Genomic DNA, 71,476 nt, shown 5'->3' with positions numbered 1-71,476 from the left:
ATGGGAGTTGCACAGAATAGGATTTATCGGGATCTGTGAGTTTGCAGGGCACAAAACTACAGCCATCCTGCAAAACCCAGGTCCGTTCGCTTCAAGAGCCGGGAGCTTTACGCATGCAGTATTTGTGCTGAAGCGTATCTGACGTATCTTGTCGCGGTGCCGTCTGATGGATCCAGAAAAAGCCGCACACAAAATTGCTACTCATGTAGCAAGACGGCCTAAAGAAACACAGGCTCCGGTGACAAGCCTCATGTGTTCATCAACACGTCAACGTGTGTAGCCTGAGAGTCATTTTATTTCATTATACAATTAGGCGGCTAAATATGGACCCCTTAATTTCACATTAATTTTGCCTTTTTTTTTTTTTTTTTTTTTAAGAATTACAAATCATAGCAAAACTCAAAGAGGACAGGAAGATCGAAATATCTCGGCAGTAGTCAAAAACAAACAAAGGAGACATCCGGATGCTTCCAAATGTCACTCCGGGATTACATCACAATGGAAACTAATTCCCAATGACAACCTGTGAACCCGAGAGAAACTTCACAGCACTATCAATAATTTTATAAAAGGGAGCTCAAGCACGCTGCGGGAGAGACGGAATGATCTTTCTATTGTGTCTCTAGAAAACGATATTAAAAAATCGTTAGCGTATGAGAAGCAATCAAAGCCATGCAGCCCAAAAGAGGAGAAAGAAAGAATCAAGGAAGTGTTTCAGACAGTGAATGACTAAATGTATTATATTATTTTTTTTCCCTGGATTTTGTGAAGTTTGAGGCCTCCATGAACCTTTCAGTGTTGTAATTTGTTATTTCTTTTCTCCTTCAAGCATTCACTTTCAGGGTGCCTGGCTGGTTCAGTGCTTAGGGCATGCCACTTGATCTCAGGGTCACGAGTTCAAGCCCCACACTGGGAGATAACAACAATAACAACAACATTCATTTTCTTTCTTTCTTTCTTTCTATTTTAAGATTTTATTTATTTATTTGACAGAGAGAAAACGTGAGAGAGGGAACACAAGCAGGGGTAGTGGGAGAGGGAGAAGCATGCTTCCCGCTGAGCAGAAAGCCTAATGTGTGGCTCAATCCCAGGACCCCAGACCATGACTTGAGCCGCTTAACAACTGAGCCCCTAAGTGCCCTAACAACATTCACTTTCACACTAGGTTTTGTATTTGCCATTTTGTGTTCTTTTTTATTTTTTATAATAGAGTCTCCCCCAAAAGATTTCATCTTCAGACCTTGCTATTGGCCACAATCAGCTCCTGATGGCAATTATTATTAAAACTTTCTGTTAATGATAGGGACCATGCCCTTGGAACTTTACAGACCTGAGAAGATGGGTGTTAAATCTACTCACGCTGGGATCCTTCTTCTGCTTTTCTTTTTTTCAGGATGAAAGCATGGAATGGGGTTGCAGGGGTCTGTCTTGGTCTCCGCGGGCCGCCATAACAAAGTACCACAGACTCAGGGGCTTAAAGTACAGAAATTTATTTTTTCATACTCTGGAGGCAGGAAGTCCCCAGGCCTGGCTTCTCCTGAGGCCTCACCGTGTGGCTTGCAGCTGGCTGCCTACCCACGGTGGCCCTGCATAGTCTTCCCTCTGGGAGGGTCCATGTCCTCACCTCCCCTCCTAGAGGGACAGCGGTCAGGCTGGATGAGGGCTTACAGCTGTGGGATCACCTTCTGAGGTAATGAGGGTTCAGCCTTCAGTGTATGAACTGGGGGAGGGACACGATTCTGCTCCTAACAGGCCCCACACCGTAGGTCCTCAGGCAGCGGGGGACAGCAGGACAGCCCTAGCACGTCCTGCCCTAGCTGCTCCATTAGCACTTCCAAGCCTCCTTCAGCTCTGAGTCCTCAGCAGGTGTCATCGGAGACCCCAAGCCTCCTTCAGAGCAGTCAGTGATACCAAGTGGTCCTATCAAGGGGAACCAGAACCAGGGCAGGACAGGGAAAAGCTCTCCACAACATGGTGCTGTCAGCAGGAGTCCTTTCGGCTCTATTTTAAGAAACTTTCAAGTGCCGGGGTCCGGCTGCAGAGAGGACATCTGGCCGGTCCCAGCCCGGGAGGCCCTTCTAGGCCCGGGGCAGGCTGAGGGTACCACCCTCCACTGTGATCCTAGTGGCAGCGGCGCAGGCGCAGAGCCGGAATTCATTTGCATGGCCTCAGCACCACGTGGCCTCGCTCTGCTTCAAGTGCTGCCAGCCTTTCCTCTCTACTGTTTGGTGAATGTTTCATATCCACCGAGGTGGCCGCCATCCATGCAGAGCTGCCTCTGTGGGTGGTCCCCATTCTCTCTGCCAGGACTGATTAGTGGGCAACCTCAGGGGCTCCAGGATGATCCGGAGCCTTAGCAGTCACCATGCGTGACTGTGATGGGTGGGAGGGAGAGAGAGGTGGCAGCTCCTGGCCTCGGTGGAAGCTTGAGCAGGACCTGGGCTCCCCCCGCTGAAAGCACTGGGACCAGGCTGCCATTTCAGTGAGCCAATCGTATGCCCATCTCTGTGCTGGGAACAGGAGTTGGGCCCCCACAGCAATCTGTAGAAGTGAATTATCCCCATGTTACCCATGAAGAAATCGGGCTCAGGGATGGTAAGTGACTTCTTCAAGGTCACACAGCTGGTTAAGGCAGAGCGAGGATTCAAACTCCAGATGTTTTGGTGACAAAGCCCTTGAAGTGTTTCTTCCATTAGTTTCATGGAGTATCTCACCGGCCCATTCCCACGCAATCGCAGCTGGAGAGGACTTGAGAAGCAGTTGAATCCAATTCCTTTATTTTGGGGAGAGAGAGAGAGAGAGTGAGTGAGCAGGACCCAGCGCTTAGGCATCCCTTCTAAGGGCGCTAATCCTATCATGGGGGCTCCATTCTCATGACCAATTCCCTCCGTCTCTAGATGACATCACACTGGGGATTAGGGGTTTCATCATAAGAATCTGGGATGGGCGAGACATAAACATGCAGTCCATAATACTTAGGATCCCAGCGACGAAAGAAGCCCCGAACGAGCATCCCAGATGTCAAAGCAGGGGGCTCCTCTATTCTGGCTCCATCCCACCATGCATTTTGCAGAGAATAGAGAGCACAAACAGAGACCTCCCGTCATCCCTGCCTTTACCCCGCAGAGTCACCTGCCCTGTAGTTCCAGTCTTGAGGGACTCCCCCTCTTTGTTGGGGGTGTATCCTAGTGTGGAAGCCATACTGTAAGAGGAGCAGCCCTCACTGGGAAGATGTCCAGAAAGGCGAAGGACTGCAACAGCAGCCAGCTTAAGACTGGTGAGTGGAACAGTGAACATTTAGTCTCGAGGAGAGAACTCGGGGGGGTCAGGAGGGTCTTTTTCAAACATCTGAAGGACTTCTCTGCAGAGGAGGGAAGAGAAGAGTGGGAGCTTTCTGCTCAGACAGGTCCTGAAGGACAGGATGAGGACCAGTGGTCAGGGGAGCTGGAGAAACTGGTTTGGGCCCAATCACAGAAAGATCTTTGTTAAATGAGAGCTCCTTCCCAATGGACTGGTCTATGAGATGTTTCAGAAAGGCAATGGCCATTAGTCTAGGATGTTTTAGGGCTAATTTGGGCATGTGACCAGGGGAGAACAGAAAGACCTTCAGAAAGTCCTTCTCCATGAGGAAATGCTATAGTTCTGGGAATCTCTTACACATAAAAGATACCACATAATGTGCAGGAGAAAGAAGGCAGGAAAACTAGATTCAGAAGTTGACTCCTCCCCCTGATGACAAAGTCACTAAAGCAGGAATGACTGGTTCTCCCCCAGTATATGTTCTCCCCATTTTCATAGGTATAGGATCCCCAATTTTTATCTGGGCACATGATCATCTGGAGCAAAGAGTACTTTTTCCAGCCTTCTTTGCAGCTGGGTGACTCAATTCTAGAGTGAAAGCAGAAACGGTGAGTGCAACTTTTGGAAAGTGTCCTTAAAGGGAAAGGGCATGCTTTATTTCCCCCCTTTTTATTCTTCACCCATCTTTCCATTCTGCTGCTTGGAATGCATATGTGATGGGTGGAGCTCCAGCTGCCATCTTGGAGCATGAAGGTAAGGACTACATCCCAGGTTTGGCAAAGCAAGAGATCTCTGGTCCCTGTGACTTTGTGGAGCAGAACTGCCTATTCCCCAACTCTGATGGCGAAGAAAAGTAAACTTCCATCTGTTTAAGTCACAGCTATTTTGAGTCTCTTTATCTGATTTTCACTGAAACAGGTGCCTACTCTGGGGTTTTCTGCGCCTCAATGGGTAACTTCATCTGTATAATGGGAATCAAACACTTAAACTCCACAGACCTCACATTAAGCTTGGGCAGAGAAATGATGTTTGGCAGCATTATAAAAATGTGGGACTTTTTAAAATCTGTCAGATTGGGATGGCTGGGTGGCTCAGTCAGTTAAGCATCCAACTCTTGATTTTGGCTCAGGTATGATCTCAGGGTTGTGAGATCAAGTTGTTGGGCTCTGCACAGGGCATGGTTCCTGTGAGGGATTCCCTCTCTCCCTCTCCCTCTGCCCCACCTCCTTGCTCACACACACACTCGTGCTCTTTTTCTCTTTCTCAAAAAAAAAAAAAAAAAAAAAAAAAAGGCAGGGGCGGGGGGACATTTGTTTCTGGGCACCAGGAAAGGCATGGCAGGGGAGGGGTGGGTGGTTGGGGAAGGAGGATTGTATGAAAGAAGATGAACTGTTTTCCCCCTTCCATAATGCTTCCTAAAAATTCTGCATTCTCCTCACTGACCCGAGGCCCCACTCAGGCTAGTGTCAAGCAGTTCACCTGAGTTGGGGCCCACGTTCTGGTGTTCAGAAACCCGGTATGTGCCTGAATCATAAGGGTTCTCTGAGCTCTGGCCCAGACAGGTGAAAAGGCAAAGAAAGATGTCCAGTCAAGAGTGGAGATGCTCAGTCCTGCAGTGGCTCCCATGGTGGCCAGTGTCGCGGGCTCAGCTGGACTTCCTTCTTTTCTCTTCAGGTGTATGGTCCTGGACTCACAGTAAGTCCTCCAGCAGCTGTTGAACTGAACCCAATGTCCAGCGAGTCTGGAAGTGGGTGGGAATCCAAGCAGGGTGGGGTAGGAAAGTTAACAGCTTGACATGATGAGCCTGGGGAAGGCTGCCAAGCCCTGATCTTCTGAATGGCCCTCTTCCTGTCTTCAGTTCTCTGGCTGGAGGATTGCAGAGGATGGAGATGATTCTAATCTGGGAAGGAATGTCTCCTCTCCATTCAGAGCAGGGAGGCTACAGGGGCAGGATCCAGAGGCCTTTCCCTTCAAACAGGTGGCGAGGCCAAGTGGGAAAGCAGAGCTCAGCAGACAAGGAGCCGGAGTTCGAGAAAGCAGAGGCCAGGCGTGCTTGCCAGTATCCGGGGAAAATTCCCAGCCTGGAATCAGGAACAGAAGGAGGGGGGTGGGGTGTGGGGTTGGTGATGGTAGCTGAGAGCTCTGCAGATATCTCTTGAGGACCAAAGTCCTCGGCTGACAGACCAGGTGTGGCCTTGCGTCAAGACAAGTGAGCAGACTCTGCTTCTTGCCGGGTGGGCTGGCCTGGTTCTGCTGCCCAGTGAACATTCCTGAAGTCTGTCACCACCGGATCTGGTAAGCTGTGGCCAGAAGGACCAGCTGCCCCAGTCACACTGCTGGAAGGGCCACACAGGCTGCAGCAGACGTGTCTGGAGGAAACCCGTGAAGGGAGCCCCCATCCCTAACAGACTCTGAGCTTCTGGAGGGCTCTACTCTGCCCGGCCCACCATCTGCTCCCAGCCCAATTCTGAAGAAAGGAGCTCAGGAAATGGAATGGAATTGACTTGAGGCCAGCATCAGGAACCCTTCCACTTCCCCACGAGACTGTTCTGTCTCCCGGTTGCCCCTCCCCTCCCACAGCCCTCTATTCACGTACTTGAGCGTTTGTAAATGTGGGCCAACGGGCTGGGCACCTACCAGGTGAGAGGCACTAAGCAAGTTCCAGCTTCTCCCCTCTGCTTCTTTTAGTTTTGTTTAGTTTTGTTTTTGTTGGTTTTTTTTCCCCTCTGCTTCTTGACCTAGCTTTTGGGGAAGCCCACCATTCTTGGTCAAGCAGTGATTCCTGGCATTTTATTTATTTATTTGGGGGAAGAAATGGGGGAGGGCAGAAGAAAGGAGGGAGAGAGAATCCTCCTGCAGATTCCCACTGAGCACAGTACCCAATGCTGGGCTTGATCTCACAACTCTGAGATCATGATCTGAGCTGAAATCAAGAGTCAGAGGCTTTACTGACTGAGCCACCCGGGCACCGCAATTGTTCTTTGCATTTTAAAGGAGGCTATGGAAGGGAGAACATTTCTTCAAAGAAATGGCTTTCGGATGATGAGTGGACGATGACAGTTGCGCATATTTTGAAGAATGGCAAAGAGGCCCTGACATCATGCCTCTTAAGTGGAGTTATCTGCTCTGCCCCACGTTCATGGACAGTGGGTCCAGCGTGCAGACCCCAGCCCCAGCCCCAATATACATGTACCCTGGACTCGGGTTTCCATACTATATCTGCAAACATGTGCACAGACGCCCTTATAATCATATATGCGAAGACACACCCCTGAACATCAGCACTCCCATAAGCCTGCTGTGCCTGCCCAGGAGGGCCGTCTCTTCTCCCTGCCCCAGCCAGCCCGACTGGCTCCCACTGAAGGTGCAGCCACTGTGTGATTGACAAGCCAGCTAGTACCTTCATTCAGTTGGAATCCAAGATGCCATTACCATGGCGACCACGGTCCCTTGCAGCTCTGTTATCTTCCATGCTCCTGGGAGTTGAGCGTGATACCTGGGAGAGTTGAGCGTGATACCTGGGAGACTTTCCTTCTGGAAGCCACTCCTTCCTCCAGGAGTGGCTTTTAATTTTTCCCTGGGGCCTTGCTTCTTTGGAGTAAGTCCATAGTACCCCTCCCCTGGCTCTCCCTCTGCTAATGAGAGGGAGGTTCTAAGAAGAGCCGTGCTTTAATCAAGCTTGTGGTCTCCTGGAACCTTCCAGCTACTCTCCTGGGGTGTTTGCCAAAGGGACTAAGAGATCTACTCCTTTCATCAAGGTCACCCTGGGGTTAAGGCTATGTAGGCTCATGGACTGAGCTGGAAGGGTGCAGCGCTCAATGCGGCGCATTGTTCAGAACCTCCTCCCAACCTCTTCAAGCCTGATGGACTCATTCCTCCAGCTGCCGGGGTGTTGACTACTGACAGCTCTCCACTGATTCCCTCTCCAGAAAGTGCTCAAGAGAGCTGCCTCACTCAAAGTCACACTATTCTCCCTGGAGCAGACCATACTCAATGGCCAAGTGGAGTACAAAGGCTCATCCCCCTTTCCTCAATTCAGGACAGCTCTGAAGGGCCATACCCGTTCCAAGGCTCCCAGGGGATCATGGGAGCATCATAGCTCAGGCCCTCGTCTGCTCACTCCTGCTTCCCTACCCCTCGTACAAGTGTTGACTCTCAAGGCACTCCTCCAGAAACTGTCTGCACACAAGTTTCCATCTCAGAGCCTGTTTCCCAACCCAACCCAAAACAAAGGATCTAGAGCCCATCTAACACAGCCCTCCCCTTGACAGATGAGGAAACTGAGGCCCAGAGAAGGGCTATATACCCTTAAGTTCACTCGGGGAGTTAATGTGAAATGTAGTTGCCTGATCCAGACTCTCAGTGTTGGAATAGATCCCAAAGGTCCTATAATGTAAGCAGAAAGAAATGCAGTCAAGAAGCTGTTGGGTAAAGGGCACCTGGGTGGCTTGGTGGGTTAAGCGTCTGACTCTTGATTTTGGCTCAGGTCATGATCTCAGGGTGGGGGGATGGAGCCCCACATTGGGCTTTAGGCTCATCAGGGAGTCTGCTTGGGATTCTCTCTCTCTTTCCTTCTCCCTCTCCTCCATTCACATTCTCACTTTCTCTCAAAAAAAAAAAAAAAGTGGTGTTGGGTAATTCTCACAGCATTGATGAAAGTGATGATGGAATGAAGGAACCAAAACCAACACCATGGTTCATTGCCAAGTTGCCCTGCCACCCTGGAAACTCAGTCGTGCTGCATCTACCACCACCAGTGGGAAGATTTCCTGGGGCCCCTACTTCTAGGTGTGGAGTCCCCAGCTGAAAGTTACCATGGGTGTCTAGATTGGGTGCCTCTGCCCCAGCCCAAAGATGGCTAGAGAAGTGGAGACCTAATAGGACTGGTAGAGTCAGCCAGACTACACTGGTGGCTCTTAACCCCACCTACACATTGTAAGTACCTGAGAGTTTTAAGATCCTGAAGCCCAGGCCACAGGCCACACCAATTAAATCAGAATTTCCAGAGATAGGATCCGGGCATCAGTATTTCTCTTAAAGCTCTTAGGGTGGTTCTGCTCAAAAGCTGAGACCAGTGCAGTAGGGAAAACCAATCATGAAGATCTGAAGAATCTCTCCTTTTAGTTTCTTGTGATATCAAGTAAGGTTTGATCAAGGAAGCAGAACCACTCGGAGTGATACAAAATAGGGGTTTGTTGTGAGATGAAGCCTGTCACAATTGTGGGGGCTGGTTAAGCTGCCCATGTGAGAGCGTTGGCCTGTGTTTGGGTGAAAGCCTGAGGGCCTGAGAGCACCAGGGCCAGCAGCTGAGATGAAAACATTGGACCCCGCAGTAGCTATCTATCACTGTGTAACAAACCACGACAAAATCTGGTGACTTGAAACAAGAAACAGTTATGAGCTCACTGTTTCTGAAGGTTGGGAACAGAGCGGTAAAGCTGAGTGGTCGCGGTTCAGGGTCTGTCATGGGTCGCGATTCAGGTGTCCACTGGAGCCAGTGGTCATCTGAAAGCGTAAACAGGGCTGGGACATCTGCTTCCGAGAGGGCTCAACCACGTATCTACTGCTGGAAGGCCTCAAGTGCCTTGCTGGCTGTTGGCCAAAGGCGTCACTTTCTGACTGCCTGGGCCTCTCCACAGGGATCCTCCTGACAATGGCAGCTGGCTTTCCTCAGTTCAAGCGATCTCAGAAAAAGAGGCAGAGAGACTAAGATGGAAGGTGCCTTGTCTTTTGCTTAAGTCATAAGTGGCCTCCCATTGTTTCTGTCATCCTCACCGTGTTATCTATCGAATGGTCTGTCCAGACAACACATAGACTAACTCGGTACAACATAGAAGGACTCAGGGAGAGGAATACAAGAAGGCAGGATTCACTGGGGCCTGTGGGAGGCTGGTGTGGGGAAGTGCGGAGACAAACTGGAACTCACCAGGGCAGCTAGAGTCCACATTTCACTGCCTCTGACCTCTCTGGGATGGGAGAAGTGGTACTCTCAACCAGAGCTTCAGAGACACCTGCCTCAGGATCTGCAGAAGCCAAAGGAGAAGATCCAGAAAAAGCAGAAATAGCTAGGGGCCTGGCTATACCCTAAGGCCCCAAAGGTGACCTTTCGACTCTTAGGCTCAGCAATAACAGGAGTGAGGTTGGCTCATAAAAGCTGCTGTGGCCTCACCTCCATCTCCTAAATCTCGTGCAGCCAACCCTCATCTGGATGGGAATTCTAGGAAATGTAGTTCTAACTAGGTGCTCACAGGGTAAAAGCACCACAGGGCTGGAGTATGTGTTGGGGAATGGGTGCAGTCAAAGGAGCTTTCCGTTCCTTCTCCCCGGGCTGGAGCCAGCATGAGCAAAGACAGCCATGGGCGAGCCAGAGTCTGACAGTGAGAACATAAGACACCTCGGTACCCCCAGAACCTCAGGGAAACTCTGTCCACACCTCCCCCAACCCCCCCCATCCCTCATGAGGCCCATTATAGACCCACTGTGGATTGAGCCTCTTGCATTCTGCAGAGGGGAGGGAGTGGGGGAGGGATGGCAGATGGATGAACAGAAAGCTGATTCCAAATCAGCTGGAGTGGACAGTAATTTCTCCCTACTTCATATCAATAACCTCTCGACAGCCAGATGAAAATCATGCTTTAATGGTCTGGTCACATCTAACAATACTCATGGCCACTTATACTGTTAGCCGGATGTCCCCTGAGTCCAAAATATCTCACACTAATGTTCCCCTGGCATGGCAAAATGGCACACAAAAGATAGTAGAGGACCTGCCTGGTCTGTCATTTCATAAACCCTAAAAATATTTCTCCTACTAGCCTCCTCATGCCTGAAAATCCCAAATCACAGCATTAACCCTCTAGACAAAAGCTTAAAATTTGCTTTAATGCACAACTGCCTGTAAGAGGGGTCACATTTTAGGCGATTATCAGCCATTTATGTTCCTTAGTGCAAATGAAATCTGGAAAGGCACAGGACGTAGGGGATAAGTGAGGGAGCATTAGACACCTGACAGGGACAGATAAACAAGAGTGGAAAGCCCTACAAAGGGAATGTGAAAGAAATAATCTTTTTTTTTTTTAAGATTTTATTTATTTGAGAGAGAGTGAGTGAGAGAGAAAGCATGAGCAGGGAGAGAGGCAGAGGGAGAGGGAGAAGCAGACTCCCCGCTGAGCAAGGAGCCCAATGGGGGACGCTGAGACCCTGAGATCATGACCCCAGCTGAAGGCAGTTGCCTAACCAACTGAGCCACCCAGGCTCCCAGAAATAATCTTAATATATTCGCGGACTACTGCTTTATTTTCTTCTTTTTGGACTCACAGAAAGACTACACTTCCCAATGTCCCTTGGAAGTTAGACTGAGATCATGTGATAGGATTCTGGCCAATGGGCTGTAAGTGGAAATAATGTACAGCACTCCTCCCAGGCTTTGCCATTAAAAATAGCTTGTGCAACCTTCACCTTCAGCAGCGAGCAGAGAGGATGCATATCGAGATGGTAAGATCGAAGCATTTGAGATCCTGGATACTGCCCTCGACAGTGGCCCAACTCACACGGGACTTCTTCATGGGAGGAGCACAGAAACCTCTGTCTGTCTGAGCCCCTAAGATTGGGGGCTTAATTTGTTGCTGCAGCGTAATCTATCCTATCCTAATATAGAAATTGGTATTGGAAATGAGGATTTGCCAAGATTAAAACCTCAACCCTAAGGCGAGGCGGCAGAAAGTGAGGAACAAGATATCAGAGGTCATTAAGATAGTGATGCGTGTTACACAGGACAAAATATTCAGTCAAATTTTCTTTTGCGAATAAGTAAGAGATGGCACTGGAGAAACCTCTGAGTTTCAAAATGACTCAAAGCGAAGATCAGACTAAGGGCATGGCCTTTCCACAAATTCCCAGATGCCTTAAGATGGCACCCATTAAATGTAGAGCAAGGTACAGGGGTGTGAAGGCGGAGAAATTATTATTATTTATTATGCCGAGGGTTGACAGCTCACCCTTGCCAGTCTAAAACAGAGTGTGAGGAGCCTACAGAGTGCAGCTTTTCCAGTTCTACAATTTCTAAGGCATAGGAATTTTTCGTCAGCCGAAGTATATGGGCGTGTGCATGAATGTCTACGTGTGCATGTGTGTGCTTACACGTAGCTCTTAATTACCTGTGTGTTCCAGCAACTGCTAATCTGGTTGCCCAAGAGGCCATAAAGTCTCAAATGCAAAAGTTAGCTTGCCTTTCCATCCCCAGCTCTCATCAAAAAGGAGGAGTGGTAGATGGCTTGGATTTATTTACACACTGGTTTAAAAAGAAAAAGAGAAAAAAAAAACAGGAAAAATTGACTCAGTGTAAAGGGAGTCCAGAGGGGAAGCAGGAAGTAAAACTCCTCATCCTTCAACTCCTATCATCCTCACATCTGAGGCACGAGCCTAGTAAATAAGCTTCAGAAGTGTGTCTCTTCGTGTGAAGCCAGTTTTCCCATAGATGAAAAAGTTACCAAATACACAGTGGTAAAGAGAAAAGGAGCTTTCCGGAACACCACGGATGAAAAGAAGCGATGGCTTGATCCGAGCTGGAGATGAAAGAAGGAGCCAAAAATGAGGGGATGGATGACTAGAGAAGTTATCTGTGAAACCAAGAGATGATGTTAGTGGAAAGGGACTCCCTGAAAGAAGCGGCTGGCTGCGGGGGGGGGGGGGGTACTCTCCAGGGACTGGGTCTGTGGAATGTATACTCAGGCCTGCGGTCAGGCTTTGTTAGCCCTAAACCAAGGGGTGAGCCCAGAGACAGGCTTTTTTGGGTTCCTGGACCCAATTTCCAGTATGTGTGTTGGACAGGGCTTCCCCCATACATCCAGCCAGTGCTCCAGACATCAGCTGGGCGGCGTCCTACAAGTCAACTCAGTTCTGATACTGTCTACCCTGAGGCAGCCTCAGGTACCACAGGGCAAGAGCTCAGTTCTACAAGACTGCCCCACTCCTACTTCCAATGACTTGGATCGAGGTTGTCACTGGTCCTTCTTACCAACCAGCTACAGATGGGACGCTCCCATGACTTCCTCTTTCAGAGTGGCGCACAGAACCCAGAAACCTCTTACCCACTAGATCACCGATTACAAAAGAACAGAACTCAGGGAACACCAGAAGGAAAAGATGCACAGGGTGGGCAAGGTAGGGGGAGAGGCCGAGGAGCTTCCCTGCCCTTTCCAGGCCCGCCACTCTGCCCACATCTCCATGTGTTCACCAACCCAGAAGCTCTCAGAACCCTGTCCTTTTGGGGTTTTATGGAGGCTGCGTTACACAGGCACAATTGATCAAATCTTTGACCATTGGTGATTGAATTTAATATCCCGCCCTTCTCCCCTCCCCGGAGGTCAGGGCTGGGACTGAAATTTCCAACTGTCCCTTCAAGGCTGGTTCCCCTGATCAACAGCCCCCATCCTTAAGTGGGGGTTCCCAAAGTTGCCTCATGAACATAACAAAAGACTCTCGAAATCCCCAAGGGTTTTAGGAGCTCTGAACCAGCAACTGGGAAAAAGACCAAATAGATATTTCTTCTTATAAATCGCTGTATCGCACAGGCAAAAAGGACAGACTCTTATGTCAGGGAGAAGCTCACCGTGCATGGTTAGCTGTAGTCCAACTGAGTCAGCCCTCGTGGAATTTACTGTGTTTCCATGGGAGTACGGGGGCTCTGGAGTCAGACAGCCTTATCTAAGTCTAGTTTCATCTCTTTCCGGCTGTGCTGTATTAGTAAGTCACTCAACCACTCAGAGCCTCACATTGTCAAGTGGAACTGGGAATACCCTCTCAGAAGGTTCTGGAAAAATTAAATGAGATCAGGAGCACATAGTGTGGAGCAGGTGTCCTCCTTCCCATCCTCCCCTCCTTTGATACATACTTGGGTTACTCAGATGGACCGGAAATCCTGCCACAAGAAGAGGGGCGGGGCAGAGGGACATTACAGAGGCAGAGACTGGAATGATGAAAGCTGCAACCGCCAGGAGCTGGAAGAGGCAAGAAACGAAGTCTCTCCTAGGGCCTCCAGAGGCTCAGTCCTCAGACCCCTGGATTTCCGCCCAGGAATGCTGCTTGGGGACCTCTGGCCTCCAGAAATGTGAGCTACCAGGTTTGTGGTCATTTGTCACAGAGGCCACAGAAAACTAATACAGTGGCCTACTGAGTCTGCCACACACACACACACACACACACACACACACACACACACATCCCGCCTCAAAGAAGGAGTAAAGAAAGGCCTGGGTTCCAAGCCCACACTCCAAAAAAAGAACCCTTGGTCCCTTGGCTGGCAGCTGCAGATACCAAGGTCCCTCTAGCTGGGGTTGCCCTGGGTGGTCCTCCTGATGCCCACTCTTCTTTTTAATTCATTTATTTGAGTGGGAGTGAGCACAAGCCAGGGAGAGGAAGAAGCAGATCCCCCCTTGCCAAGCAAGGAGCCCAATGCGGGGCTTGATCCCATGGCCCTGGGTTCATGACCTGAGCCGAAGGCAGCAACTCAACCCACTGAGCCACCCAGGCGCCCCTTGATGCGCATTCCCATCAGTTCCCAGCCTTGTCACCCCACAGGAGACGTCCAGACAGAGAAGTGAGAGAAAGTATATCCTTTCCTTCTCTGTTTCCGGCACCACCTGCCCCTCGCCCTGGCAGCTAGAGAGTGTCTGTATCTGAGCGCCTGGAGTCAGGCACCTGAAGGTGGCCTTCTGTACCTGATCCCCGGCTACATCAAGGGTGCCCAGGGGAGGACAGAACCTGCAAAAGTCAAGCATGTGCCATCACCCTATAGATGGCAGCTTCCCCCGGCGTGGGGCTGACAGCCCGAACCCACCTCTCCGGGACGCTTTGAGAGCTAAGGACTGGAGAGAACACGGCCACAGGGGTGCTCATGCTGAAAATGGATTCTATTGCTCCGTGTTCAACATGGGTGCAGCCGTGTACTGACTTCGCAGACTGCAAAGGTCTCCATGTGCCGCACAAGCACACCCTCTCACGTGGTACCTCCCTGCTCACATCCCGATTCCCTTTTAGTGGGTTCCTGCAGCTGCCAAGTGTAACCTCCACAATGCCATGCCCCCAACCCTCCCAGAATCCTGGAGCATTCAAGATTGTCCACCAGCAGAGGCTTGGGCCATATGGACACCCCGAACTGAACACCACTGACTATTAGGCAAAGGAGACTTAGAGTCACAAAAGGGAGGTACCAGTCCCTCCCAGACACAAGCCAGCTAGGATAAAAGTCCATCTCAATCTGAGGGCCCTGTAGTAGTAGCTCGCCACCAAACCCATTTTCTTCCTGCTACAGGCACACAACTGGACTACATTTCCTAGCCTCCCTTGCAGCCAGGTGTGGTCATGTGACTGTTCTGGCCAATAGGAAGTATGCAGAAGTGATGACTGGTCTGGCCCAGAAAAGCCAGCCATGCCATCCTCCTCTCTCCCTCTCTCTCTATTAATCTCTTCTTCCTCTCCCAGGAAGCTGGATGTCAGTCTTCAGGACAACCTTGAAATAGATGACCAACTGTCCTGGTTTCCCAGAAACTGGCCTGGTTTTAGTACTGAGAGTCTACAGCTTGGGAAGACCTCCACTCCCTGACAAACAGACCATTGGTCAGCCCACCTGAGAAGAGGTACACATGGAAGACAGCAGAGGTTCCATCTGCCGGGATCCCTGAATGTGTGCATGGAGCAGAGCCCCCATGCCTTGCCAACTCCCACCCCTGCCCATCAGCAAGGCGTGTTTTGGCCTTTATATGAGTGAAAAATAAGCTAAGCTTTGCTACTTTGTGTTTCCACTGCTAATGTAACCTCGGATGATACACCAACTAATATTTTTGGAGAAATACAAAAATATCCCGTGTTCCCTCAGCTATTTTGAGCAGACAGATACCAGTTATAAATAGAAAGACTATATATTATCTGGGATCATCCTGGCTTACACCTGTTGTCTGAGCATAATTATTAATAGCACCCCCTCTTTACTCTCCAAAGTGTCCCTATTTTCACAATCTCTAATATGGCTACAGGTAATTTCTAGTGTGAACGCACGCCTGAACTGCTGTAGAAAAATCGTTAATTGAATCCTATTTTAAATGCAATTATTTAAGAAAGAAGCATTGGGTAATAAAAGTAGTTCACCTCGCAGCTAATACTCAAAATTCAGCTCTCAGGGTGTTGGATTTTCTCCATGGGACACACTGTGTACATCACTGAGAACCGTCCCGAGACCTAGATTTCTTACCGACCATATGTTTGGAGGGTGGCTGTTCATCTCGTGCTTCCGGTCTTTTCTGCCAATCCATCAGTCACAAATGTTATCTATTGAATGGTCCGTCCAGACAATGAAATATTATTCAGTTTTAAAAAGAAATGAGCTGTCAAGCCATGAAAAGACAAGGAGGAACCTTAAATGCATGTTACTAAGTGAAAGAAGCCAATCAGAAAAGGCTACATAGGGACGCCTGGGTGGCTCAGTTGGTTAAGCAGCTGCCTTCGGCTCAGGTCATGATCCCAGCATCCTGGGATCGAGTCCCACATCGGGCTCCTTGCTCAGCAGGGAGCCTGCTTCTCCCTCTGCCTCTGCCGGCTATTCTGTCTGCCTGTGCTCGCTCTCTCTCCCTCTCTCTCTCTGATAAATAAATAAAATCTTAAAAAAAAAAAAAAGAAAAGGCTACATACTGTATAAGTCCAACTACGTGACAGGGAAAAAGACCAGTGGTTGCCTGGGGTTGGGGAAAGGAAGAAGGGAGGAATGACTAGGGGGAGCACAGGGGCTGCCAAGGGCACAGAAATTGTCCCATATGGTACCGTAATGGTGGATACATGACATCACATGTTTGGCAAAACCCGTGGAATTGCGCAACACAAAGAGGGAGCCCTGATATAAGCCCCAAACTTTACTAAATAACAATGTACCCATACTGTCTGGTCCATGGTAACAAAAGTACCACACCAAGGCCAGATATTAAAAATAGGGGGCCGGTGGGGGAGGGGCTGAGGAGGGATGTGGGCCCTCTCTATAGTTTCTGAGTAGTTTTTCTGTAAACCCAAACCTTTGGTCCAAAAAATAACTTAAAAAGAAAACCTAAGGGGCAGCTGGGTGGCTCAGTTGGTGAAGCATCAGCCTTCAGCTCAGGTCATGGTCCCGGGGTCCTGGGATCAAGCCCTGGGTTGGACTCCCCACTCAGAGGAGAGTCTGCTTCTCCCTCTCCCCCTGCTGTGCTCCCTGCTTGTTCTCTCTCTCCAGGTGGCCATGTACTGTGTGAAGGTGCTGGGGCAGACATCCGAGGAAGACGGCCCCAGTGCGGTGGGATGAGGTACCCGAGCACCCATGGGCAGGGCAATTTGGGGGAGGTGGGTTTGGGGCTGAGGCCTCAGAACAAAGAGTGTGGGGGAGGATCAAGGGAGGGAAGGCACAGGGAGGTGCTCCCTCGTTGGGGGGGCTGGACCTCCCCCACATACACCATCGGCCTCCTGAGGGAGCCCGGCCACACTAGAACAATCCAAACAGGAGGCCGTGGGGCCCCAGCTGGACGCTGCTTACCACACAGTGAAGTGAGAACAAATCCAGAGCAAATACTTGCGATATTTCGAGCTTGAGGACGCCCATGTTTTATTCATGCACATTAGCATGGGGTCTGCAGGCCCCTGGAGTCTGAAGGAAATTAGAAAATCACAGAATGTCAGGGCTAGAAGCAGCCTGGGGGGTGATCTAATCCAGGCCTTTCTTTTGCAGAAGAGGAAATTAAGGCCCACAGAGGGAGGCGACCTGAGGTTACAAAGACAGCTGGGGTGACCTGAGCTTGTTGCCCTCCTGGCCATGTGCCTTTCTTCCACCCCCCCCAAACACACACACAGAGTTTTGCTCCCCACCTTGACTTAGTATGAACTTTGAGTCCCTTGACAAAAAATACCCCTGACCTAGGCTTGACCCCAACCCTAGTCCCGCCCTGCCCCCAGTGATTTCCCTGCCCATCAGGGTGGGTGCTGCGGGTGTGACTGATGGGGACAACTCTGGGTGGCGCTTTCCTAGTGCTTCACAGGCAGTATAAGTATAAAGTACCCAGAGAGCCTTTCGGAGCATTTCCTGTTTCTCCAAAGGCTCCGGGAGCCCAGCAGTATTAGGGACCAGGCAGAGACCCTTTGAGGGAAAGAATTCACCTGCAAGGGTCATATGGGCCAAATGATGTCCCTCTCAACACGGATGCTGGAGCCCTAACCCCCAATGTGTCTGTATTTGGAGCTGGGGCCCTTAATTAAGGAAATTAAGGTTCAGGGAGTTCATGAGGGGAGGGCCCTGCTATGGTGGGGTGGTGTGCTTCTAAAAGGAAACCCCAGACACTTGGCTGCAGCTCTCTCTGTCGTGTGAGCACTGGCAAGAAGGCAGCCATGTACATGCCAGGAGGAGGGCCCTCACCAGAACCCAACCATGACCTTGGACTTCCAGCCTCCAAGAACAGTGAGAAAATAAAGTTCTGTGAAGCCACTGAGTCTGTGGTATTTTGTGATGGCAGCCCAAGCAGACTAAGACAGAGGGGGACTGGGTCCCCGGATGTCCAGAAAGACTGCCCTCCCATGCCTTCCCAGGTGCCCCGGCTACAAGGAGAGGTCCAGTACACGGAGGAGCCCCGCCTCCTGCTGACATCGGGACTCAGGCACCTCGAGCAGCATGGGCGGCCTGATCAATCTCCAGGCTCCGGGGTTCTGAGGGCCAAGCTGGCAGGTGACCGAGGAAGAGGGAGGGTTCAGGGAGGAAGACCAGCTTCTCCATTCAGGGAGAGCAGCTCCAGCTCCAAGGCTCCAAAAGAACTGTAGCTCCAGGCAAGGTTTTTAAGTTCCTTCCTACTACGGTGGGTACAAGGCCCATCTCTCTCCTGCCCGAGGGCATGGATGCGGGCACCAACCGAGGCTCTGGCAGGAAGCAGGCTGTAGTAGGCCTCCTCCTGAGAAACAGAACAAATAAGATGTATATATAGAGAGAAAAAAATGTATTATAAGGAATCGGCTCATGGTTTAGAGATGTCGGTAAGTCCAAAATCTGCAACGTGGGTGGGCAGGCTGCGGCCCCAGGAAGAGCCCATGAGGCAGGTCTGGTCTTCAGGCTGTCAACAGCCGAAGGTGTAGATGTAGTCCAAAGTCCATCTGCTGGAGACTTCTCTCTTGTTTGGTAATGGCTATTCTTGTGTTACTCAGGCCTTCAACTGTTTGGAAGTGGCCCACCTATGTTAGGGAAAACAATCTACTTTATTCAAAGTCCACCAATTTAACTGTTAGTCTCATCCAGAAACATGCTGACAGAAACACCCAGAATATTTGACCTCATATCTGGGTACCCCATGGCCCAGCGAAGTTGGCCCCTGCAATTAACCACCACACAGGCCTTGCGCCCACAGCTCTGAGACACACAGTCTTCTCCTTCCTCTCCCCGGAGGGCCCTCTGCTTCTCTCTGCTTCTCCCTGGTGCTTGGCCCCTGCATTGGCTTTCTAAAAGCTCCCTCAGGGCACAGGGAATTTCCTCAACTGCCTTAAGTTTTAGGAAGCAAACTCTTAGCCAAGATTCTCAGAGGCCATGAGGTAGCGAAGGGGAAGCAAGGGGAAGGAAGGCAAGCTCTTGGGAGGACACACACACATACACACACACCTACGCGTACACACACAATTCAGAACGCCCCCAAATGCTATGCAGCTACACTGACGAATGTTACTTATTCACATGCTCTCGCCCTCCATCGGCAGATGCTACGGTAGAATTGTTTCGAGTACTTTCTCTTCAGTGTCTGGAGAGGCAGGGCTATTTATCAGGACTTAGGTGACCTGCTCTGCACCTGGCTGGCTGCCGGACCCGAGCAAGAAATTCTCTAAGCTCCTTTTCTTCACTGATAGCCTGGGAAGTCCAATTCCCACCCCTGCAGGCCACCGGTGGCGAGAAATCCACTCATTGCTCACCTATTTCCCAGGCGCCAGCTCTGTGCCGGGCACCGCACGGGGTGCAGCTGTGACAGGGACCATATGGCCTGCTGTCATGCAGGCAGCGGTCAAGGAGAGAAGACAGGTGGGCAATCTGGCCTATGGGTGTCAAAGTGGGGCGGGGTGGGGCGGCTGCTGCATGGGGCTCAGCAGGTACCAATGGGGTTCTAAGCAAGTTGGGGCATGTGTCCAAGACCAGCAGGTGAAGGTACACTGGGAAAGCCTTTGCTGTGTGGTGGCGGCCTTAGCCAGGCCATGTTTCTAAGGGGGTGGGGAGGGGGGACATTGGGGCAGCTGGAGCCAGGGCCAGGTGCACCTGATGGCTGGGCCTGGGAAAGGTCAGCCTGGATGTGTGGCTATGGCTGAACTGGACAAGGCCTCACGTGGCAGGTCAGGCCTTGTGACTTTTTCTGGTGGCCAAGGACTTTGTGTGTTGGAAAGGAACACAGCCAGGCCGTAGGAAGCCCACTTTGGGGGTAGTGGGAAGGAGGAAGAGAAATTCTCCAAGGAAGAGGCCAGATGGCTGAGTTAGCACAGAGGCCCTTGGGCTCTGAGCTCTAGCCCTACCTTGGTCACACCCATGGGAGCCACCAGCCAGCCCCACACGGGACACTTGGAGGGTGGGCTTCCTGCCAGCTTCTCCCTGGAAGGCAAACAGCTCCAGCCACGCCCAGAGCAGCAGGGGCCAGCTCCCTTCTCTACCACACCCTCTACTCCCATCCAAGCCAGTGTGGCCAGGACAGGCCTGGGCCTCCTCTGCCCTGGCTGTGGACCCCAATCTGTCCATCTAGGTGTCCCTGTCCATGGGGCTGTCTCCTGTTACTATGATGAAGGCACCGAGTTGCCTTGATTCATGCAGACACAAGTACAAGTAGTTCCAAGTTACACAGTGTGGCCAGCTGCCCTGGTTCATGGATTCCCTGTCCTGGGCCTCTCCTGGCTGGCGATGATCCAGAAAGACAAAGCAATTGTCTTCCTTTTACAAAGAATCATGTGGTCACTTTTGCAATGGGGCAGCCAAGCCCACGAGTAGGAGTCCCTCCCCTCCCAGCCCAGTGAGTGGACCCCCAAGTCTCCCTCTCCATCTCTGTGGCAGCTCAAGATGCAAAGAATTTTTTAGAGTTGGAAGGGACGTGATACAAGTACCTCAGACACAAAAGCAGAGATCCCATTTTTCAGATGAGAAAGTTGAGGTCAAGAGAGGATGTGATTTACCCAAGGTCACATAGCTGGGGGAGGAGGCAGGCTCGGTGTATAGCCTTCCTGCTCCCTGCAGAGCCCTGGGCTCCCCCTACCAGCCACAGACTCCTAGCCCGAGGGTAGATGGGTTTTGGAAAGCAGCAGTACTGAGAGCAGCATGGGATTAAGATCTAGCAACTAAAGGGGCACCCGTGGGGGTTCAGTGGGTGAAAAAATCTGTCTTCAGCTCAGGTTGTGATCCCAGGGTCCTGGGATCGAGCTCTGCACCGGGCTCCCTACTCAGCAGGGAGTCTGCTTGTCCCTCTGCCCACCTCCCTTGCTCATGCTCGCTCTCTAAAAAATAAGTAAAATCTTTAAAATATATTATAGTACTGACCTCCTAGAGTGTCTTCATACCGTAGAACCCAAACAGTACGGAGAGTGGTCAAGGTGGCCTCCCATATGCCAACTAGAGGAGCCTCGCAGACACACAGTTGAACTAAGAGCCCCGGCAAGACAGCAGGATGACAGGGAGACACAAAAGCGTTCACTACACACGTCACAGCGGGTTACACAGAGGCACACGGCTGTGTCCTACAAATAGAGACATACAAAAATGACAGCCATGAAGTTCCATTTGGTTGTTACCCCTGGAGTAGAAGCAGGAAGGTAGTTACCTGGGCCTTGGTCTGTATTGGCAGCATTTTACCTCATTCGGTGCAATGTTTTATCTCATTTGGTACAGGAAAACACAAATAGTACAGCTCATGAAAAAAAAAAGGTTTTTATTGAGGTAAACTTCCTACCACATAGAAGTCACCATTCGAACCATATTCAAATATCATTCACACTTTTTAAATTTTTTTAATTTTTTAAAAAAAATATTTTATTTATTTATTTATTTGACAGAGAGCGATCACAAGTAGATGGAGAGGCAGGCGCAGAGAGAGAGATAGAGGGAAGCAGGCTCCCCGCTGAGCAGAGAGCCCGATGCGGGACTCCATCCCAGGACCCTGAGATCATGACTCCAGCCAAAGGCAGCGGCCTAACCCACTGAGCCACCCAGGTGCCCAATTCACACTTTTTTTTTTTTAAAGATTTTATTTATTAATTTGACAGAGAGAAATCACAAGTAGACGGAGAGGCAGCCAGAGAGAGAGAGAGAGGGAAGTAGGCTCTCTGCTGAGCAGAGAGTCCGATGCGGGACTCGATCCCAGGACTCTGAGATCATGACCTGAGCCGAAGGCAGCGGCTTAACCCACTGAGCCACCCAGGTGCCCAATTCACACTTTTTTTTTTTTTTTAAGATTTTTATTTATTTATTTGAGAGACAGAGATCACAAGTAGGCAGAGAGACAGGCAGAGAGAGAGGAGAAAGCAGGCTCCCCAAGGAGCGGAGAGCCTGATGTGGGGCTCGATCCCAGAACCCTGGGATCATGACCTGAGCCGAAGGCAGAGGCTTTAACCCACTGAGCCACCCAGGCACCCAATTCACACTTTTTTTAATGTAAGCTCTACACCTGGTGTGGGGCTCAAACTCACAACCCCTGAGATCAGGAGTTGCACGCTCTACTGAATGAGCCGGATGCCCCAGATCATTCACAGGTCAAGAGTACAATTCTACCAGTTTTCCAAAGTGGTTACACCACTTTTTATGCCACCCGCCCCACCTGCCCCATGAAAGACAGTCCGCTCTCTGCCTCTGTCCTTCCCCTGGTTTGTTCATCTTTCAGATTTCAACTGACATATACCTCCCATTGGGGAAGCCCTTTCCTGGACTCCCAAAGCCAGGGACGGGGCCTCCACCAAAGGCTGCAAGACAGGCTTAGCATCTTTTTCGTCTAGGCACGCCGCTCTGGGCACTGGTGGAGGCACTAGCCTACAGCTCAGCCCCATCACTGAACAAATATTTCTTGAGCACCAACTCTGTGTCAGACACTGGGTATCCAGCTGTGAACAAAACAGGACTCCCTGCCCGCCTAACCCTGCCATGTATATTTGTTATATAAAATGATTGTTGAATGAATGAATGAACGAATGCGGACCGATGGAAAACCCCACAGAAAACCTGTCAGCCTCCTGGCTCCCTAGTCCGCTCCCGAGTAGGGGTGCTTGGGAGCAGAGGGGAGTGAAAACATAAAAGAAAGCACCTGCTCCCGAGAAAAATGCAGGCAAGGGATAAATAAAATCTTTAAAGAAAGAAAATGCAGGTAAGGGAGCTGCGCAACGGAGTGGGGAAGGATCTGGGATTTCTCCCTGAGCTCCCTCACTTTCCATCCTTCTCCATTATCATCTACAGCCCACGCCCCACCAGTGGATCTCAGGGTGTGGTCCAAGTGCAGTAGCACCAGCAGCACCTGACAGCTTGTTAGAAATGCAAATTCTCCACAGGGCTGGGTGGCTCAGTTGTTAGGCATCTGACTTTCGGCTTTTGCTCCCATCATGATTTCAGGGTTGCAGGATCGAGCCCCATGTCGGGCTCTGCACTCAGCGGGGAGTCTGAGATGCTCCCTTTCCCTCTGCCCCTCCTCACCCCCCCCAAATAAATAAATAAAATCTGGGGTGCCTGGGTGGCTCAGTGGGTTAGGCCTCTGCCTTCAGCTCAGGTCATGATCTCAGGGTCCTGGGATGGAGCCCCACATTGGGCTCTATGCTCAGCGGGGAGCCTGCATCCCCCCACCCCCACCTGTCTCTCTGCCTACTTGTGAACTCTCTGTGTCAAATAAATAAATAAAATATTTTAATAAATACATAAATAATCCAAAAAGAAAGAAATGCAAATTCTCAGGCCCCACCCCAGAGCTAGGGAATCAGGTGCCCTGGGGGTGGGGCTGGCTGGCTGTGTTTAACAAGCCTTCCAGGAGGTTCTCATACCCGCCAGCTGGCTGCACGCAGAATCATCTGGGGAGCTTTAAAAGCGGGTGGTGGCTGGCATCCCCCACCGCCAGGGAGTCTGAAGTAATTGGTCTGGGAAGAGGCCAGGCGATTCTACCGTGCACCCAGAGGGCAGGCCTCAGATCCGCGCCCCTGGTTCTGTGGTCTGGGTAGAGAAAAGGAGCTGCTCACCTACAAGGGGTTTGTTCACGCCCTGACCTGACCTAGCTGGCCTGACCTAGCAGGGTGTTTCCAGCGCTTGAGTGCGTGGGAATCCCCTAGAGGCTTGTAAAAGCCTCTGCGTTTCCCATTTAGCAGGTCTAGGGTACTCCCATTTAGCAGGTCTAGGGTACACGAGAACTTGCATTTCTAGCCAGTTCCCAGCCAATGCTGCTGGTCTGGAGACCTCTCTGAGAACCACTGCCCTAGATGATCCTGAGAACAGGAGTATTACCCTCATTTGCCAAATGGGGAAAGTGAGGCACGCGGCAGCAGAGGGACTGACTGCCCCAGGTCACGTAGTCAGCCATGGAGCTGCATGAGAACCCAGTCTGTCAACCCCAGCGCTCAAAGTCCTTCCTGGGTGACGTGTTCAGCATGGGACCAGGATTTGTTCTGAGGAAAATTCTGAGCCCTTTCCCCGCCGCCAGCACCTTCCTCCTAGAGGTCCCCCTCTTCAGGGCCAGCAGAGGGTGGCAGCTGTGGGTGCCTTTCTTTGTGCTGACAAAGACTCTCTCCTTTGACCAAACTTGAGTCAGACTCCCCCAAGGACTCCTGACTAGGCCTCAACCTTGGGCTCTGTCCTTGGCCCAGTGGCTCTGCCTCCTTAGTCCAGTTTCAGCAAGAAGCCTGGTGACTCTGTCTAACCCAAATCCCCCACCCTTGGTATCTGATCAAATTTCTCACCCCCCACCCTCCTTATCCCATCACGCCCGCCTGCCTTCAGCAAAAGTCCCATCGAGTTGGTTTTGTCAGGATCCCTTTTACCCCTGGCATTTTCTCTGGGTCATTCATTCCAGTGACTCCAGCCCTACTCCTTGGCCATAAATCTCCACCTGTCCTCTTGTATGTGAAAGCAAGGCAGGCTCTCTCCCCCAGTGCTAAACCCATTGCAGGGGTCCCTGCACACATCAGGAAGGTCCTGAAGGAAGTCTGCCGCCATCTTTAATGAGCGCCACCATTTTCTCTTTACTGTGCTCACCTTCCTCCAAGGTCTCTCCCCCCGTTGCTCGGTGCCTTCTGCTGGCCCTGCTTCTTTGGGGCCGCAAGCCAGCTGTCAGCTTCCCTGAGGTCCCCTTCGCTTTGCCATGGTGGCCTACACCCTCCCACAGACCTCCATCTTCCAACTGCGGTCACCTTCGCACTAAGCGCGCTAAGCACAGTCAGCTCCTGTCCCTCTGGGACGCACCTGCCTTCCACATGGGGAGACCTTATCAAAGTTAGCGGACCTCTCAGGGTGGAACTTATGGCATTAATGTCAGAAGCCAGGATCCCTCATGCAGCCATTCATTTCAAGTTTACCAGACCTCTACGAAGCACATCCCACGCTGGGTGCCGGGGACCGAGGCACACGAAGACTTTCAGCACTGCATTTTTCTTTTCTAACTGAGGAGACAGGGAGACAAATGCTTCAGGAGACCCGGAAACCCAAGCCGGGGATTTGGTCTGGTTTGTTCATTGCTGCCTAGAGGAGGACCAGGCCCATAGGTGCTCAGCAAGTATTTGATGAATGAATGAACTGAATGGGGAACCTGCCTAAGAGATTGCCCTTTTCTTTCTCCCCAGGTGTTAGCAGAGCCCAGAATGTTCTAGCCTGTTGATGTGAATGATGTGTCTGTTTGGGGGTGATGTTCTGGTTGACTATGGGTACCCTGAGGGCATTTATCTAAAAGCGCCCATTCCAGACCTTCACTGCAGCCTCTGATCTCCCTCTGACCCGTTGCTCGGCTCCCAGAGGGAGCTCAAGAAGTACCTGGGGCCCCCGAGGAGACAGCAGAGGTCAAACAAATGTCATGCAAGAGATGAGCAAAGCCACTGAAGGGGAAGGGGAAAAAAAGCTAGAGGAGCAGCCACTGGGTGAGCTGCAGCTGGGGAGACCACACCATCGTGGCAGGCCCCAGATCGCCCCAAGTTCACCACTAAAGGCTCAGAAAACCCTGGGTCCCGGGCAACCTTGGACTCGGGTTACCCTAGCTGCTGGGGAAGGGAGAGGGTGTGGTTGGACAGGGCTTCCCAGGAGAGGCGGCTAGGGGGAACCTGAGACAAAGAATGAAAGTGGTAAATTCTACAATTACTTGTTTACATGCCTGAGGTCAGGGGCTGGATCCGGTTCACTCCAGATGGCCCACTATGGGAGAGGCGGCCTGTTTAAGGTTTCAGATTCCGCTATAGGCCCACCAGGGTTTCTATATTCTGAGCCTCCATTTCTCTCAGTTGTAAAATGGACCCATTGACACTACTTTCTTGGGGCATCTGGCGGGGCTCAGTCGGCTAAGCGTCTGACTCTTGATCTCAGCCCAGGTCTTGAGCTCAGGGTTCTGAGTTCAGGCCCTGTGTTGGGCTCCATGTAAGGCATGGAGCCTACTTAAAAAAAACAACAACAAAACCCACAGTACTTTCCTCTCAGGCAAAACAAGAGAAATGTAAACTGCTGGGCGTAGAAGAAATAAAGTGTTAGTCTTGTTGCCTGGCCTAGAGTAGGTGCTCAATAAACACAGGACCCTGGATGCCCCCCCTGATGAAGAGAGTGGAGTAGAAGGCTCGGGGGAGGGGTGGTGATCTTTGTCTGCTACCCACAGCCCCCTCTGAATCCCTGCTGAAGGAGGGGCAAAGAACACAGGTCTTCCCCTTGACCTTTATCGATGGCGTTCAGAATACCCAGAAGCAGCATGTGTTCATCCAGGAGGGAGCCAGGTCCATCGATGGGGAGATGAATCTTCTGCTAGGCTGGCTTCTCCATTCTCTGCCCTCCAGTCCTCCACTTCTCTCGTCCCCAGCCTCCCTTAGTCACTTACCTCTACAGCAAAAGCTGAGGTCTGCACCCAAACACTGCAGCTTCTCCTCCGACTCAGGGTCACGCGTTGCTCTTTCTGCGGCCTCCTGACACTCCATCCAGCTCATGTCCTCAGGACTCCTGCTCTGACATCCTCCCATGGCACCAGCCTTCCAGCATCACTGAGGCTCCACCTTCCCACTGTCCCTCTCCCACCCGATGGCCTCTGTTTCCTCCTGACGCTGCTCAAATGCCATGCCTAAGGACTGCTACTGCTCTGGGACAGAACCCTCCACTGACCCACATCCACTGCCCTGTGTCTGCAGCCCAGCACCACAGCCCAGCTCCCACCAGCTCCAGCACCTACTCCGGCCCACACGCAGGTGGAGAAAAGTCCCCAGCATGCTGACTGAGCCCACTCTAAGGTAATGACCATGAACTTCTTTTGCACCCTATACACTGTCCACTTGTCATCCTGTATTTGCCCAGTCCATTCATCCTTCCACTTTCCCACCTCCCACGATGTCCTCGTACCTCCCACGCCTTCTCCTCCATCCTCACTCAAGGCCAATGGCCTGGCCTCCTGGCTCACCCAGCCGACTGAAGACGACTTGTGCAGCCTCCCCCAGCCCAGCTACCTGCACAACCTCTGCTGTGTCTGCCTGGCCACTGGGAATGGACCGTCCCCTGCTCCTGCCTCAAGCCAACACCATGCCCAGTTGTCTGCACAGCGAGGGGGCTTTTCTCCTCTCTCTTCCATGGCGCTAATCATTCCCTCACTTCTACACAGTCTCATGAGCATACAAACCTTTCTAGTTACTTCCATCTTAAAGAACTTCCCCGTGAGCCTGCCTCCCCGTGCAGCTACCACCCCATGCCTCTGCTTCCCACAGGAGCAAAATATTCAGAAGAGTCGTCTATCTGGGCTGCCTTTTTCTTTTCTCGATTCACTGTTTCCTTTTCCTTGTAGAATGTAAGGCGCCTAAAAGAGCGCTTAAGACAGTAACGCGCTCAGGGCGCCTGGGTGGCTCAGTCGGTTAAGCATCAGCCCTCTGGTCATGATCCCAGGGTCCTGGGATCGAGTTCCCCATCTGGGGAGCCCACTTCTCCCTCTCCCGCTGCCTACTGCTCCTCCTACTTGTATACTCTCTCCCTCTGTCAAATACATGAAATCATTAAAAAAAAAAAAAAAAAAAAGACAGTAATACACTCCTATGACTGAGCAGTTCGATCCTGAGACATGTACCCAAAGGCATTAAAAGCAAGAACTCAATTAGAGGGGCACGTGGGTGTTCAGCTCAGGTCATCGTCTCAAGGTCCTGCAATCAAGCCGAGTCAGGCTCTGTGGTCAGCACTATGTCTGACTGCTCTCCCTCTCCTTCTGACCACCCCCCCCCACTCACACATTCTCTCTCTCTCTCTCTCTCTCAAATAAATAAATCTTTTTAAAAAAAATTTTTTTTAAGATTTTTTTTTTTTTTTTGACAGAGATCACAAGTAGGCAGAGAAGCGGGCAGAGAGAGAGGAGGAAGCAGGCTCCCTGCTGAGCAGAGAGTCCGAAACGGGGCTTGATCCCAGGACCCTGGGATCATGACCTGAGCTGAAAGCAGAGGCTTTAACCCACTGAGCCACCCAGGCACTCCCCAAATAAATAAATCTTAAAAAAAAAAAAAAAAAAAAGAACTCAGAGCATACCAGCATTGTCCAACCACCTTTATAGCATGATTGCAATAGCCCAAAGGTCGAAACAGCCCAAGAGTCCATTGATGGATGAATGGATAAACATGTTGAGGTATATCTACACCGAGGAATATTATTCAGCCATACAAAGGAAGGAAATTCTGACACACGCTTCCACGTGGATGAATCTTGAAAACATGACGTTAAGTGAAATAAGGTAGATATGGCAGAACAGATATTGTGTGATTCTACTTCCATGACATATCTAAAACAGGCAGATGCACAGAGACAGAAGGTAAAACAGAGGTCACCAGGGCCTGAGCAGAGCGGGGAAGAGAGAGTGCTTGACGGATACAAAGCTTCTATTTGGGGTGATGGACAAGCTTTTTGATGACTTTAGGTGTAGTGATGACTTTTTTTAAGACTTTATTTATTTATTTATTTATTTATTATTTATTTATTGAGAGAGAGTGTGTGTATACAAGTACGTGGGGAGGCAGAGGCAGAGGGAGAGACAGAGAATCCCAAGCAGATTCTGCCCAGAACCAGAAGCCCAACCTGTGACTCCATCTCACAACCCTGAGATCAAGACCTGAGCTGAAACCAAAAGTCAGATGCTTAACTCACCGAGCCACCCAGGGGCCCCTGATGATGACTTTTTAGATGTAATACAAAAAGCAGAATCCATGAGAGAAATTATTGATAAGTTGGACTTCATTCCAATTAAAAACTTCTGCTCTGCAAAAAAAAGTCAAGCCACAGACTGGGAGAAAATGTTGGCAAAAGACTATTATCTGACATATACAAAGAACTCTTTTAACTCCACAATACAAAAACAAAACAACTAGATTGAAAACATGGGCCAAAGATCTTAACAGACACCCCACCAAAGAAGATAAACAGATGGCAGCAAGGATACTTCCCATCATGTGTCATCAGGGAAATGCAAGCAAAAGAATAATGAGATACCACCATGCACCTGTTAGAATGGCCCAAACCTGTAGCACAGGAGCGACAGGAACTCCTATTCGTTGCTGCTAGAAATGCAAAATGGTACCGCCTCTTACGCACACAGTTAGGCAGTTTATTTTTATTTTTTGCTTTTTAAAAAAGATTTTATTTATTTGATAGAGAGAGGCACAGCAAGAGAAGGAACACAAGCAGGGGGAGTGGGAGAGGGAGAAGCAAGCTTCCCACCGAGCAGGGAGCCCGATGTGGGGCTCGATCCCCAGACGCCAGGATCATGACTTGAGCCAAAGGCAGATGCTTCACCAGCTGAGCCACCTAGGCATCCCTTTAATTTTTAAAAAAATTATCTTATTTGGGGGTGCCTGGGTGGCTCAATCATTAAGCGCCTGCTTTTGGATCATGATCCCGGGGTCCTGGGATGGAGCCCTATGTCAGGCTCCCTGCTCGGTGGGAAGCCTGCTTCTCCCTCTCCCGGTCCCCCTGCTTCTGTTTCCTCTCTTGTTGTCTCTGTCTGTCTGTCTCTTTCTCTCAAGTAAACAAATAAAATCTTTTTAAAAATTTACAAAATTATTTATTTTGAGAAAAAGAGTGCACACAAGTGGGGGAGAGGGGGAGCGGGGGAGGGAGGAGCAGAGGGAGAGGGAGACAATCTTAATCTTATGCAGGTTCCATGCCCAGCACAGAGCCCAACGTGGGGCTCGATCTTACAACCCCCAAATCACTACCTGAGCCAAAATCAAGAGTCAGATGCTCAACCGACTGAGCCACCCAGGCACCCCATCCTCATAGCTTTGAGCAGTTCCACACAAGTCTCTGAAAAGGCAACACCAATGACTCTGAAGAAGTCATCTTTATTGGTCTGTCTTCCTCAGTTACCCTGAGAGGGAGATTTTCCCATGGGTCGATTGGACAATGCTACACTGACCCCTACATCCTGAGGGTCCTGGCCTTAATTGTTCTGGCAGCAGACCCCACCGTCGACCTAACCCCCCCGCAAGCTTATCAAAGACTAACTCACAGGGTGAAAAGAAGTGGAAGACAGTTACAGACAGCATGGCATTTCGACATCATACTAACTTACCGGTGTGGAGGCAGCTGAGACTATTCTCGAAGGATGATCCCCCTGGTCATTCAGCCAAGACTGGCTGTCAAAGTTGAGCAGCGTGTGACATTTCGGTCCGGGAGAAATCTGGCATGTCTTATGGCTCATCTTTCCTGTAATCTACTTCACACCACCCTCAGCACACGTTACCAGCTTTATCATCTGCCTACATACCCGGGAGCACGCTGGGGAGGACATCAACAGTGGGACAAGGTTCCTGTCTGTAAATCCTCGATGCTCAACTGAGGCAAAAGGTAGAGTAGACCCGTGACCAGAGGTAAGTGACTTGCAATGCCCATGTATAAATTAATTGTCTGCTCAAGACCCACAGGTGACAGCACAGATCTGAGCGTATCAAGTGATTTTGCAAAGGAGTCTATCATAAGTAAAAAGTGCTGTCTCTGGATTGGTCCTGCAAAATCTTTGGCCAGGATTTCCCGGCCCCTTCCGGGGAGAAGGAGGTGCATTTGCTGAGTAGACTGCAAATCCTAGTGAATCCTAAGAACAATATTGCTGTCATTTCAATATTAGGCTCTATTCCCGCGTTTTCCTGTGAATGGTTCCCTGATATATGTACTGTGGCCAAGGTAACAATTTGACCATCTTTCTGGAATAATTGCAGCTTTGGTGAGACTGTATTGTGACGGATATAGTTACCAATTATTGATACATCAAAATGGGTTGACCTTCAGTTTGCACGTTCAGGTCTTACTGAAAGGAACTGCACATACTTGGCTTGATCCAGGCAGAACTTTGTAAAATAACAGCAACAAAAACCATGGGCATTATTTTAAAAGTCAAAAGCCGTTTCTGTGAAAGATTTTTTAAAAAACAGACCTTTGGCAAGCATGATCAAGAAAAAAAGAGAGATGGTATGAATAAATAAAATATAGAAAGGTAAAGAAGAAATAGACACAAAAGTGATTTTTAAAAAAGAAGAAGAAACATCTTTTGAAATATTTAATTTATTTATTTATGTATTTATTTGAGAGAGAAAAGGAGAGAGAGAGAGCGCGCATGCGCGCACAAGCGGGGGAGTGGGAGAGGGAGCAGCAGGCTCCCCACTGAGCAGGGAGAGGTCGTGGGGCTCGATCTTAGCACCCTGGGATGACGACCTGAGCCAAAGGCAGATGCTCAAACGACTGAGCCATCTAGGTGTCCCAAGAAAAACCATTTTGAGTAATTGCACTAATAAAATTAAAGCCAAAAATGAAGTAAGTCTTGGATATACATAAAATGTCAAAAATCTGATTAAGAAGGGGATGGCTAATTCCAGGCCCCCAAGTCTGAAGAGACTGAAATGGTAGTCAATGACATCTAATAGGAGAAGTTATTTGCAAATAACATATCCAATAAGGAGTTAGTGTCCAAAACATACAAAGAACTCATATAGCTCAACACCCCAAAAAACAAATAATCGAATTTAAAAATGGGCAGAAGACACAAACAGACATTTCTCCAAAGAAGACATCCAGATGGCCAACAGACACATGAAAAGATGTTCATCATCCCTCCTCATCAGGGAAATACAAATCAAAACCACGATAAGCTATCACCTCACACCTGTCAGAACGGCTAAAATCAACACCATGAGAAACAACAGGTGTTGGCAAGGATGTAGAAAGAAAGGAACTCTAGCACCCTGTTGGTGGGAATGCAAACAGGGGCAGCCACTGTGGAAAACACTATGGAGGTTCCTCAAAAAGTTAAAAATAGAGCTACCTAATGACCCAGAAATTGCCCTACTGGGTATTTACCCAAAGGATACAAGAACACTCATGCAAAGGGATACATGTACCCCTATATTTACTTATTTATTTTTAAATTTTATTTATTTTTTTGACAGAGAGAGATTACAAGTAGGCAGAGAGGCGGGTAGAGAGAGGGAGAAGCAGGTTCCCCACTGAGCAGAGAGCCTGATGTGGGGCTCGATCCCAGGACCCTGAGATCATGACCTGAGCTGAAGGCAGAGAGGCTTAACCCACTGAGCCACACAGGCGCCCCAATGTACCCCTATATTTCTAGCAACATTATTCACAATAACCAAACTGTGGAACCAGCCCAAGTGTCCAGTGATAGATGAATGGATAAAGAAGTGGTGTGTGTGTGTGTGTGTGTGTGTGTGTGTGTAAATACCTATAACAGAATATTACTCAGCCACAAAAAAGAATGAAATCTTGTCTTTTGCGAAAACATGGATGGTGCAAGACAGTGTAACCAGCTAAGTGAAGTAAGTCAGAGAAAAACAAACACCATGTGATTACACTCATACATGGAACTTAAGAAACAAACAAAAGAAATAAGCAAAGGGAAAAAAATAAGAGAGCAAGACAAAGCAAGAAATAGACTCCCAATTATAGAGAACTGATGTTTACCAAGGCGGGAGGTGGATGGGGGAAGGGGTAAAACAGTGATGGGGACTGAGGAGGGCCCTTGTGATGAGCACTGGGGGACGTATGGAAGTGTTGAACCATATTGTACACCTGAAACTAGTATTACACTGTATGTTAACTATACTGGAATTAAAATAAAAACTTCAAAAAATCATAGTATAGTTGTGCAGTGGAATACACACAGCAACAAGAAGGAACACACTAGAACGAGACACCACAAAATGGATAAATCTGATAAACATGAGAGTGAAAAATGGGTGACGCGAAAGTACATAAAATACGATTCCATTTATAGGAAGCGTGCGCACACACAAAGCAAAATGAATCTAGTGTGATGGGTCGTGAACGGAAAGGGGCAAGAGAAACTGTTCAGAGTGGTTTTCACTTTTGGAAAGTCATCCAGTCATTTATGATTTGAGAACTTTTATGCCATACTTAAATAAAAAGTTCAAACAAATTCTAATTAGACATATATATATATATATATATATACACTTTTTTTTTTTTTTTTTCAAACAACCTGTGCTTACATGACAGCCAAGGCTTTGGAGCTCGCCTATGTGGAGGGGAGGGAAAACAATGGTATGTCACCTGTGAAAAATTAAAACTGGGTCCCAATCTGGGGCACCTGGCTGGCTCGGTTGGTATAGCATGTGACTCCTGATCTGGGGGGTTGTAAACCCTACACTGGGTGTAGAGATTACTTAAAAATTAAATCTTAAAAAAAAAACTGGGTCCCCATCTGACACTACCTGTGAGTGAGGACCCATTGGATTAAGAACTGGTGATATTGTGATTTATAAGACATAAATATTTGGTCATTCCGATGACCAAAAGATTTTTCATATATATATGGTCTTCCTCCGTAGTTCTGGGTTCACCACTGCTCCTAAAACCCTTGGAATTTCCTGAGAGCCATAAAGATGTCTTTTGTTATGTTAATGAAGTGATTGCTGGAAACCCCTTAGGTAACTTAAGGATGGGGGCTGGTTGCCAAGGGGAACCAACCAAGATTAGATAGTTGGAACTTTCAGTCCCACCCACTGATTTCTGGGAGGGGAGGGGGGCTGGAGGTTGAGTTCAATCTCCAATGGTCAGTGATTTAATCAATTGCACCTCTGTAATGAAACCTCCATAAAACCCCTAAAAGATGGGGTTGGGAGAGCTTCCAGGTTGGGGAGCATGCAGAGATGTGGGGAGAATGGTGGGCCTGAAGAGGGCAGGGAAGCTTCTCATCCTTTCCCCAGACCATGCCCTGAGCATCTCTTCCATCTGGCTGTTCTGGAGTTCTATCCTTTTGTAATAAACCTGCCATTCAGTGTGTAAAATGTTTCCCAGAGTTCTGTGAGCCGTGAATTAATCAAACCCGAGGAGGAAGTCATGGGAACTTCCAATCTCTAGCCAGTAGGTCAGAAGCACAGGTGACAGCCTCGAATTGGAACTGGTGTCTAAAGTTGCGGGGTGTGGGGGAAGACTGTCTTGTAGGACTGATCACTTACCATGTGGGATCTGATAGATGTGTCTCCAGATAGATCATATCACGAATGAGTTGAATTGCAGGACACCGAGCTGGTGGTAGAGAATTAAGTGGTTTGGGGAAAACCACACCTTTGATGACTGGAAGTGTCGGAAGCACTCTGTGTCTAGTAAAGGGAACCGACAGGGAAGAAACACACAACAAGGAAGAAGTGGGTTCTTCCCTACACAGTGGAGGGCTAAGGTCTTTCCGGTTTAGTGGGTGTCAGAGAGGTGGTATGTGCTAGAATGGCTCCAGCTCACAGAAGCATGTGGTGTGGAAAGAGGAAGGAGGAAAGGGTGAAGGATAAGGAACCTCTGATTCCTGTATGGCCCCATGCTCACCCACGGTGTGGAGCAGCATAAAGGTAAGAAGTTACTAGCAGAATTTAGAGATGGAGCCAAGTCGGGGAGTTGGTTCACCAGCTGCATCAGGAAACACAAACTGATAAGAAAAAGGCAAATATTCAATGCCTTGGTCACTGTGATCTGTAACAGCTTAAGTAGAAGACGAGGCTGGGGCCGACTTCGAGGCTAGTCCAAACTCAGATTTCGGTGAGTCTGAGCTTTAGCCACTAGCTTCAAAGCTTTCCCCCAAGAGAAAATGTGTGCACGACCACTGAGCGTGCTTCTAAGACCTCTGATCACCAAGAATGTAGCCAGCATTGGGGGGAGGACAAAGCCGACAAGGTGAAATGTGAAAGGGTTGTTTTCATTTCAGATCAGTATCATCAGCTTCCTGAGGAAGCTTCACCGATGGGGGATGGGGGAGTAACCGATCGGGGGCGGTGTCTCTGGTCTGAATGCCAGTAGGTGGAAGAGGGTGTCTGGGTGGCCGTGGGACCAACCGATCACTATGGAACGATCACATGTGGCTGTTAATGATCCAGACATTCACAAGGGAACAGCCCGCCTGGTGGATGGATAAGAACCACCCTAAGGTTTTTTAATCCCTAGAAAGGGAACTGTCTTTAACCCCCATCAATGCCAAGTGGAAGACCCCAATGAAACAGCCGATATGCTTCCTAGGCAAGGCGTGTAGGGCTGACTTTTTGACCACCAAGATATTAACCAGCCTAATAGGCCCCCTGACCCAGGTCAGGGTAAATGCCGCGGGGTGGAGGGGGGGCTTTTACAGGGGCTCCCCATGTAACCTCTTTGTTGCAAAACCAAAGGTCAGATCTGGCAGCCACTTCAAATTTGCAGTCTCAGCTGCCCCTCAGGGGTCTTACAGATGCTAATAGAAACCTTAGGTTAATTAACAAGCCAATGGGGAGAGGCCAGTCCAGAGAGGCTTCCCAACAAGGTGGAAAGTTTTAAACAGTTACTAAGAAATAAGGTGAATAAAGGGAATATTGATAGGAGCGAAGAAACAAAGAGGAAACAGGAAGGAAAGAGTCACCCAGCAGGTGGAAATCTTTAGATGGTTATTAGGAAATGAGTGAACTGGGTTTTCTTATTCTTTTCTTTTCTTTTTTCTTTCTTTCCTTTTTTTTTTTTTTTTTTTAGGACGGATGGATAGATAAAAATTAGTAAATAAATTTAGTATACATAAAACAAAGTTTTAAATATAGCACTATATAAGGTTGGTCAGGCCAAAAGGACCCCAGCTGGTCCCCCAAAATTAAAGGGCCCAAAAAACTCCACTCTACCTACCGCAACTTGGAGAAATTTAAAAAGCTGGAAGGTAGAGCTTACTATGAGAGACCTGAGATATGTAATATCCATAAATTTAAAATGTATCAATAGAATAGACAAACACTGTGGTATATTCGTACAAAAGAATAGTACTCAGCGATGAAAAGAAACAAACTTGATAACGTGCAGTAACACTTGTGAATCTCAAAAATGTTAGACTGAACAAAAGCCAGACACAAGAGAGTATGCCAGGTGATTTTACACCTATGAAATTCCAGAATAGGCAAAACTAATACCTGGTTGGAGAAAGCAGATTAGCATTGCTTAGGGAGGGGGCTGACAGCAAACAGGCACAAGGGAGATTTTCCCGCTGATGGAAGTGATCAGTATGTGGATTACTGCGTGGTTACGGGGGTATTTACATATATTTGTCAAAACTCATAGAAATGTACACTTACAATAGGAACTTCTTGTTTTATAGGAACATTTTTGCATGTAAATTATCCCCCCCCAAAAGTTGATTTTTAAAAGTTAAAGAAAGAGAGGGGCGCCTGGCTGGTTCAGTTGGTGGAGCATGAGACTCTTGATCTCCAGATTGTGAGTTCAAGTTCCCCACTGGGTGTAAGGTGATGTGGCAAACAAAGGCAGAAGAAAAAGTATTAATTTCCTTACTACCTATAGCCCACTGACTCGTCCTTGAAACAGGCAGAGTGACAACTGCCTCAATGTTAATACTTGGCTAAGGGCAAAGGCAATCTTAGGCCAACCCCCAGGACCCTGTAAGTCTACTTTAACATATAAAAATTCCTTTAGAAATTTCCTTTATCTCTATACCCCAAAGATAAGTGTTGGCAATCTTCCTCCAAGCACATGGCCCACCGATACACATCTGAAGGGTCTCATGACTCAGGTTTTATTAGACAGTAATAAATGACCTTTTCCCAATGATAGCTAGCCCCCTCAAGGTCCTGGAAACCTTGCTTCTAAAATCCCTTAGAGACTTCCTCTATCCCTAACCCCCTCCCAACTTGAGAGTATATAATGGGCCACTCCTCGTGACCCTGGTGCAGCTTTTTCTGCCCACGGGGCCTCCATGCTTTAATAAAATCACCTTTTTGCACCAAAGACATCTCAAGAATTCTTTCTTGGTTGTTGGCTTTGAATCCTAATGTATTTCCCACATCATAAAGATTACTTAAAAATAAAATCTTCAGGGGCATGCTCAGTTGGTTGGGTGACTGCCTTTGGCTCGGGTCACCATCCTGGAGTCCAGGGATCGAGTCCTACATCGGGCTCCCTGCTTGGTGGAGAGTCTGCTTCTCCCTCTGCCCCTCCCCCATTCTCATGCACATGCTCTCTCTCTCTCAAATAAATAAAATCTTTATTTTTAAAGGAATAGATAAATTAAAAACAATAGTAACATAAATACTTGGTCCAGTACCCCTGAATAAGTTACAAGGGTTCACTGTCTTGAACTAATCAATGTTAATGTGAACAGCTGCAAGCCCTACTGCTACCACCACCAACTTTACCTCCACCACCACCACTACCTCACCTCCATAATCATCACCTCCACCTCCACCATCACCCCCCTCACCATCATAATCACTTCCATCATCATCACCCCTATCACCATCTCCCTCATCACCACCACCACCATCACTTCCATCATCATCATCACCACCACCATCAATTCCATCCTTATTACCTCCAACATTATCACCCCCATCACCATTATGACCTCCATCATCACCACCACTTCCATCATCATCATCACTTCCATCATCACCCCCATCACCATTACCACTACTTCTATTATCACTTCCATCATCATCACCACCATTACTTCCCATCCTCATCATAACCATTACTTCCATCATTATTACATCCAAAATCATCACACCCACCACCATCATCACCTCCATCATCACCATCACTTCCATCATCACCACCACCATTTCCATCATCATCATCCCATCATCATCCCATCATCACCACCACCATCACTTCCATCATCATTACCTCCAACATCATCACCCCCATCACAATCATCACCTCCATCATCACCACTTCCACCATCACCACCACCATTACCTATAGCACTGCCATACCTCCCATCACCACCATCACTATTACCAGCAGCACTATTTCATATTGAATGACAACTATAAGCCTGACACTGTGCTAGGTATTTACATATATTATCTTTCTTTTTTTAAAGGATTTTATTTATTTGACAGAGAGCAAGAGAGAGAGTGCAGGGGGAGGGGGAAAGGGAGAAGCAGACTCCCTGCTGAGCAGAGAGCAGGATGCAGGGCTCCAAACACAGGACTCCAGGATCATGACCTGAGCCGAAGGCAGACACCTAACTGACTGAGCTACCCAGGCGCCCCTACCTTTAATTCTTAAAACAACCGCAAGAGGTAGATGGTGTAACTTTCATTTTGATATGGGAAAATTGCTAATCAGAGAGATTACCAAGTCACCCTAGAACACTGCTGGTAGACAAAGTCTCAGGTTCCTATCTGGCTGGCCATAAAACCTATGCTCTTTTAATCTCTGAGCCCCACCCTGCCATCAGGGTCTGGCTCCAGCCTGATAGACTTGAAAACTGTGGTGTCTCAGGTGCACCATGAACCTGCCCTCCATCCCCTTGAATCTTCCAGGTGAGCACAGGCAGTGTCAGGCCACAGCTAGAACGATGGGGCTGGTTCTGCAAAGGTGAAGTCGGAGCTCCACCTGCCCTGAGATCCCACCAGCAAGGTCTCCTGCGTTTGACCCCAAATCTGCTCCTTTAATTGCTGTTCCACCTGGAGCTGGGGCATCAGTAATACGGCCTAGCCTTGGGTCGCTCTGCATGCCCAGAGTTCAAGTTTATCAAGAGGTTCTGTCAGGTCAACCTGCATGCATTGCCAAAACATATGTGGTTCTTGAACACTGAAGACCCTCCCAGTGCTCCTGACCTTGTCTCTGATGTTTCCATTTCTGAACAAGGCCCAAGCCCTCTGACTTCAAGCCCTGTGTCCTCCACTTCACCCAACAGCTACTTCCCTATGATGCAGAACACAATTTCTGGGGCACAGACTGACACTGAACAGTAGTGAGCAGAAGCTTTGAAGCCAGAGGTGAGATTAAGTTTGGGCTGGCTAGCCTTGGGCTAGTTTCTTAACCTCTCTGAATGTTTAAAGGAAAATGAGATCAGCCACCAGTGGGAAAAGGAAATGAAGGCCATGAGCAAATAAACAGCATTCAGGGGACCTATTTAGAAGAGGGAAGCAAAATGGCGTCACCCTATGTAAACTTAGACGTAACCAGCTCCTCAGGGGTCTGTTTAAGAAAGAATGCGCTGGCAGAAGGGTTTTACTCCACAATTAAAAGGGAGCTCAGGGGTGCCTGGGTGGCTCAGTGGGTTAAAGCCTCTGCCTTTGGCTCAGGTCATGATCCCAGAGTCCTGGGATCAGGCCCCACATTGGGCTCTCTGCTCAGCAGGGAGCCTGCTTCCCACCCCCCTCTGCCTACTTGTGATCTCTCTGTCAAATAACTAAATAAAATCTTTTTAAAAAAGGGGGGAGGGAGCTCAGAGAGGCCACATGTGGTTTAGAATCGGCATTGCTCCAAGAAGCAAACCCCCTGACCTCCAAATCACGTGGGCTTGTCCAGGGAGGTAGACGGGAATGGATAATTCCAGCACAGAACCTAAAACTACCTCACCCTTCTGTCTTAACTGTGCCACGCTCACCAAGTGAAACTCTGCCCTGTGGGGCTTCCCTTCTTGCTTTGCTAGAAGTAGGGCTGCCAGATTTTGCAAATAAAATACAAGTACTTATACTAAATTATTATTCACTGTAGTGCAGTCAGTAGAGCCCATGACTCTGGATCTCAGGGTTGTGAGTTCGAGCCTTACATTGGGCATGAAGCCTACCTAAAAAATCATAAATAAACAGCATTTTAAAAACCCTGAACTTAGTATGATATCCGCATTTTGTTTTTGAAATACTTGTACCTGAGCATTGTGGTATTACGCCAGTGTTAGATAATGCTTCAATCCTATGGGCAGCCTTTGGCCTCTCATCGAAAGTCCCCTCTCCAGCTCAGCAGCTAGCTAGGCCTCACCAAGGCCACGTCCAGATGCAAGATCACAAGGGCTTCATCAGTACCTGAGGTTTTGCTAACTAGCAAAATGAGAGTCAGAAATGGGCTTTCATGGATGAAATCGGTAGCTTGTTCATTAGCGTGATGAAAGGCAGAAATAGGTTCTTGGTGAAATTCAGGACTCCAGGACCTATGGATTTGCTTAAATATGTTCGAGGTGTTCTCTACCTGCACATGAAGAGGTGATCAGATACCAGCAAGGCCTCCAGCCTGTAACCTCTGAGGTGGCACCTACAGTTTCAGTCCAACCTTGAGTTTTGGAGGATTTCTTGTTCCATGATACTTCCAGAATGTTCCATCTGCCTTGAGCGGCCCTCTTATGCAAGCAGTAAGCTGAGAGCTGGGACTTCCTCGAGCCTAGAGAACAGGTTGCAGGGACTTTTTCTGTGCCTGGTTGCTAACGAATGCATGTTTAATAAACGTCTCTGCATGAGACACAATTTAGCCAGAGACTTGCTTTTCTGTGAATCGGTAACAAGGTTGCAGGGGAAGGGGTCAGCTCACCCTCACTCATCTCAAACTTGCTTGGAGATGTCAGTTATTGAGATACTGGGTCTAAACCCACCCTCTCCCGGGCCCTCCCCACCCCCTCAACTCACCCTCACCTCCACCCCCATCTTTGTGGTACTGGGGCTCTACAAAGCACATTTCTGCTCAGCCAGGGGCTCCCAGTTGGGCTCTGCCCACAGGAGGTGTTAGAGGAAGATTCAAGGCTAGAGGAAGGAGTTGGGACTGACTTCTTCCTTCGCTGGTTGACTGGCTTCCTGTTGGCTTCCTGGTCCTGGGAATGGCATCCTCCACGTTTCTTCACAGCATTTCCTTCCGGCAACAGCAACTGAATCTACTGTGTGGTTTTTCTGAATCCTACAGACACAGTCAGCATCCTTTCCTCGGGGATCTGAGCCCCACCTCAGTGAGGCCCCCAGCTCTGAGCTCAGACACCAGCATCAGCTGGCAGGTGCCCTTTCCTGGGGCATCTGATTTTCAGCCCTGTGTGATTCCCCCTCCAAGCTTCTGTGTTTTAATAATTCCATCCCCCCTGCTTTGTTTCCCTACCAGTGGTAGCTGCTGTATGAGATTACTGCCTCCATGATGCCTTAGAGCTCCCTTTTCGGTCTTCTGGGTTCTTCGGTGACCAAACCTAGCTAAATATTTGGTGATTATAGCTAACTAAATAGTCTCTGTATGAAATTCTCTCCGTTAAAATAACTGGTGTGGTTTCTGTCTCCTGCCTGAAGACTATATGCTACTTTCCAGAAAGAACTTTAGGGTTATGCATGACCGGCCGGGCTCAGGTCAGCACCCAATAAAAATGCAAGGAAAAATAACTGAATAAAGGACTGCCTTTCTCACTGTAAATTAACAATGACTTTCCAGGGTTTTTAGACCAATCTCATGTGATTTTAATTACTGCGAGTCAGTCCCCAGAGCCCTCTTGATTCAGAACGAGAGTAACAGTCAGATCTAAAAAAAAAAAAAAAAAAAGATTTTAAAATATAAGATCTCAAGTGCCCAAGCGGGTGCCATAGCAGGGGTGAGGAGGGCACCCCTCAGCTCCTGCCAGCTACTTCCAGAGTCAAATCAGCTCTGTCCTGGAGACTTCTCCCCTAACCTGAAAGTCCCCTTCCCTCTGGCCCACACATGCAGCTCTTTGCTGATCTCATTCTCCTCCAAGTTCAGAACCATCTGGGCTGTCGCAGGGCAAGCTAAGAAGCCCCTTTCTTCCCCAAGCCCCCACCCCATCCGCACACACATAGTAACAGCTACCAATACTTCACATCCTCAGGAGACCCCGCTCCGACAGGGGCAAGAGCTGGTGGCCAAGGGAGAGGCTGCCCACAGGTTTGAAACAATTGTTCCAGCGCCAGCGAAGGCCCTAGTCCCTGTCCTGACCTCTGCCTTGTTCCAGAGAGCTGTTTCCACCTTGGCCCCTGCATTTGCGGTTTACACCTTTGTTGGACGAACATTCTATCTGTCATCCCTTGGGCAACGATGATTCAGGAGGGCTATGTACATACCTGGCCTTGTGTGATTACCAGGGGGGTGGGGTGGGACGACAAAGCTGCACTGTTGCTGTCCCCATGGAACTCACAGCAAGAGCAAAGGCAGCGAGAAGCACAGAAGAGGAGCAGCCATCACACTGGAAGAGGTAAGGAGGTCAAGGAAATTTCCTGTTCTTTACTGTGGCCAATGTTGGTGCTGCCTCTTGGCTCCCCACCCCCATGCCTCTGTACTGTTTTTGAGCACCCCCTGGCCTTAATGAGCTTTTGTTGCTAATAACCAGTACCTATCTTTTTTTTTAGAGGGCCTGCCCTTGGGCTCCTGGAGCAGCTTTCTGAAAGAGATCTGGAAATGGCTGGAAATGAAAAGCGCTGATAGGATGTGGGGGCAGGGCTGCGGGTGCCACACTTATATCAAGCACTTTAGTCCTGAGGGCAAGACTGACCCTTAGGAAACAACCTGGCAAGTATAATGATGCGCGTGCTTTGAACCACAAAGAAGGTGGCCTTAATCTGAGAAGCCTCCTCAAGGAGGTAGCCTCAGGCATAAACTGAGTCTTACAAAGGCAGCGGTGTGTTGACCTATAAGAAGGAGCCAGGAGAGAGCCCCTGAGGCTTTGATAGCTGGGATGCTTCAGGAGTTTTCAATTCATCCAGGGTGGCTACAGCATAGCCAGCAGGTGAATGAAGAGGAACGGTGATGAGGCAGGGAGGAAAAAGTGGTACTAGATCACACAGAGCCTGAAGGAGGCTTTCTACTTCCTGTGAAAGGACTGGAGAGACTTACTAGGGTTTTACTGCTAGGATTCTAAGCACAGGAGTATCCTGAATTGGATATACTTCCCATAGAAATCACTGTGGCCACAGAGCAGAGAATGGATTCCAGGGGACAGGACTGAGGGCAGGGTCAGGGAGCCCTGGAGAGAAATTATAAAGGCTGAACACAGGAAAGTGGCCATAGGGAGAGAGAAGGTGACAGAATCAAGAGATGAAGCATGGAGAGGTCTAGTGGCTAACAGGATGGGGAGCACTAGGCAGGCGTCTATGCCAGTCTTCCTCATCCTACCTTTAATCATACCTCTCAACTTCCTACCACACTTGGAAGGAATGCTCATCTGGAGCCAGGATAGGATAAGACCTTTGTAGTCTCTAGCAAAATCACACCATAAACTGGGAGTGGGGAATAGAGATGCAAGTACCAGGCCTATGTTATTACCCTGAGAAAGTTCTACGCCCAAAGTCAAATGGCCCCAAGTTTGTATTTATATATTTATTTATTTATTTTTTTTTATTTAAGATTTTATTTATGTGACAGAGAGGTCACAAACAGGCAGAGAAAGAGGGGGAAGCAGGCTCCCTGCTGAGCAGAGAGCCAGATGCGGGGCTCGATCCCAGGACCCTGAGATCATGACCTGAGCTGAAGGCAGAGGCTTAACCCACTGAGCCACCTAGGCGCCCCTAAAGTTTGTATTTAAATCAAATTTCTTTCTTTCTTTAGATGTTATTTATTTGAGCGAGAGGAGAGGAGAGTAGAGTAAGAGTGTGCACAAGCAGGAGTGAGAGGCAGAGGGAGAGGGAGAAGCAGACTCGCTGCTGAGCAGGGAGCCCGATGCAGGACTCCATCCCAGGACCCAGATATCACGACCTGAGTCAAAGGCAGACGCTTAACTGACTGAGTCACCCAGTTGCCCCTTAAATCAAAGTTCATTGAGAAGATATACCACAACATATTTGCCAGGGCACTCAAAATGTTAGATTACTGGGGTGCCTGGATGGTTCAGTCGGTTAAACGTCTACCTTATGCTCAGGTCATGATCCCCGGGTCCTAGGACCGAGCCTGCATCAGGCTCCCTGCTCAGTGGGGAGTCTCCTTCTCCCTCTGTCCCTCCAGCCCCACTCATGCTCTTTTTCTTTTTCTCTCTCACATGCATGCAAAAATAAATAGAGGGTTGCCGGGGGGGGGGGGGCGGGGGGGTAGGGAGAAGGTGGTGGGGTTATGGACACTGGGGAGGGTCTGTGCTATGGTGAGTGCTGTGAAGTGTGTAAACCTGGCAATTCACAGTCCTGTACCCCTGGGGCTAATAATACATTATATGTTAATTTCAAAAATAAATAAAAAATTAAAAATAAATAAATGAATAAAATATTTTCTTTCTTTCTTTCTTTCTTTTTTTAAGGATTTTATTTATTTATTTGACACAGAGAGAGAGATCACAAGTAGGCAGAGAGGCAGGCAGAGAGAGGGGGAAGCAGGCTCCCAGCCGAGCAGAGAGCCCGACGTGGAGCTTGATCCCAGGACCCTGAGATCATGACCTGAGCCGAAGGCAGAGGCTTAACCCACTGAGTCACCCAGGCGCCCGATAAATAAAATAAAAATGTTAGATTACTAGCATCTTAAAGGCAAACTTTCCAACTGGAGCTCCCTGTATCATTTAAAAAAAAAAAACACCTTAGTTTTATTGAGGTGTAACTAACATACTAGTTTCAGGTATACAACATGATTCAGTATTTGTACATACTGAGAAATGATCACAGCAATAAGTCTAATTAACATCCATAATTATAATTTTTTTTCTTGTGATGGGAACTTTTAAGAGACACTCTTTTTTTTTTAAAGATTTTATTTATTTATTTGTCAGAAAGAAAGAGAGAGAGAGGGAGCACAAGCAGGGAGAGCAGCAGGCAGAGGGAGAAACAGGCTCCCCACGGAGCAAGGAGCCCAATGCAGGACTAAATCCCACGACCCTGAGATCATGATCTGAGCCAAAGGCAGATGCTTAACCGACAGAGCCACGCAGGTGCCCCAAAGAGTGACTCTCTTAACAATTTCCAAATATACAATACAGAACTACTAACTATAGCCATCATGTCATACATTATATCCCCAGGACTAATTCATTTTATAAATGGGTTTGCACCCTTTGACTCCCTTTCCCCATTTTACACACACACCCCCATTCCCTACCTCTGGCAACCATCAATCTGTTCTATGTATCTACGTATCAGTATGTTCTATGTATCTATGAATTTGGTTGGGTTTTTTGTTTGTTTGTTTTAAAGATTTTATTTTTAAGTACTATCTACACCAAACATGGGGCTTGAACTCAAAACCAGAGACACAGGCTCTTCTGACCCAGCCAGCCAGGTGCCCCTGGTATTTTTGGTTTTGGTTTTAGAGTCTATTTTCAAGTGAGATCATATGGTATCGGTCTTTCTCTGAGTTAGTTCACTTAGCATCATGCCCATAGGTCTATCCATGATCAAATGACAAGATTTCATTCTTGCTTATGCTCTAGTGATACTCTATTGTGTGTGTGTATACACACACACACACACCACATATATCTTATCTGTATCAATATCACAATTTTTTAACCATTCATCCATCAGTGGACACTTATGTTACTTCCGTATCTTGAGTATCGTAAACAATGCTGCAATGAACATGGGGCTGAAGATACCTTTTTGAGTTACTGTTTTTGTCTTCTCCAGATAAACACCCAAAAGCAGAACTGCTGGATCACATGGTAGTTCTAGGTTTAATTTTTTGAGGAACCTTCCTACTATTTTCCACAGTGGCTGCACCAGACTGCATTCTCATCAACACTGCACAAGGGTGCCCACTACCTCAAGCCTCACGCTGTATCATTTTCAGTTCCTTTTTCTACATTAACTTTTTGATCCTGAAGCCTTGCCTGAAGTACACTGTTTTGGTTGCTGCTGCTCTTATTTTTTTTTCCTCACAGGTGACTTCAGTCACATTCTATTTATCAAAAATGTCAAGGCCAACCGAGACTTCAAGAGTAGACCATTCTACCTACTGATCTGCAAAGACACTTAGCAAAGAGGTGTGAACATTGGGATATACAACTCATTGGGAACTATTTTTTAGAAACTACTACACCCAGCAGTGCGGAAGGCCAAGGGGACGCTGTACGCACGTACGCACCACACACCTCTCAATGCGCTACGTCAGGGACGCAACCGCCTTGGCGTCACGACTTCCGGACGCCACAGTCGCCATTTTCTAGCAAAGAAACACTGCTGTTAGGTGGGGAGCTTAGGACCGGTTGTGTCGCAGTTGGTATGGCAGCCGCTATGTCGACGCTGCCGCTGCGAGTGGCGGTGGTGTGCTCGAGCAACCAGAACCGGAGCATGGAAGCGCACAACATCCTCAACAAACGGGGATTCATCGTCCGTTCTTTTGGAACGGGAACCCATGTGAAGCTCCCGGGACCAGCACCTGACAAGCCAAATGTTTACGATTTCAAAACGACCTACGACCAGATGTACAACGACCTCGTTCGCAAGGATAAAGATCTCTACACGCAGAACGGCATTTTACATATGCTGGATAGAAATAAGAGGATCAAGCCCCGCCCAGAAAGGTTCCAGAACTGTAGAGATATTTTCGATCTGATTCTTACCTGTGAAGAGAGAGTGTACGATCAGGTGGTGGAAGATCTGACTTCAAGAGAGCAAGAAACCTGCCAGCCGGTACATGTGATCAACGTGGATATCCAAGACAACCTTGAAGAAGCCACCCTGGGCGCCTTCCTCATCTGCGAGCTATGCCAGTGCATTCAGCACACCGACGACATAGATAACGACATCGACGAGCTGCTCCAAGAGTTTGAGGAGAAGAGCGGCAGAGCCTTCCTGCACACTGTCTGCTTCTACTAACTGGCCTGACCTGACCTGGCATTGGTTGTACTGCCCACCCTCAGGAAGCCATCTTTTTCAGCTTTCTTTTGTTAGTACTTTGAACTTCTTCGTGTTCATTTTTACTTATTCTGCTGGTGGTGGGTAGTGGTACCCAATAAACAGAACTTATGAAATGAGAAGATACACATCAAGGCCAAACCAACACCAGTCAAGTTTGTTCTCTCCCGCTTTTATTTGTGAGTGGGATGTTGTTGATTATAAAGTTTTTTCCTTTAACAAAAAAAAAAAAAAAAACACCTTTAAATAAACAGTGGTTTATTTGTCCCATATCTCTGTTGTTTTCATTGTGGTTTCTCCCCTGCCCCCACCCCCAAACTGAAATGTATAAAATAATGGGCTTTATCTTATTAGAAAAGAACGAAATTGTCTAGTAAATATAAGCTGCCGGTTAAAAAAAAACAACAACAAAAAACGATGGGGTGGGGGGTGCAGATGGAGAGCGTCTGGGTGGCTTGGTTAAGTGGTTAAGTGCTTGACTCTTAATTTTAGCCAGGGTCATAATCTCAGGGTGCCGGGATACAGCCCCCATGTGGGGCTCTACTCTGAGCTTAGAAACTGCTTGGGATTTTCTATCCCTCTCCTCTGCCTCTTCCCCTCCTCCCCTATTGTGTGCTGTCTCTCTTAAAAAAAAATAATCTACCAAAACTGCCACTGGGGGTGTATTAGTCTGCTTGGGTTGGGATAAGAAAATACCATGGGGGGGGGGGCACGGGTAGGAGGCACAAGTCGGGAGGGGGCAGTGAGCAAGAGGGAAGAAGGTAGAGGAGACATGAAGGGAGGGGCAAGGTGGGGTAGAGGCAGCAGGAGAAGCAGGGGAGCCAGAGGCAAGTGGGAGTCAGACGGGGAGAGGGGTGGGGGGGGGAGCAGGGGGATGAGGGTAGTGGGGAGGGAGAGGGGGGAGCAGGAGGTAGCGGGACGGCAGACGTGGGGGTAGGGTGCAGGGGCCGGTGGAAGTGTGAGTCAGGAGAAGGGAGGGGGTGAGAGGGCCAGGGGGAGGGAGGGTGAGAGGGGAACAAGGGGATGGCCAGGTGCAAGGGAGAGGGGAGCAGGGGAAGGGGGAGAGGGGCAGTATCGGCGAGGGGGGAGGCGGACGGGGCCATGGGGGAGGGGAGTGGAAGGAGCAGTGTAGGGGGCACAGATTGCAAGAGGGGAGGCAGAAGGGGTTGGAAGGCAGATGGGGGGCCAAGGGGACGGGTGGGGGACATGGGCTGCGGTAGGGGAGAGGGCTGTCAGGGGCAAATGGGGCAGGGAGAGGGGGGCAGAAGACATGGGGTTAGGGGGCACAGGGTAGGAGGGACAGGCAGAGGAGGGGTGAGGAGGTGGCAGGGAGAGGGGGCAGCAGGGGGAAGGGGGGTGGGGAAGGGAGGAGGCAGGGGCGGAGGGGAGTGGTGGGGGAGGGGGGAGGAGGGATGGGAGGGCCTATGGCTTAAACAACAGAAATTGATTTCCTCAGAGTTCTGGAGGCTGGAAGTCCAAAATCAACATGCAGGCAGGGTTGGTTTCCCATGAGGTCTCTCTCCTTGACTTGCAGAGGGCCACCTTCTCCCTGTGTACACACGTGGCCTTTCCTCTTGTGGTACTGTGTTTTATCACAAGAAATACATATTTGGGGATGCCTGGGTGGCTCAGTGGGTTAAGTGTCTGCCTTTGGCTCAGGTCATGATCCCAGGTCCTGGGGTCCAGCCCCACACTGGGCTCCCTGCTCAGCGGGGATCCTGCTCCTCCCTCTGCCCTTCACCCTGCTTCTGTTTGCTCTCTCTCTCTCTCTCTCAGATACATAAATAAGATCTTAAAATTATATATATATATATATATATATATATATATATATATATATATATATTTGATCTCCATTCCCATTTCTGGCACAGAGCTCCTAAAACTACCGGAGTTTTCTAAGTCAGGAGAGCCATAAAGCTGTCCTTTTTTAGGTTACCAAGGTGATTTTGGGACTCCATTTAAGGATGGGGGGCTGGTTGCCAGGGCACCCAATCCTGTGATTGGAAGGTTGGAATGTTCAGCTCCCCTTCAGGCCCAATCTCACCAAGGGGGAGAGGGGCTGGAGGGTCAATCAATTGTCAATGGCCCCCAATTTAATCAATCTTGCCTAAGTAATGAAGCCTCCATAAAAACCCAAACGGACAAGGTTTGGAGAGCTTCCAGGCTGGAGAATCAGAATACACCAGGTGCCACTGTATGGGGCCCCAGACTCCACAGGGATAGAAGCTCCTTTCTTTGGGATCTCACCTTATGTATCTCTTCACTGGCTGTTGATCTGCTTACTTTAGTATGCATTATAATGAACCAGTAATCTAATAAATAAAATATCTGAGGTCTGCAAGCGGCTCTGGCAAATTAACTGAACCCAAAGAGGAGGCTGGAGACTCCAACCTATAGCCAGTTGGCCACCTACACAGGTGACAGCTGGGCTTGTGAGTGGCGGCTGGGGGTGGGGTGGGGGCAGTTTTGTGGGACAGAACCCTTCACCCGTGGGATCCAATACTATCTCCAGATAGTGTCAGAATAGAGTTGAACTGTAGGACACTAAGCAGGTGTCTAAGAGCTGCTTGGTGGTGTGGGGGGAAACCCATATGCTGTAACTGGTGACCAGAATCCTTACCTCTGTGCTTACATGTCGTTTCTGTCTCCTCCTCTTCTTATAAGAACACCAGTCAGATGAGATTAAGGCTCTAGCCGTTCACCTCATTTAAACTTAATTACCTCTTTAAAGGCCCCATCTCCAAATACAGTCACAGTGGGGGCTAGGGTTTCAACATATGAATCTGAGGAGGACACAATCCAGTTGATAATGGGGGTACTATATTAAGTTTGATCAATTATTTATGAGACTGATAATTTCCTTTTGAATTCCAGCAAATAAATACTGGTGACTTGGTTTGGTTATAGATGTACATTTGAGAGATTTGAAAGAAACCAGAAATTAAACATATTTTTACACCTTTTCTGAAGAAATCTCTCTCTTAAAAAAAAAATGTAGTAGCCTACTTAGATGTAGAAATGCTGGAAAGAGCACCCTTGTAACAACAACAACAAAGTCTGGATAATCTGAAAATCGCAACTCTCCTTGAACTCATCAGAGAGCTGAGGTCACAGGGCACCCAAATGACCTGATCCTTAAGGAGAGACAGGTGCCTTGGTGAGATAAGGTGAGGTAAGAGTGAGCATTTGTTTGCCTGGGGCAGATGCCACTGTACACTGGAAAAAGGGGACAGAGTTGACAATGTGTAAGATCAGATGAGCAGGAGGTAGGGGAGCAAGATGGTGGTGGAGGAGGAGACCTAAACATCTGGTCCCAGGAATTCAGCTAGATAGTTATCAAACCATTCTGAACACCTACAAACTTAGCAGGAGATGGAAGAGAAGAGCAGCAATGCTAGGAACAGAAAAGCGACCACTTTCTGGAAGGTAGGACGTGTGGAGAAGTGAATCCGAAGTGATGGGAAGAGATACTGCGGTGGGGCAGGGGTTTGAGGGGGGCGTGGCTCCCGGCAAGCGGCAGAGCAGCGGAACACAAAATTGGAACTTTTAGAAGTCTGCTCCACTGAGGGATGTTGCTCCAGAAGCTAAGAGCCCTCACGGGGACAGTGTGGTCTCAGGTCACTCGGAGTCACAGAAAGGCCGGGGGTGTCTGAGTGCAGCAGAGCTCCCGGGTACTGGCGCAGGGAAGCCGGCTACAGAGACGGAGCTAAGGAGGGGGCTCTCAGCTTGGGGTTACCTTAAACCGATCCAAGGCACAGTTGGGTCATCTACTCTTTTAGGAGGGGCCCCAAAAGTGGCAGATCTGGAGAGACCCCCTCCTTCCTCTCCCGGGAGGAGCAGTATGGCAGTGCACTGCAGGAATCTGCTGGGTTTGGAGACTCCACACGTGGTTGAACGTCAGAAATAGAAATGCTTGGTCACAGGCGGGTGAGCATGGAGTGGGGCCAGAGACCAGGGAGATGGGAGTGACTGACCACTTTTCTCCAAGGATGCACTGAGGAATGGGACCCCAAGCCCTCGGCAACACCCCGCCGGAGGCTGGGAGGCCACCATCTGTATTCCCATCCTCCAAAGCAGTACGGAAAGCGTTCAGGGAACAAAAGCTCACCAGTGCGAACCAGAGCACATTGCTTAGCTTGACTCCTGGAAAGGACAGTGCGATTCCACCTCAGGCAAAGTTATTTGAGAATCATGGCAACAGACCCCTCCCCTAGAAGAGTAACAAGAACATCCAATCAAGACCAAGTTCACCGATCAATGAGAACCTCAAAACTTCAGAGCTATGGGAATGCAGCACATGGAATCCATGGCTTTTTTTTTTCCCCATGATGCTTTAGTATTTCACAGTTCAATCTTTAAAATTTTTTTCTTTTTCTATTATTTACAGTTTTCCTCATTCCAATATTAACGTTTTTCTTAACTTTTTATCTTATCAACTCCTTTTTTAAAGAATTTTTTTAAAAAGGTTTTATTTACTTATTTGACAGAGACCACAAGTAGGCAGACAGGCAGGGGGGCGGGGTACAGGAAGCAGGCTCCCAGATGATCAGAGACCCCAATGTGGAGCTCAATCCCAGGACCCTGAGATCATGACCTGAGCTGAAGGCTGAGCCTTAACCTACTGAGCCACCCAGGCAACCCTTATCAATACCTTTTTAAAAATCTTTTTAAATATTCATTATTATAGTCATATTCTATCCATTCATTGCATTTAAGCTTATTTTATGTATACATATAGGTCTTTCTTCCTTTAAAATTTTGGGATACGTTTCTTCTAACATATCAAAATATACCCTAAATCTAGCACATTGCTTTGTTCTAGTCTCCAGCCTGATCACATTCATTCCTTTTTCTTTTTTCCAACCAACTTCTCATCGTATCAATTCCTCTTTTAGAATGTTTTTTAATGTTCATCTTTACAGTCATATTCCATCCCTTCATTGGGTTTTCCCTTATTTTCGTATATATGTAAGTTTTCTTTCTTTAAAATTTTGGGAGGCAGTTTCTTCTAACAGACCAAAATATACCCCAAATCAAGTGTGTGGCTCTTTTCTATTCACCAGTTTTTTATATATACATATATATATATATCCCCCCCCCTTCTTCTCCCCCCAGTTTCAGGTCTCTTCCAATTCGGTTAGTGTATATTTTTCTTGGGTCATTGCTACCCTTTCAGTATTTTGTTCTTTCATTCATCTATTCTTATTTGGATAAAATGACAAGGTGGAAAAACTCACCTCAAAAAAAAAGAACAAGAGGCAGTACCCAAAGCTAGGGACCTAATGAATATGGACATTAATACCATATCAGAACTAGAATTCAGAATGACAATTATCAAGGTGCTAGCTGGGGTTGAAAAAAGCATGGTAGATAGTAGAGAATCCCTTTCTGGAGAAATAAAATCCCCTTCTGGAGAAATAAAAGAACTAAAATAAAACCAAGTTGAAATTTAAAAAGCTAATAATGAAGTACAATAAAAAAATGGAGGCTCTTACTGCTAGGATAAATGAGACAGAACAGAGAATTAGTGATACAGAAGATCAAATGATGGAGAATAAAGAAGCTGAGAAAAAGACAGATATAAACAACTACTGGGCCATGAGGGGAGAATTCAAGAGATAAGTGATACCCTAAGATGAAACTCTACCAGAATAATTGGGATCCCAGAAGAAGAAGAAAGAGGGAGGTAGGCAGAAGGTATATTGGAGCAAATTATAGCAGAGAATATCCCTAATTTGGCAAAGGGAACAAGCATCAACATCCAGGAGGCACAGAGAACCCCCCTCAAAATCAATAAAAATAGGTCCACACACTGTCATCTAATAGTAAAACTTAGAAGTCTCAGTGACAAAGAAAATTCTGAAGGCATCTTGGGACAAGAGGTCTGAAACATATAACGGTACAAATATCAGATTGGCACCAGACCTATCCACAGAAACCTGGCAGGCCAGAAAGGACTGGCATTATACATTCAGAGCACTAAACAAGAAAAATATGCAGCCAAGAACACTATATCCAGTTAGGCTGTCATTGAAAATAAGAGAGATAAAAAGCTTCCAGGACAAATAAAAACTAAAAGAATTTGCAAACACCAAACCATCCCTACAGGAAATATTGGAAGGGGTCCTCTAAGCAAAGAGAGAGCCTAAAAGAAACAGACCAGAAAGAAACAGAGACAAGATACAGTAACAGTCACCTGACAGGCAATACAATGATACTAAATTCATATCTTTGAATAGTTACTCTGAATGTAAATGAGCTAAGTGCCCCAATCAAAAGACACAGGGTATTAGAATGGATAAAAAAACAAGACCCATTGATATGCTGTCTACCAGAAACTCAGATGAGGAAAGACATTATATCATACTTAAAGGGTCTGTCCAAAAAGAGATCTAACAATTTTAAATATCTTTGCCCCTAACATGGGAGAGGCCAAATATACAAACCAGTTAATAACAAAATCAAAGAAACATATTAAAAATAATACAATAATAGTAGGGGACTTTAACACCCCCCTCACTGAAATGGACAGATCATCTAAGCAAAAGATCAACAAGGAAATAAAGGTTTTAAATGACACACTGGACAAGATAGACATCACAGATATATTCAGAACATTCTATCACACAGAATACACATTCTTCTCTAGTGCACACGGAACATTCTGCAGAATAGATCACATCTGGGTCACAAATCAGGTCTCAACCAGTACCAAAAGACTGGGACCATTCCCTGCATATTTTCAGACCACAATGCTTTGAAACTAGAACTCAACCACAAGAGGAAAGTTAGAAAGAATTCAAATACATGGAGGCTAAAGAGAATCCTACTAAAGAATGACTGGGGCAATGAGGAAATTAAATAAGAATTTTTAAAAATTGATGGAAATAAATGAAAATGAAAACACACTTGTTCAAAATCTTTGGGACACAGCAAAGGCAGTTCTGAGAGGAAAGTATATATCAATATAAGCCTTTCTCAAGAAACAAGAAAGGTCTCAAGTACACAACCTAACCCCACACCTAGAGGAGCTGGAGAAAGAACAGTAAAGAAAGCCTAAACCCAGCAGGAGAAGAGAAATAATAAAGATCAGAGCAGAAATCAATGAAATAGAAACAAACAAACAACAACAACAACAACAAAAAACAGTAGAACAAATCAACAAAAGTAGGAGGTGGTTCTTTGAAACAATTAATAAGATTGATAAATCCCTGGCCAGACTTATCAAAAAGAAAAGAGAAATGGCCCAAATTAATAAAATCATGAATGAAAGAGGAGCGATCACACCAACACCAAAGAAATACTAACAATTATAAGAACATATTATGAGCAAGTATACACTAGCAAATTTGACAATCTGGAAGAAATGGATGCATTCCTAGAGACATATAAACTACCAAAATTGAACTAGGAAGAAATGGAATACCTGAACAGACCCGTAACCAATAAGGAGATTGAAGCAATAATCAAAAATCTCCCAACAAACAAGAGCCCAGGGCCAGATGGCCTCCCAGGGGAATGCTACCAAACAGTTAAAGAAGAATTAATACCTATTCTCCTGAAACTATTCCAAAAAAAAAAAAAAAAAAAAAAAAAAAAAGAAAGAAATAAAGAAAGAAAAGAAATGGAAGGAAAACTTCCAAACTCATTTCATGAGGCCGGTATTACTTTGATGCCAAAACCAGACAAAGACCCCATCAAAAAAGGAGAATTACAGACCAATATCCTTGATGAACACGGTGGCAAAAATTCTCACCAAAATACTAGCCAGTAGGATACAACAGTACGTTAAAGATTTTATTTATTTATTTGACAAACAGAGATCACAAGTACGCAGAGAGGCAGGCAGAGAGAGGGGGGAAGCAGGCTCCCTGCTGAACAGAGATCATGACCTGAGCTGAAGGCAGAGGCTTAACCCACTGAGCCACCCAGGTGCTCCCTAACAGTACATTAAAAGGATTATTCACCACAACCAAGTGGGATTTATTCCTGGGCTGCAAGGTTGGTTCAACATCCACAAATCAATATGATACAATACATTAATAAAAGAAAGAACAAGAACCATATGATACTCTCAATAGATGCTAAAAAAGCATCTGACAAAGTACAGCATCCTTTCTTGATCAAAACTCTTCACAGTGTAAGGATAGAGGATACATACCTTAATATCATCAAAGCCATCTTTGAAAAACCCACAGTGAATATCATTCTCAATGGGGAAAAACTGAGAGCTTCCCCCTAAAGTCAGGAACATGGCAGAGCTGTCCACTATCACCACTGCTATTCAACATAATACTGGAAGTCCTAGCCTCAGCAATCAGACAACTAAAAGAAATAAAAGGCAAACAAGAAGTCAAGCTCTGACTTTTTACAGATGATACTTCATGTGAAAAACCCAAAAGACTCCACTCCAAAACTGCTAGAACTCATACAGGAATTCAGTAAAATGTCAGGATATAAAATCAATGCACAGAAATTAGCTGCATTTCTATACACCAACAGCAAGAAAGAAGAAAGAGAAATTAAGGAGTCGATTCCATTTACAATGACACCCAAAACCACAAGATACCTAGAAATAAACCTAACCAAAGAGGCAAAGAATCTATACTCAGAAAACTATAAAGTACTCATGAAAGAAATGGAGGAAGACACAAAGAAAGGGAAAAAATATTCCATGCTCATGGATTAGAAGAACAAATATTGTGAAAATGTCTATGTTACATAAAGCATCTACACATTTAATGCAATCCCTATCAAAATACCATAAGAATGGAACAAATAATCCTAAAATTTATGTGGAACCAGAAAAGACCCTGATTAACCAGAGGAATGTTGAAAAAGAAAACCAAAGTTGGCAGCATCACAGTGCTGGACTTCAAGCTCTATTACAAAGCTGTAGTCATTAAGACAGTATGGTACTGGCACAAAAACAGACATATAGATCAATGGTACAGAATAGACTGCCCAGAAATGGACCCTCAACTGTATGGTCAACTAATCTTCGACAAAGCAGGAAAGACTATCCAATGCAAAAAGTCTCTTCAGCAAATGGTGTTGGGAAAATTGGACAGCCACATGCAGAAGAATGAAACTGGACCATTCCCTTATACCACACACGAAAATAGACTCAAAATGGATGAAAGACCCCAATGTGAGACAGGAATCCATCCAAATCCTTGAGAACACAGGCAGCAACCTCTTCGACCTCAGCCATAGCAACTTCTTCCCAGAAACATCGCCAAAGGCAAGGGAAGCAAGGGCAAAAATGGGGACTTCATCAAGATCAAAAGCTTTTGTACAGCAAAGGAAACAGTCAAAAAAACCAAAAGAGAACCAGTGGAATAGGAGAAGATATTTTCAAATGACATATCATATACAGGGCTAGTATCCAACATCTATAAAAACTTATCAAACTCAACACCCAAAGAACAAATAATCCAATCAAGAAATGGACAGGAAAAAAAAAGAAATGGGCAGAATATTGAGTAAACAAGTTAGAGTTTTTATTATTTGTTTGTTTTTTAAGCACTTTAAAGATGGCACTTTGTGTTCTGACTTGGCATGATTTCTGATGAGGTAGGAATTACAGCCGACTTCTCATCAAAAATCATGCCAAGTCAGAAGTAAGTTGCCATCTTTAAACTGCTTAAAAAACAAAGAAACAAAAAAAAACCCTAACTTGTTTACCTAAAATTCTATACCCAGCTAAATATTTTTTCAAAAGTGGGGCAGGGCACCTGGGTGGCTCAGTGGATTAAGTATCAGGTCATGATCCCGGGGCCCTGGGATCCGGCACCTCTTTGGGCTCCCTGCTCAGTGGGAAGTCTGCTTCTCCCTCTGCCTGCTGTTCCCCCTACTTGTGCTCTCTTTCAAATAAATAAAGAAAGAAATAAAATATTTAAATAAATAGATAGATAGATAGATAGATAGATAGATAGATAAATAAATAAAAGTGGGGCACCTGGCTGGGTCAGTAGGTAGAGCATCTGATTCTTGAGCTTGGGGTGGTGAGTTAAAGCCCCACATTGGGTGTAGAGATCACTTTATATGTATATATGCATATATAATTTTTTAAAAGATTATTTATTTCTTTATTTAACAGAGAGAGAGATCACAAGTAGGCAGAGAGGCAGACAGAGAGAGAGGGGGAAGCAGGCTCCCCAATGAGCAGAGAGCCCAATGCGGGGCTCGATCCCAGGACCCCAAGATCATGACCTGAACCAAAGGCAGAGGCTTAACCTGCTGAGCCACCCAGGCGCCCTATTTTTTTTTTTTTTAAGTATAAAGAGAATTAGGAAAAGAATTTTTAAAAATCACTTATTCAGAATTGGCATTTTGACTTTTTAGAAATGCAAGAAAGGTGAATATGTGAGGTGATGGAAATATTAATAAACTTAATGGGAAGAATCTGTTCACAATGTATATTCAATCATATTGTTCACTTTATCTTACTATTTTACTTATCAAGTATACCTCAATAAAGTCGAGAGAAAAAGAAATGCAACAAACATACTTTCATTTAAATACATACATAGAGAGAGAGAAGGACTCTCTCAAAGACAAAAATGAGAGAATTCATTGCCAGCAAAGCTGCACCATAAGAAATGGGATAGACAAAACGAATTTGGGGGTGCCTGGGTGGCTCAATCGGTTAAGCATCTGTCTTCTTCAGCTCAGTTCATGGTCTCAGGGTCCTGGAATGGAGTCCTGAGTTGGGCTCCCTGCTCAACGAGGAGTCTGCTTCTCCCTCTCCCTCTGTGCTCTCTCTCTCTCTGTCCCTCCTCTGCTCTTGCTCTCTCTCAAATAAATAAAATCTTTAAGGAAAAAAAAGAAGAAATATGGTAGCAGACCCTTGGATCTACACAAATAAAGGAAGAAAGCTAGAAATGAAACAAATGAAGGCACATAAATACTCATTTAATTTGGGGGGATTGCTCTTAAAGATAAATGTCTAGGGGTGCCTGGGTGGCTCAGTGGGTTAAAGCCTCTGCCTTCTGCCCAGGTCATGATCCCAGGGTCCTGGGATCGAGCCCCGCATCGGGCTCTCTGCTCAGCCGGACGCCTGCTTCCTCCTCTCTTTGCCTGCCTCTCTGCCTCCTTGTGATCTCTCTCTCTGTCAAAAAAAAAAAAAAAAAAAAAAAAGATAAATGTCTAAGTCAGTGTGGCTGTTATGCTGATAGCAATGCATTATGTGTTTATAGCTTATACAAAAATAAAATGGAGACACCTGGGTGGCTCAGTGGGTTAAGCATCTGCCTTTGGCTCGGGTCCTGATCAGGTTCCTGGGATCTCCTGCATTGAGCTCCCCACTCAGTGGGAAGCCTGCTTGTCTCTCTCTCTCTCTCTCTCTCTGCCCCTCCACCCACTCGTGCTTGCCCCTCACCAAATAATAAAATCTTTAAAAAAGGAACAACAAAACGGGGCACCCAGGGTGGCTCAGTTGGTTAAGTGTTTGCCTTTGGTGCAAGTCATGATCCCAGGGCCTGGGACTGAGTCCCACATCGGGCTCCTTGCTCAACAGGGAGCCTGCTTCTCCCTCTGCTTGTTGCTCCCCTTCTTATGCTCTCTCTCTTACAAATAAATAAATAAAATCTTTAAAAAAAACCAAAACAGTAAAATGTAAGATGGGGTGAGGCATTGGTAATAGGCTCTTATATAGTCTTTCCATGTGAAATGGTACATTATTTGAAGGTAAATGCTAATTACTGCAAACTCTAAGGCAACTGTTAAAAAATTTTTTTTTACAGCATTCAATGGTTTAACATGCTGTCCTGGATTCTTGAGGTTGTTGGTCAGCAACTTAACACTATTCCCTCTTCTATGTTCTCCCAAGTATGGCCCCATCCAGAGGCCAGGGAACTACATTTTCCATCATTCCATGCCAAATGGGTTGCTAATTAGATTCTACCCAGTAATCTATTGTTACTCACAGTATTAATGTTCTATCAAGTCACTGTGAATACCTGAGTTAGTGGATACTGACCGACTGCTCCCAGTGCAAATACTGGTTTAGGTTCTGGAAGAGTCTTTGATCAAACCATTTTTGAGAACTGATCAATATATAACCTTGTTTTATGTGTGTTTCTGTTGAAAAATACCTTATTTAATATCATTGATTGGTTAGCATTGAATTCATGGTCAACAGCCCTATGAATCTGGCCTAAATGAAACTTATCCAACACACGTATCTTCTCCATAAGGCATATCACAGCCTCTTTGGCACTACATCTGGGGGCCATTTGAAGTAGCAAAGTCACCAAAAAAAGCACAAAAATGTGACAAACACAAATTTAAACCACAAACAGGACACTAGTTTATAGTTTGAGAACAGAAACAAGATGTCAGAGCTTCACCTTGCTACTATAGCCCCCCTACCTTGGAAAAGGTGCACTGGGTGACTCAACTTTCTTGCTCATCTGTACAAGTCCGTGAATCACTGTGAACAGACCCTGAGTATTGATTTGGGGGTTATGCATACATTTTAGCAAGGCAGCAAACCTGCAAATAGGAACCCACAGATAACAAGCATCTCCTGTTTTTGCACAAGACTCAGAAGGCCAAAGGGAGACAAAAAGCCGTAATCATTACTGCTTGTCCCCAAACAGCAGGCAGACACAAAGGGCAGAGCAAGTGGACATTTTCGGGGCCACCGCCAGGCACTTCCCTGAGAATCACCTACCTTGTTCTTGCAGACAGGTGCGCCCGCTCACCGCACTTTCTCTTGCACTGGAAGTTCGAGGAAATCTGAGAGCTGGTATCCGGTTTGCTCTTCCAACTCTGCCAACTGTTTTGTAAGCGCCTCATCTCCAGAATGGAATCCGTTTCCATCTGAAATGGAGAGTGCCATCTGCTTTCCTGGCCAAACCCTGACTAATACACATTCTCTTTAAAAACCTACAGCTCAGAGGAAAATCGGAATACATCTGAAACGTCCAACTACGTGCAACTTGTCACAGCTAGGGATTTGCCAGTAAGGCTGGGCGTGACCTAATTCAAACTCAAGGGCTTTGCAAGTCACTTCAGCCTCCTCCTCCAGGAGAGGTGTGTGACAAGAGAAGTGCTTTGTCTTCAAAAGTGCTGTCCCACTTCCTATTTATACTTTCTTGGGTAAACCCTTCTCTGAGGCCACTAAGACACCGCTACAAGGATTTATGAGCCAGTGACTTATGAAGGCAGCACCTTCCAGGAGGGACCAGTGAAGGCAGTGGGGGAAAGCAGGAGAGCAAGGTGACCACCCAGCCTGGTCTAACTCTGCCCATGGGGGAGGGGGGGAGGAGCTGGGGGGGAGGCACTGGTATGTAAATTACGCTTTGGTGTTCCTCCTGCCTCCAGGCAGGGGAGCTGATGTTGCACACTCCAAATTCCCAGGTGTGGGCAGAGCACCTCCTGCAGTCCCAGGACCAACCTCTGAAGAGGCTCTCACCGGGCCACCTGTTTGTTAAGTTAGCAGCAAAGGTAACGAGGTTAGAAAAGAGGTACCTAGAAACTATGAAAAGGATCCAAAAAGAGCTATGGGGAGGGGTGCCTGGGTGGCTCAGTGGGTTAAGCCTCTGCCTTTGGCTCAGGTCATGATCCCAGGGTCCTGGGATCAAGCCCCACATCAGGGCTCGCTGCTTGGCAGGGAGCCTGCTTCCTCCTCTCTCTCTCTCTCTGCCTGCCTCTCTACCTGCTTGTGATCTCTGTCTGTCAAATAAATAAATAAATCTTTAAAAAAAAAAAGAGAGAGAGAGCTGTGGGGAAAACCCACGGTGTCTGCCCCACTCTTTCTTTCATGAAATGGAGAAGTCAAGATAGCTGGGTGATTAAGCCCCAACACTCCTTCAACTAGAGTTCAAATCCCAGCTGCAACAGATGCTGAATTGACCCCTAATATCTATTCTTTTTAATACAAAAGTTCTGATTGTCAGCTACGCTGTGGCTGGGCATAAAAGCCAGATTGCCCAGCCTCCCTAAAAGCCATGTGTGACCAGTGTGAGGTGAGCAGTAATTTGGGGTGCGACTATCATGAAGTATCTTTATTTTTTTTTAAAGTTAATATAAAAGCATTTATTTCCATCTTCTCTGGAAAACGCATTTACAAATAAGTTAATGAAAACCCTGTTGTTACATCAAGATGTAATAGGAGCCTACTGTTTTGTTGTTTCAGGATGGAGAGCATTCTGCTAAGTACACCAGGTGAATGTCTACAGCTCCATAGAGGGAGCGTAGCACATTGAGGACTTTTTCTTGAATGGTGTCAACTTGCTCAGAAGGACAGTAATCATCCAGACTTGACCTTGCAATTGTCACAAGAGTAGGTTTTGGTAAATTTTTCAGTAAATAATATACAGACTGAATAAGATATTCAATTTCTTGTTCTGTACTGATATGGTGAGGAAGTTCGGAGTAATCACAGGTTAGACCAGCCTGGTGAACCATTTCATAGTCTGGTACTTCCATCCGTTTTTTCAAACTCTGTACAAGCGGAATTAGTGATTCCATTCCAGGGTTTGAAGCCCATTTCTGTACAGTTTCTTCATCATCACCATCACATAAATCAGCAAAAGCAGCTTCTAAATCTTCTAACTGATGAATTCGAGTATCAACACAATCTACCAAATCTTCCTCTGTCAGGTTGGTACCAGGTTTTTTAAACTGGTACAATTCTTGTAAGATTTTGTACTCTTCCTGAGTGAACATTACTTTGAAGGGATTCTTGACTGAAAAAAAAAAATCCAAGTCAATATCTAACACAAATGCATCCCCTTTCTTCAAAATTTCCAGAATTTCCCCAGTGCTGACTGTAGTCTGACATTCTTGACTTTCAGAAGAACATGAACATGATTGCTCTAGGCAAATCTGGCCCCTCCTCTGTGTCAATGTGTCCTTTTCCAGTCCTTCTGAGTAAGAGTCACAGTTAGTAGAAGCAGTGTTTTCTGCATCTTCCAGAGCTAGCTTTGGCTTCTACGCAGAAGACACTGCATCATTTTCTTCTTGATTGTTACAGGGTTTATAAGGTTTTACCATAATTACATCCAATTGTAAAGGTTTTTGGTTCTCTAGTTGGTCTTCAGTTACATAAAGACCATCACTTAGAAAGTAATGATCTGTACTCGTAACCCTGATTGTTGTGGTGGAAGTGTCTCTGCCTACTAAAAAGTGATGTTTGCCCTCTCTTATTTGCTGAGCCCATGTGGGATGAAGCCATAGCACATGAGAAAAATGGCCAGCATAAACTGCAGGCATAATCCAATTCTCAATACTTAATTCTCTGAAAAGTGTTTCCATGAAGTATCTTTAAATGCAGGGAAGCCCTTCTTTGACCTTCTTCTTTTTTTTTTTTTTTTTTGGTAAGTAGGCTCTACTCCCAATGTGGCCCTGGAACTCGTAATCCTGAGATTGAGTCGCATAGCTCTACCAACTGAGCAGCCAGACACCCCAACCCTCCTTCCTTCTGTTGCCTGAAGCATAGTCCTGAAGGCTGGTGCGCAAGCAGCCATTTTGAGCCATGACGTGGAGACAGAGTTGCCAGATTGAGCAAATTAAAATATTTTATTTTATTTTTTATTTTTATTTTTAGTGATTTTATTTATTTTGCGCGCCTAGGTGGCTCAGTCAGTTAAGTGGCTGCCTTCAGCTCAGGTGGTGATCCCAGGGTCCTAGGGTCAAGTCCCACATCGGGCTCTCTACTCAGCAGGAGCTGCTTCTCCCTCCCCCTGTTTTTACTCTCTCTGTCAAATAAATAAATAAAATCTTAAAAAAAAAAAAAAAAGAAAAGAAAAGATTTTATTTGTCAGAGAGAACACAAGCAGGGGGAACAGCAGGCAGAGGGAGAAGCAGGCCAGGACTCTGGGATCACAACCTGAGCCAAAGGCAGCCGCTTAACTGACTGAGCCCCCCAGGTGTCCCTAAAATATTTTATTTTAAATTAATATTTATTTAGTTAAAAGAATGTTAAGACCTTAATTTTAGTGTTTCATTTAATGATTTAATATGGTACAGCATAGACTTATAAAAAATTCATCGTTTGAAATTATAGTTGTTTTTTTTTAAGATTTTTGTTTATTTATTTAACAGAGAGATTCACAGAGAGAGAAGAAACACAAGCAGGGGGAGTGGGAGGGGGAGAGACAGGCTTCCCACTGAGCAAGGAGACCAATGCGGGGCTCCATCCCAGGACCCTGGGCAGATGCTTAGCGACTGAGCCACCAAGGCACCCCTGAAATTACAGTTTAACTGGGTATCCTGTATCTTATCCGGCAACCCAAGGCAGAAACCATATGTCAGAGAAAGCACAGTAACAAGATAGTGGGAATCTACGTCGATTATGAAGCCACCATACGAGAGTTAGACTGCTTACCTCCAAACTTCGTGTAAGAAAGAATATTTACCTTGGGGGCGCCTGGCTGGCTCAGTCGGTAGAAGACGTGATGCTTGATCTCAGGGTTATGAGTTCGAGCACCACACTGGGTGGAGAGCTTGCTTAAAAAAATAAATAAAACAAAATGAAAAATAAAAGTCTGAAGCAAATATGGCATTTGGTACAGCTTGGTACTGAATTGTTAAAAAAAGAAGAAAGAATATCTTGTCTAAGTCAATATCCCCGCCCCACCCCTCCGCAGCTGAACCCAATCCAATATCACTGGCCTTGCCACTAACTTGTTAGGTGACCCTGGGAAAGTAACCTAACCTCAAGAAACTAACCTAACCTCACCTAACCGAACTATCCATTCAGTGGGGGTGGTGATGATAATCCACTCCGCAGGAGACTGTTATGAAGGTAAAATGTTGCCAGCATTTCCAGTGGCCAGATAGGGCTGGCAGCGTGCAGGAAAAGTGAGGTGGTATTGATTCAGTGGGCTCTGTCTCTCACTTGTAAATCATCCCCAGTCCTCCTTCCCTCCCCAGGCAAAATCCCTGCCCCCAGTCTGGCCTTGCATCTTGCCCTGAAAGACCACATTCTACCTCCTGATTTACAGAAACTGCCCCTGGGCATCGCTATTGGAACCCGTAGGCAGTGGCTTCTGAATCTATTTCCTCTCAGTCATTTTTCTAGGGATTGCCAATAAATAAATAAATAAATAAATAAATAAATAAATAAAAATACAAAGAAACTGTAACTGAACATGCAACCCCAAGTCTAGAACAGATAATTCTTTCTATCTTTGCTTGGAATTAGACACAAGAGGGAAACCGCCCGTTGTGTTCTCACCTTCCCTCTAAATTTAGAAATCCTAAAACATTGTTCATTATGCCAGATACTTGGTGCCTTCCTTGTGGGCCTGGAGGTTGAGAACAGAATCGCAACACTTCTTGTCTGAGAAGAGTGTATGGAACGTTAGACAGCAATCCCTGGGGACACAAGTACTCTGGGGGCCAGATTCTGCCAGCGGAAGAACCAGCTGAACCAGGGTAGGATCTCAGGCCTTGCTCAGTCCCTCCGGCAGACTGCAGGTGTCCATTTCCAGCATTCCAACGGGTCTGGTACTGGTCCATTTGAAGTCAAGTGAATTCTGCCCCAAAGGCAAAGGGAGAGCCCACCCAGGTCTGGGTGGGCTGAAATCTACAACTTGTAGATTTCCTCCTGTCAGCGTATTCTAATAGCCTGATTAGCAATTCTATTGTATTTAATTTGCACCCAGGGTAATTCACTGTCAGCCAGAAGAGCCATCAGCATGAAAAATGGCACCAAAATTAAAAACCAATAGTCAAATTTCAGTTGGAATGAGCTCTCTTGGCATAATGATGAAGCGGGATTGACTGGAGTGGTAGGTCCGGCCCACGAGGTGCGAGCACGTTAGCTGCGAATAGGCTACCGGGAATTCGAGCCAGCAGCCAAATTAGAAAATCAAGAGAGAAAGATGTGTTAGTCCAGACCAACAGTCAAGCCAAGTGCCTGCTTGCCATCTCTTAGCTCACTGTGGTGGTTTCAAAATATGTCCCCCAATTCTTTGACAGTCCTCCCATCAAAATGTGGGACACTCTAGCCCCTTCCTCGGAAGATGAGCTGGACTTCCAGACTCTCATGGAATGAACAGAATACAGCAGAAGTGATACTACATGATTTCTAAGACTAGGTCACAAAAAGTAATACAGTTTCTGTCTGGTTCTCTTTCTTGGAAGACCTGAGCTGAGGCAGAAGGGGTCCTGCTGCCCTGGTCTACCATGTTGGAAAGGCCATGGGGAGAGGCCACCTAGACATAGTAAGGGAGACCCAGAGAACCCTAGCTGGTCCACCCCTAGCTGTGGGAGTCTTCCCAGCCCAAGGATCAGACGTATGAGTGAAGAAGTCTGTGATGACTCCGGGCCCAGCAACCGTGTCACTGCAACCCAAGACATCTATAATCAAGAACTGCTTGGCTGAGCCCAGTCACACCCCAGATTTGTGAGCAGCGCACATGATGGTTACAGTTTTAAACCACTGTTCTGCAGTTCTTCATTATGTGGTAAGAGCTAAGCAGAACACCCAGCATCCTTTAGTATTCCTGCCTCTGTCCCCATTGGTTCCTCTTTGTGCCCACAGGGATCCCATCAAGGGCACCCACCCCACATCCAGCCTGACACCCAGTCTACCCACGGTCTCCATCAGCCCACCCAACACTGAGCAAACAAGCCAGGACTGACAGGAGTAAATCCTACCCCTGCCCCTTTCTGGAATTTTCACCTAACCATGTGTCATGTGGCAAGGACAAGTGTCTCACCCATTTGGGAGGCATCCCCCAGTTTGGGTAATACTGGGGAAACAAATGGTCTGCCCCCCCAATTTAGAGAAACTCAGAACTGAGCTCCTCTCCCTGATACCTCCCCCAACCCGAGCAGCCAGGGGGCCCCAAGACTTTGAATCTCAAGAAAATATAATAAAGAGACAGGGACAATACACCATTCATGGCAACATCATGGGTCCAGCAGAGAAATTATCCTACAGCGGTGATGGGTGGGGGATGCTAGCAAGTTAGTCCTTCCCCACCCCCAAGAGTGTTTTTAGTTATGAGTCCTGCTACCCTCCTACAAGTCTGGACTATCTCATGTCTTCCAGAAATCTCTTTCCTATTGAAGTTGGCAATCATTGGTTTCAGTTGCTTGAAACCAAGAAGCCTGACTCAAAGCACCCTCACTCTAGCTGTGCCCAGAATATGAATATAAAATTAGCAAGAGGCACTGAGCTCCTCCAGGCCCCCATCAGGGAGGTCACCAAAGCTACAGGGGTCCAAGACCATGGTGAGCCGTGGTACATATTCCGTTCACCCCACTGGCTTTGGCAGAGAAACTAACCAGAGGTAACCTTTGCAAATTATATTCATTAGAGGGTCATACATCATTATGCAGGATTATCCAACATAAAAGTAATGTATTCTATCTAGATTAAACCTTCCTGTTAGTGCACACACAACACACACACAGACCCACACACGCACATTCCTTTGGGGTAGAGGTTAAAGGCCATGGTCCCTTAGCCTCTAGGAGGGTACCTAACAGAGTCCAATATTGGTGTCAAAGGCCTATGGGGCACACGCCACACAGTTCCCTCCCTCTTACGACCCAGTGCTTCTAGGCCCAATTTTCAAATGGCAAGTACTTGACTTGTAAATAGCCCCTAGTTAAGGACCAGACACAAGCTGATAGATAACCACCCCAGGCTCATCTCTCGGGTGGGAGAGCTTGGGAGCCCATGTTCCACACTGTCCCCTCGATGGAAATGACTCTTTGTTGCTCAGGCTGCCATAACGAAGTCCTACAGACTGTGGGGCTTAAACAAGAGACATTTATTTTCCCACAGCTCTAGAGGCTAGAAGTCCAAGATTAAGGTGTCAGTAGGGTTGGTTTCCCCTGAGGTCTCTCTCCTCGGTTTGCAGAGGGCCACCTTCTCCCTGTATCCCTGCCAGGTCCTCCCTCTGGGTGTGTCCATGTCCTAGTCTCCTCTCCTTATGGGGACACCAGTCAGAATGGATGAGGAGAACACTGATGACCTCATTTTAATTTCATCACCTCCTTATAGACCCCCATCTCCAAATACAGACACATTCGGAGGTCCTAGGGGTTAGGACTTCAACAAATGAATTTGCTGGGGACACAATTCAGCTCCAACAGCTGCCCACAGAGCTACCGGGTCTGCTCAGGCAGCCCTTAGTAGAGGTCTTCTAGCAAAACCCTGGTCCCTTCCGCTCTCGAATCTGTCTCGTGTTGCTTCTAGGAGAACCCAAACTACTACAGTATGGCCACTCCCTCCCTCTTACCCTGGGCCGCTTCCACTGTCCCCTACGCTGGATTCTTGTCAGGGCAACTCTGGGGTCCCCACAAGGCCTCTCCCTTAAGGTGGGAGCAGCGCCAGGAAGCTCACGACGCTCAGGGGCTTACACTCCACGGTGGAGAATTCCCGTTTTGCGATAGGTTCCCCCAGCAGCTTTGCTGTTCACGCCTCGGCTGTGATTGGCTGCATGTAAATTAGTGAAGCCTAATCCATTGATCCTAGGTACGATTAGTGCGCACGTGGGACACTTCCCACTCACCCCAGGCGAGCGGTAGGTTTGATATGGGTATGCAAATTAGGCAATCCTAATTTGTTGATGCTGATAAAATTCAGGACCCAGCAGCCTCCCTGTGTGGCGTTGATAAGGTACTGAGGCTGGAACGGGGATTCGGAGTCCCAGTTCACTTGCTCACACGCTCCACAGAGATGACCATCTCAGCACATTCAGAAGCCAGAACGTGCAGACCGAGAAATGGTGAAGGAGTCAAGACAGCTAGGAGCCTGGTGGCATTCCCTGCTTTTGTATCACTGGCTCCGGTGTCACATCGCCCCAGCCTGCTAGTGTGACCCCACTGATGCAACCAAGAGACTCTGTTCCACAACACTTCCGCCTCTCTATTGTGTCATGTGATCCAGATTAGAAAAAGCGCCCCGTCCCCCCCCCCCCCCATCAGCTCCTTTGTGTCAAGCTTGCAAAGTGAAGGGAATGGGAGCTGTACTCATCATCCTCAACATGTTTCTTTCTTTCTTTTTTTTTTCCAATTTTTTTTTAAGCTTTTATTTATCTGTGACAGAGAGAGAGAGCGAGAGAGGGAACACAAGTAGGGGGAGATGGAGAGGGATAAAGAAGCAGGCTCCCTGCTTAGCAATACGAGCTGATGCCACTACATTTTGGGAAGGTGTGTCACACAACAGTAATGATCAGGACACCCCTTCGTTTCTAGAAAAAGCGATTCGGGGCTTGATCCCAGGACACTGGTATCATTACCCAAGCCGAAGGCAGACGCCTAACCACCGAGCCACCCAGGAGCCCCTATTTTTTGTTTTTGGGTTTTTTTTTTTTTAGAGATTTATTTATTTTAGGGGCATCTGGATGGCTCAATCAGTTAAGCAAAGCATCTGATCTCAGGGTCCTGGGATCCAGCTCTCCGCTCATCAGCGAGTCTGCTTCTCCCTCTCCCCTGATCTCTCTCGCTCTCTCTCAAAAATAAATAAATAAATAATTTTTTAAAAGATTTTAGTTATTTGAGAGAGAGAGAGCACGAGCAGGAGGGGCAGAGTGGGAGGGAGAGAGAGAATCTCAGACTCCTCGATGAGTACAAGCCCCACGTGGGGCTCGATCTCACAACCCTGAGATCACGACCAGAGCTGAATCCAAGAGACCGGGTTCCACCAACTGCGCCACCCAGGATCCCCTTCACCTTCAATATATTTCTACTTTACTCCAGAGGGCTCAGGATCTGTGCGTCTGGAACTAGAGCCCCAGTCTCTGGTCTCTGTGTCTGATCCTCTCCCAGGTAGCCCTGCACCCCACTTTGATAAACGCTCAGCTGGCAATGCTGGGACAGCCCCACCTCAGCCGGGGGAGCAGCGTGGGTGAAGTGGGTGAGGAGGGGCCAGATCCTGGCAGGCCTGAATTCACCCCCACCCCAGTGTGGTTTTCAGTTGTGGCTTTTTCTCCAATCCTGACCTTGGCTCCTAGAAGCCCAGGTGTTTTCAATTGCAGTAGTTGGGGTGGGGGCGGGCAGGAGAGGTCCTATTCACACCAGATCTCGAGTGTAGCGGGTGGAGGGGCAGGCTGTCGCCAAGCTGAGCTGAGAGCACTTTGGTGCCTCAGATGGATTTATTCAAAGTTCATAATTACCCTGAAATCTCTTAAAATGAAAACATGATTGAAGAATTAAACCTGGTAAACAAATTAGTCAGAAAACCCCGCATAGCAAATGACAAAATCCAAAGATCCAATCCAGCAAATGAATGAGGCTGTGTGGTAACTGGCAGCCGGGGCTGCAGGCAGACCCCATGGTCCTGGCAAGGGCGGGACTGGTGTCACTGGCCTTTGTGGGGGGAAGCGGGGCAGCCTGGGCTCCCGGGGGCGGTCAGCCCAGTGGCCAGAACCTGGGTAGGGATGGGGTCGGGGAGCCCGCTGTCTGCAATAGCTTCGTGGGAAGTGGTCATGGCTTTCGCAGTGCTCAGGAGCCCTGTTCTGGGGAAAGGGGGGAAGCGGTGGGAGGGAGGTGGGTGTGCTGGAGAGACAGGTGGCTGGAGGGGGGCCTGGCTGCAGCCCCAGGCTGCATGGCTCTGTCTGCACGTGGGCTTTGGGGAGAGACGGTCTCTGACGCCAGGAGGAGCTTGTTCCATTTTCTGCGCCCTCGCCCCCACCTCACCTCTGATTGGGGAACCACTGGGAATTGGTGGGGGGGCTCTGTGCTTGTTCAGACAGGACATGTTTTCTTTGTCTCTCTCTGAGTCAGACCTATTTCTCGAGAACTACTAACCCTCTCCCCCTCCCATTTGGGGCTTTTTCTAGAAATGAAGGGGTGTCCTGATCACTACTGTTGTGTGACACACCTTCCCAAAATGTAGTGGCATCAAACAGCCGTTTTCTGGTGCTCAGATTCTGTACACCAGGAATTCACAGGAGACGGCAGGGACAGCTTGTCTCTGCTGCTGGAGTTCTGGGGTCTCAGCAGAGAAGGCTCTGTGGCTGGAGGTGACCAGACAGCCAGGGGGTTGGAATCACTTGGAGGTAGGCATGCTGTTTCAGCTACAGCTACTGCTCAGGACACACATGGGACACATGCATGGGACTTCTCCCCTGGCCTGGGCTTCCTCCCAGCCTGGCAGCCTTGGGGCAGTGAGATGGCCCACAGGACAGCTCAGAGCTCCCAAGAGGAATGTTTCTGTAAAAAGGGTACATGCTGGGATGCCTGGGTGGCTCAGTCAGCGAAGTGTCTGCCTTTGGCTCAGGTTGTGATCCTGGGGTCCTGGGATCAAGTCCCCCATTGAGTCTCCTACTGGGCTGCCTGTTCAGCAGGGCATCTACTTCCCCCTTTCCTCTGCCCCTCCCCCCCTTTCCCCTGCTCATGCTCAAGCGTGCGCAGGCACACTCTTTCAAATAAATAAGATCTTTTTTTTTTTTTTGAAGGCAAATTCTGCATTGCCTTTTCTTTCTTTTTTTTTTTGTAAAGATTTTATTTATTTATTTGACAGAGAGAGATCACAAGTAGGCAGAGAGGCAGGCAGAGAGAGAGAGGAGGAAGTAGGCTTCCTGCTGAGCAGAGAGCCCGATGTGGGACTCGATCCCAGGACCCTGGGATCATGACCTGAGCTGAAGGCAGTGGCTTAACCCACTGAGCCACCCAGGTGCCCCTGCATTGCCTTTTCTGATGCGCCACTGGAAGTCATGTAGCACCACACACTCTTTTGGTGGCAAAAATGAGTCACAAGCCCGCCCAGGTTTGGGGGGTTCCGTGATGTCATCTTGGAGTGGGAGGAGTGTCAAGGAGCTTATGGGACATTGTAAGACCAACATGAGGAGCTTCCTGCCGCTCTGGCTCTTTCTGGCCAAACTGCATCATTCTGTGGACAACAGATCCTCTTTCTTAGGTTCAGACCCCTGGCCCCACTCTTCCCAGGTATAAGAGGGTGGATGGTGGCCTCCAAAAAGCTGTTTACCTCCTAACCGCTGAAACCTGGAAACGTGAGCTTATTCAGGACAAGAGTCTTTGCAGATATAGCTAAGAATCTGGACAGAAGGTCATCCTGGATGTTCCAAGTGGCCCCTGGATCCAATGACAAGTGTCTTTGTAAGAGACACAGGGAGGAAGGACACACATGCAGAGAAAAGACCACGTGACACTAGAGGCCGAGATTGGAGGGATGCGGCTACGAGCCAAGGAACACTGGGAAGGGAGCCACCAGAAGCCGGAAGACTCGAGGAGGGATCCTTGCCTAGAACCTTCCGAGGGAGCACAGCCCTGCCTGCCACCTTGATTTCAGACCACTGGCCTCCAGAACAGAGACCATCTATTTCTGTCTTTGTAAGCCCCCCCCCCCCCCGGTGTGTGGTAACTTGTTACAGTGGCCCCTGGAAGCTAATACACCATCCATGGAACCTTGGCCAAGTGGCCTTACTTTAGGGAGTCTCTGTGCAATGGGGATAAATATAGTATCTGCCTCCCGGGGTTGCTGGGCAGATTGGTGAGATCACCTGTGGGAAGTGCTTAGCTCAGCAACTGGCACAACTTGTAGCTTCACTATTAAGAGTCAAGTAGAAGCAGGTGGGAGCCTTTTTAAACAAACAAACAAACAAACATTAGAAAGACAATGGAATGAAACAAAGGCAGGTGGGGGCACCTGGCCTGGCTCCACTGGTAGAGCAAGGGACTCTTTGATCTCTGGGTCATGAGTTCGAGCCCCAGGATGGGCATATGAGCCTGCTTTAAAAAAGAAAAAAACAGGAAAAAAAAGAAAGGAAGAAAGAAAGAGAAAGAGAAAAACAGAAAGAAAGAAAGACAAGTGGTAACCTATTCTATTTAACGGCTACCTGCCTATGTCCCTTTTCACATCACCTGCCTCCAACCTTAGACTCTGGACCCTTTAGTCGAATTTGCCCATGACTCGAGGACCCACCCTTTTGTGACATGGTCTGCCCCATCGGTTCTCTGTCTTCTGGTTAGCTCCCCCCTTTCCCGTCTTTCTCCAACGCTGCTTCTATGTGCCCTTGACCCCACGCTCGCTGACACGGGGTCTGCT

General features: G+C 47.6%; 2 protein-coding genes and 1 long non-coding RNA gene across 3 annotated transcripts; 1 reads left to right on the top strand and 2 right to left on the bottom strand.

Moving 5' to 3' along the window:
- Window positions 1-16,917: 16,917 nt before the first annotated feature.
- On the bottom strand, window positions 16,918-59,491 carry LOC131822029 (uncharacterized). The gene is made up of 3 exons (XR_009350059.1): window positions 59,171-59,491; window positions 20,849-21,045; window positions 16,918-18,525 (listed from the first exon to the last, which is right to left on the bottom strand). It is a non-coding gene; the product is annotated as an uncharacterized LOC131822029 (long non-coding RNA).
- LOC131822028 (RNA polymerase II subunit A C-terminal domain phosphatase SSU72-like) lies at window positions 45,769-46,717 on the top strand. Its single transcript, XM_059158410.1, has one exon. It carries the CDS (start codon window positions 45,853-45,855, stop codon window positions 46,447-46,449), a length of 597 nt encoding a protein of 198 aa, XP_059014393.1. The 5' UTR covers window positions 45,769-45,852; the 3' UTR covers window positions 46,450-46,717.
- A 1,020-nt stretch (window positions 59,492-60,511) lies between the features above and the next one.
- Window positions 60,512-61,753, bottom strand: LOC131821239 (UPF0489 protein C5orf22 homolog). The gene has a single exon (XM_059157175.1). The coding sequence runs from the start codon at window positions 61,168-61,170 to the stop codon at window positions 60,634-60,636; it is 537 nt and encodes a 178-aa protein (XP_059013158.1). The 5' UTR covers window positions 61,171-61,753; the 3' UTR covers window positions 60,512-60,633.
- Window positions 61,754-71,476: the final 9,723 nt, after the last annotated feature.

This window comes from Mustela lutreola, chromosome X (assembly GCF_030435805.1).
Source record: "Mustela lutreola isolate mMusLut2 chromosome X, mMusLut2.pri, whole genome shotgun sequence".
Taxonomy (NCBI): domain Eukaryota; kingdom Metazoa; phylum Chordata; class Mammalia; order Carnivora; family Mustelidae; genus Mustela; species Mustela lutreola.
This window is presented reverse-complemented; position numbering and strand designations above follow the sequence as displayed.

Bases quoted from the DNA above. Each gene is read 5' to 3' on its own strand.
- LOC131821239 (XM_059157175.1), bottom strand. From the start codon at position 61,170: ATGTTCACTCAGGAAGAGTACAAAATCTTACAAGAATTGTACCAGTTT.
- LOC131822028 (XM_059158410.1), top strand. From the start codon at position 45,853: ATGGCAGCCGCTATGTCGACGCTGCCGCTGCGAGTGGCGGTGGTGTGC.